General features: G+C 39.2%; 3 protein-coding genes across 3 annotated transcripts in view; 2 read left to right on the top strand and 1 right to left on the bottom strand.

The window, feature by feature from the left end:
* Positions 1–8,352: 8,352 nt before the first annotated feature.
* LOC135477972 (ly6/PLAUR domain-containing protein 6-like) lies at positions 8,353–11,643 on the top strand. The gene is made up of 4 exons (XM_064758210.1): positions 8,353–8,697; positions 8,980–9,060; positions 9,655–9,788; positions 10,284–11,643. Exons 1-4 carry the CDS (start codon positions 8,610–8,612, stop codon positions 10,455–10,457), a joined length of 477 nt encoding a protein of 158 aa, XP_064614280.1. The 5' UTR covers positions 8,353–8,609; the 3' UTR covers positions 10,458–11,643.
* Positions 11,644–22,579: 10,936 nt separating this feature from the next.
* Positions 22,580–53,302, bottom strand: LOC135477489 (calpain-7-like). The gene is given in 21 exon segments (XM_064757606.1): positions 22,580–22,791; positions 23,305–23,397; positions 24,738–24,877; positions 25,153–25,364; positions 26,811–26,886; positions 30,184–30,316; positions 30,815–30,914; positions 34,822–34,966; positions 35,167–35,394; positions 36,154–36,300; positions 40,391–40,484; positions 40,700–40,785; positions 41,600–41,676; positions 41,679–41,725; positions 43,448–43,537; positions 45,422–45,486; positions 48,543–48,659; positions 49,125–49,174; positions 49,772–49,880; positions 51,136–51,411; positions 53,224–53,302. Coding segments are annotated over 20 exon segments (2,286 nt in total). The 5' UTR covers positions 51,268–51,411; positions 53,224–53,302; the 3' UTR covers positions 22,580–22,646.
* A 5,913-nt stretch (positions 53,303–59,215) lies between these two features.
* LOC135477697 (uncharacterized) overlaps positions 59,216–66,874 on the top strand; it is an 8,646-nt gene continuing 987 nt past the window's right edge. The window contains exons 1-2 of the mRNA XM_064757889.1: positions 59,216–61,468; positions 65,177–65,485. Of these exons, the coding sequence (XP_064613959.1) occupies positions 59,662–61,468; positions 65,177–65,485 (2,116 nt within the window). The 5' untranslated portion in view covers positions 59,216–59,661. The remainder of the gene's footprint in view (positions 61,469–65,176; positions 65,486–66,874) is intronic.

Below are 66,874 nucleotides of genomic sequence, written 5' to 3'. Positions count from 1 at the left end.
AAACCTTTGACAGACCTAAGAAATATACATGCACACTCAAAAAATTAATCTGTTAATTTTAACAGAAATTATGTTGTCTGAGTGATGCTAAAATGTATTCTGCTAGTATAACACAATATCGTGTCACATTCAATATGATATCCTGTTAGTCCAACAGAATCTTTATGCTGCATTAGGGGCCTCCGTGGCTCAGTCGGTTAGCGCGCTAGCGCAGCGTAATGACCCAGGAGCTGTGAGTTCAAGTCCAGCTCATGCTGGCTTCCTCTCCGGCCGTAAGTGGGAAGGTCTTCCAGCAACCTGCGGATGGTCGTGGGTTTCCCCCGGGCTCTGACCGGTTTCCACCCACCATAATGCTGGCCGCCGTCGTATAAGTGAAATATTCTTGAGTACGGCGTAAAACACCAATCAAATAAATAAACAAATAAATAAATTATGCTGCATTAATAGAGCATGTGTGTTATATTTAACAAAGTGATTTTTGAGAGTATTGTTTACAATCTACAGTGTATATCCGTACAATATCCTTATATGTACAATGTATATCCGTACAATATCCTTTTATGTACAATGAATATCCCTACATCTGTTTGAAGGTCACGTCCAAAGTGACAAATTTAAAATAGTTTTGGGGCCTCCGCGGCTCAGTTTGTTAGCGCGCTAGCGCAGCTTAATGACCCAGAAGCTTCTCACCAATGCGGTCACTCTGAGTTCAAGTCCAGCTCATGCTGGCTTCCTCTCCGGCCGTAAGTAGGAAGGTTTGCAACCTGCGGATGGTCGTGGGTTTTCCCCGGGCTCTGCCAGGTTCCCTCCCACCATAATGCTGGCATAAGTGAAATATTTTTGAGTACGGCGTAAAACATCAATCAAATAAATAAATCAAATAAAAATAGTTTTAAAATAGCTGATGTCGGCATATGAATATATCGAATTTGGAGGGATATATTTTCACGATTCGGATTAAAACCAGTCTAGAAACATAAAATATATCAGTTAATAAATGTCCAATGATGCAACTTTAATTTTCTACCATGGTAGAAAACAGCTTCATCAAACATGTGAAACATTTTCAGACAAGCTGAAACAATTTCTACTGAAGCTTAACCAATTTCTACATATAAGTGGAAACAGTGTCTGCACGAAATGAACCATCTTCACCAAAGCTGATCTACAGTTTCAACACTGTTTGAACATTATGAACCAAGCCTGAAACATTTCGAACCGTGTTTGAAACAAGTTAAACGGATTTCTACATGAAACGTTTTGTATCTGAATTGAAATAATGGAACTTTCTTACTTGAGTGAAACATTTGCATACATGTTGAAATAAATTCTGTTCAAGAGTAGAAAGTTAAAAAGAAAAAAAAAAGGAAAGAAACGCAACTTGTAAATCATGGGAAAATAGCACCTGCCAACCTCCCTGAAAACCTGCTTTTAATAAATCTCATTTTCTTCAAAGCGCATCTGATTTTCAAAAAAAAAATCTTTCAATTATGATAATGACAGGCCTAAAGGATTAAAAACTGAAATCCTTTTAACATAATTTACCGCAAACTTTTTCGTGAGCTTTACGTCACACACGCATTATAACTCCTCCAGGCCTCAAAATTAATAGACCATGCAGCCTATACTTCTAGGCAGTTAACAAACGAAATGTGTTTATCCTGTACGTTAAAAAAAATTAAAAAGAAGGAAATTTTAAAAAAATAATAATAACAAAGGTTAAAAGTATTGCTTCGGGTAACTTGGGTACATGCACGCACGGAGCACATTTAATTTCATTACTTTTGTCAGTCCCATAATTTTTGACTGTATGTGTATATCCGGAAACGTCGGCATACACTGTGGTCGTCTGCTTCTCCCAGTGATTAATATCGCACGTCAACGAAGAAAACAACAAAGGGAAATCACTGAACTGTGAATGATTATGACGACCTCACCACTTTGGTTAATATAGACCCGCCGATTAAGTGTTACGAGCGACGCCAATGTTGAACGGATAGGGGTGATACGACGTTGATTTCGTTTGTTTCGTTACAGTGTTTGTCGTTGCCTGCAGTATTACGACAGCGGAGCTGGTTGGGGTAGGGCTACCTGTCTGAAATCTGATGAATACCTACCTGTGGGGCAAAATGCGGACGATTACACAGGTTAGACTGATGTTCACGGGCTGATAAAACTTAATCCATGTCATCTCTTAATTTGATTAGTTAGTCAGACGAACCCGTGTGACGCCGAATTGAGAATGTCCCAAGACTACTGAATGACGTGAATGTCTTACAACAGAAACAAACCAAAGCATGCATCAGCTGCAAGGTGTCATGCGTCAGAGACACCAGATAGTGTATCTCAGCTACTCTATGACATTTACCACATATATCAGTTATTCTATGACATATATACCAGATAGCATACCAGAATATATACATGTACATCAGCTATTCTGTTGGCCCATACCGTGTACATAAAAGGAAGCATATATTAGCTACTGTGTGGCCTATACCTCTTATACCATCGAGTATGTATCAGCTACTCTGGCGTACACATGTACCATGACATATACCACTATAAAAAAACAGCATACATCAGCTACTGTATGGCATATATCGGTTCTATGATATGAATTTGTGTATATCACAGCTCTTTCATTTCTTTATTTATTTACACAAGTACATATTTATTTATTTATTTATTTATTTAACGCGATACTTAGGAATTTTTCACCTACCGGTATACCACGGCATCAGTATAACGTGTGATAATCTTCCCAATTGTAACGTACACACCATATTGGTGGAAGACATGTGGCACTGCAGGAACGCATGACCGGGCAATCGGCCACACGAGCGCCACGATTGCCCCAAAAGCAGTAAAGCAGGGGCAATTACAAATCCCCTGTCCATCAGTGGTTTTGAACTCGAGACAGATGTGTCTCATGCAGCGATTGGAGGGCAAGCTCCTCAAACCACTAGATTATGGCCTGCTTCCTAGCGCTTTTAAAAACTTTTAAAAAGCCAGTAGAGCACGAGTTGATTATAATTGGTTACCCGTAAAAAAGACAAAACATCGCCGATCTCATGTACTAGTCGTGCATGAGAACGAATGACGAGATGTGATAACTACAACTACTGATGCATATATCCCGGCATCTCTTACATTCGACGCGCGCGGACCTGTGAGAAACCCACAGAGCCTTGATGGCTGTATCCACGCTGGTTATTTGAATCAGGGTAGAAAGATAAGTCTTAACGCCTGTATGTGCACGTCTGGTATTCTGTGTTGTGTGATTATTAATAAATTCCTGGATTGCCATGCAATGATGCTGCTAAAGCAATGGCACTGGTAAAGCTTTTGTGACAGTATATATACCTGTACATCTTCAGTCGGATGCGCCTGAACTCAGCGTGTTTTTTTCAACCGCGGGAAACAGGCGTGCGTGTCAAGGTGAGTACGTCCACAAATATATATATATATATATATATATATATATATATATATATATATATATATATATATATATATATATATATATATATACTTGCACTTACAGCTTGTCATTGCATGTATGAAACTCCAATCATTCTCTAATATCATCACCAAGGTTTACGAATTTATTCCGTTGTACTGGCCTGAAGGTCACCGTATTGGCCCAAGGTCGAGGGTGAATTTCAACCCGGCCAATGTATCACTCTGCTTTCCTCTGGGTTGGGGTGGTTATTAAATGCCTGTCTTCCTGTATATACTGTTTATATCAGTAAGTAAAACGACATGAGTTCGTTTGTCGAAGATGTGTACGTACATTTATACCATTCTCATCGCAGGCTATCTGCAGCTGGTTTACACTGACCACTCCGGTTTACACCGAGCACCCTGGTTTACACCGCGCACTCTGGTTTACTCCGAGCTCTCTGGTTTACACCAAACACTCCGGTTTACACCAAGCACTCAGGTTTCCTTCACCTATAAACATGACCGCCGTCGCAGAAAGTGAAAAATTCTTCAGTGCTGCGTTAAGCACGAATAAAAAAAGTAAATGAATACTGCATATTTGAATATGTTTATTTATTTGTTTGAATAGTGTTTTACGCCGTGCTCAAGAATATTTCACTACTAAGAAGGCGGTCAGCATCATGGAGGGAGGAAACCGAGGGAAACCCGTGACCATCCAGTTGCTAGCATTGAATATGTTTAATTGCCACGTGGATCAAGTCACGATATTATCTATACCATGGAACTAATAAAATAGTCAAATTAGCCCCAGCTTTACCACAGTCTATCCATCCAGCACTTGATCGTGTGCATGGACACGCTCTATGTTTGCATGCTCCAATATCGACTTGACTTTAGTCTAGCGTACATCCTCTCGTACTACAGCCGCCTTTTCGTAGTTTTAACTCGCAGCATCCCGAAGCTGCATGGGTGAGTCATCTTTGCTGCTAAGCAATGAGTCAATAGAGGAGGCGTTAAGCGGACTGGATCAGTCGACACCTTGTTATAGGTGCTGACCAGTACTGTAAATAGTGTGTGGCGGTATTTCTCTGATTCTGTACATAGGATATGCCATTACGGGCGATTTATACGGGACTCAATACAGCCGTCCTCTAAGAGGTAGAAATACTACGGAGTTCACAGGCTACGTGTTCTGCAGCTTTCCAGCCTGCTGCCGGTGTAGCAACCAGAAACCCGTCGACTCCAGTTTACAATGCACGAGTCCTAACAAACCACAAACGCGCCAAGGGAGCACGGCTTTCATCGTGTACAGCTACGGCCATACACGTTGATCCTTTTACCGATATAGCACTGTCTGTCAGCATGTGGATATAACTGCCAACAGACTAAAAATCATATCCGGTGCATTGCTATCTGTCATTTTACAGTAATCCTTTGAGTGCTGAAATTACACTACAATGGTCATCTCAGTGGACTTCCGTTGTTGTTTGATTGCTGGCTAGACGGCTGACCGCACGACTGGACGACCGGACGAACCAGCGGCGAACGGACAGACAGACCGGCGTGCCTGTTGTGTCGCTTGCCTCCCCCTCGTCCATTGCTGGGCGATACCCGTCTACATCCGCCTTACCCCCCAGGGTGCCAGGGTGCGTGCTATACGGTAGGTGTTTGTCTAAATGTTTGATACCACTTAGGTAGCTTTGTAAGTCAATTAATGTCCAGTTTGTCGTTGCAAAGGACATTTTGGCTTCGTCCTTAAAGCCATGTTTCCGGCCTGTCTGTCCGTGACAGTTGTGTATTATGACACCTGTGCTTGTTTGAAGCCACACAACACTTCATACCTCAGCACTAACACCTGTAAATTAGCTGTTAATAGAACTTATCACCTGTAAATCTTATTTATGTTTACATTCCCTGCAAAACAGATTAGCAGTTACTTAGTTTGACATGTGGCACGGTTATACAAATAAGAACTGACGTTTAATATAGGCCTAAATGGAAGTCAAACTGTTAGACATATGTCAAACATTAGCAAAAAATATTGACCCATATATATCTATTGTTCAATACAAATTTACTGATATTAAAGCGTATACGCGACTTCAGAGTATTATGGATTGCTGAGAGACCTTCCCTCGTACAATCGGAGAGGGATTATGTACATAATACAGTTATCTACCGACAGGGTATTCAGGATTAACATGGCATGTTTTAGACATGAACATATATTTCGAATCAGTTGACTAGGCGTGACTAAGAGATTTGTGACATTAGGGGCATCTCAAATAAAAAAAATCAAAAGAAAGTTATTTTTTATTTAAATTTTTTTTATTGAGGCATACATTTAAAGCCCCCCACCCCCCACCCCTCGTTTCTATGACGTCACCACCCCAGTGGAGGGTGCATGGGGAGACATGTCTGTCCAAACATTACAAACTGAACTATTATTTTAAAGTCGCTGATAAAATATTAGTAAGAAACAGCAATATTAAACAGTGTTTGCATGTGTTGTGTGTAAAATCCTGTAGATACACCGTAAGTTCGATACACCCTGTGTTTGTGTTGCATAATATATTGCAAACATCAGAAAAGCAAACATAACTAAATAGACGCTGTGTATACAGGAAGCACCAAACATGAAGATAAGAAAGAAAAAAAAACAGCATTGTGAGAAAGAAGGCTGTTGAGGCTTTGTATGTTTTAAAATATTAACAAGAAGATAAAACAGAAAACAAAATCAAGTTGTGCGACAGAAGGCTTTTGAAGCTTCGTCGGTTGTATATTTTGAACCACAAAAGGAAGATAAGAAACAAAACAAAACCAGGTTGTGAGACAGAAGGCTTTTGAAGCTTTGTCGTTGTAAATGTGTATAGGTGCATATACCTTATCGGTGGTAATATTAAGAAGTGAGCAGGCCTATTATTATTATTGTTATTATCATAGCTGTTTGAAATATATTTCATGATCATTAGTGTCTGTCCAGGTATATTTTTCAACATACATACACTCAAAAAATTAATTTGTTAATTTTAACACGAAGTATATTGTCGGAGTGATGCTATAGATGTCTTTTGTTTTTGCAGCAGATTGTTCTTTGAAACATGGCACACATGTTCTGTTAATTCAACATAAAGATTCCATTAGACTATAACATGATATTACGGTGAAAATGACAGCATATTGTGTTATAATAAGAGAATACATTCTAGCATCACTCAGACAGCAGATTTTCTATGAAAATTAAGAGATTAATTTTTGACTGTTTATACATAAAACTTCGGTGTGTGGAATTAATGTATATAGTATATGGACAGTGCTAGTGTGCGATATTATAAGCTAAGGCCAACAAAAAAAACAATCGTTTTATCTCTTGTAAAAACATGGCATAAATAAATTGTGAGATTTTACTGCGTAAATGTTTTACTCATTTGGAATATCATAAGGTATTAATGAGAAGTCGTGTTGTTTAACAAGCAACTTTATTGACAGCGTGTACTTTACCGATAAGTTTCACCTGAAACGCAAGTCTGAGAAGTGTTACTGCCAAAAACGACAGGCTCAGATAAACTCGATATTTCAGCATTGTATTATGCCATCATCAAGATTGATGATGATGGCTTCCTGCTGATGGCAAAATAAAATTCTGACATACTGAGTCAAAATGAAGCTGTTGTTTATCGCAGTAAAACTTCTTGTATATAACCGATATTTGCCTATTTTACGTCAAAATTGGACGATCTGTAGTATACAGTTTACTGTAGACTCGCTATTTATTTTCGTGAAGAGTGTATAAGCGGATTTTCTTGTGTATACGAATATCCGAATCTTTTCTGTTCCTATTTACAACTAACAAAGGGCCGAAGGTAAAGCGTTGATACTGGAGATGGTGTTAGGATTATTTACGAAGGCAATTGTTATTTTCTTGTCGACATCAATATTTGTTATCGCGAAACTAATACAGATTAAGTGAACGTTTCAAGATAACATCGGTATAGGTAGCATCGCGTGTTAGATCGTATCCACAAGTATATCCGATAACACAAGTGGTGTAACGGGTGTAAATCATGTTTCTTGTGTTGCTTTCTGACTTAACAGTGACAAGTTTCACCCAGGTTGTGTAACCCACAAAGCGGCCGTCTGCATAACCCAAGGATGTGGGGTATTATTTGAGGAGGTCTACTGTTAATAACTTCTCGACCCACGGGTCTGTTTATCTAAGACGGCTGCGTGACGGGGGCTCGGCTTGGCTTCCGTATTGCGACCACAGATCGCATACGTCCAGGGAGGGACACCAGCTCCCGTATAACGCCCTGCTCGCTGCGTCTCTGAAATTTGAGCACAGGTCGGGCTTCATCAGTGAGAGTCAATAGTCGGTCTAGGGGGACCGTAGGGGAGGGGAGACAGGTGAAAACAATAGTTGCTCAGTGAGAGGTAGTTTACCTGTGGTTGTACAGCTGGGAAAACTGTCACGTCTGAGGCTTACCTGGCTCTATATAAATCCCAGGAGATACGGTTAGGCGGTCAGATCTTACTCTCGACTTTTACCTGGAGGACGCATTACCTGTGTAACTTCTGCAATCAAATACAGGTAGACGAGTCGCCCCAGCATCAAGGATATACGTGAGATATATATATCAGGGCAGTCACAGTTTTCACGTGTAAGATATAGCAATCTAAGCGATATAGTGCATGTATAGTGTTTCGCTTTGTTTACCCATAATCGGAAGAACTTGCCATTTACAATTGACAACAGGTGAGTGATAGGTAATCATGGTTATGCTTTTATGAGTTTTGTGCGAAGTATATTTTCTGTGAAGTTTGAATAATTTCTTTTTTATATTCTCAAAAGGTCTTGCGTTTTAGGCATATATGTACTCGCCAATTACCCATGCATTACAGCAAAATGAGATGTTGCAATCAACAAAACTGTGATAAACTTTCACGAAAGCTAGCATTGGTTTATTTATTTTTGATGCAAATTTTGCATACCCTGGGTAACAATTTAACACTGTTCTCTTTTCATATCATTAGGTATTTTGTGAAACAGAATAACGCCGTGATCTCTAGAAAGGAAGGTTCCATTGGAAGATCGGTTTTCTTAGAAGGTTCCACTGGGAGGTTATCTGTTAACGTTCTTTGTCGTGAAGGATCCGTACTACACCATGAAGATTCTGTCAGCCGTATTCGCCATGACCTTGATGATAGAACTGCAGCACACGTTCGCTTATGTTATCAACGAAAGTAAACAGGGTAAGACTGATGATAATAGCCTTCGTTTGACTATCGGAATAAATACTTGATGTATATAATAGGCCTGTGGTATACGTGTATGTTGGTGTAATCTGTGGTTCCTGCTTTAGTTTCTTTTCTGAATGAATTCGCGAAACATATCGAATAATTGTTGCAATGTAAAACTAAGTGTATTTTGAACACTTTTGATGATGTGTGAGCAGTGCAAAGTGTACGACTTTATAGAGCTATTGACTTGTCACAGAATGATCACCACTGAACAGTATTATTTTCATCTAATAGGTATTACATGCTGGACATGTCCTGACAAGGGAAGCAACTCTGAATGTAACGACTGGGCGCCCGATCGACAATGCCCTGATAGTAAGTAGTACGGTAAAGGGATACATTACACACCTGGCATCATACACTCCTTGTTTTTGTTGCGTGGCATGTAAGCGTTTTAGAATTATTTTTCTGCTACGTAGATGTGCTGTGTGAATGTTTATTATTTCCAATAACACTAGATTCCTAGTTTCCTGTCACCACACGCACGCCATTTTACCCCCTGCATCGGAAATCGATTTCAATTTTCCAAAATATTCTGACTGGAAAAAAGTCATTGGCATTATGTATCATTGGGAATCAGTGGGAAAGTTTTTTTTTTTTCAGGTTAAGATGAAAGAATAACGTATTGATCATACACTGACATACAAGAGCGTTGCAACACTGTATACCTCTCATTTATACATAGGTCAAAAATTTTCACTTGCAAGGTCTTTCAAATTCAAAGTTTCTGAAACATTCGTGCGAGTTTTGTTGTGTTTACTCCAATTATTGTTGTTGTCGCTCCGGGCGAATTTCGGGCATGCGGAGTGGCGGTGTGGAATGTGAAGATCGCATGGCGTGTGCCTGACGAGACCTGGGAGGGATCACTATGGCAACCTGTTCTATAACACGTCTTTTGTCTTTCTGCAGGTAAAACCGTCTGCCAGACGGTCCATAGGTTCTCCGAGAGCACGGGCCAGAGTGCGAAGGTCAACAAACAGTGCGTGTTACCCACGGAATGCACTTACAACCACGTAGGCTGTCGCTCTGAGAATGGAGTGAAGGTAAGATTACTGAAGTTCGCCTTAGTCCAGGCGTTGTGTCGTATTCATTGTTTTAGCAACCACAATTAATGGACATTTACAGGTCAGTAGCCTAATCGCAATGCTATTCTGGAAACTTGGAAGGTGGTAATAATTATTATAAACTAAAGATACCAAGAGGCATTGGGTGTAATATTATTTGTTGAAGATATTGCTAACGTGGGCAAACCTATCTGAAATTTTAAAAGATAAAAATAAAAACTCCATTAAAAGTCAACAAATTCCAAAACGAACTGCTTTTTCTATAGATTCATGATTGCTGAATAATGAAAAGATGTATCTTCAGAAACGTATTAGGGAAATCATTATAAAATAGTGACAACTATATTTTCGTTGTTCAGAAAGCGGAAATGATAATGGGGACGATTACTCATTATTGACCTATCTGTGGATATATTTTTTTTTCGAGATGTCGGTGTGTAATGCTGTAATTTTTTTTTTTTTGGTTTCTTGCAGATCTGCGTGTCGTGCTGTAACACACCATACTGCAACAAAGAAGCACCTCACAACAACGACACTGCCATCAACCTATCAGTAACCGTCCTTCAGCCGTCGTCCGCCACTTACGCCTCGTTTCATTGCCCAGTCATGATTTTTGTTCTGTCGGCGACTGCCTTACTCTTTACCTGATTGATCAGTGGTTTACGGTGAAGTTGATTGGCCGAGCTCCTTGAAGTTCGGATTGCTGCGTCTTGGTTGCATGCACTGTTCAAAAGGCTGAAGCCAGAAACGCCAGATTAGTGGAGTCGCTTAATCCATAGTTACAGCGTTCCTGGCGGAGAACACTTCGATTCAGGTGAAGAATGACTTTGATAATATAGTGCTTGTTTTCTGAGAAAGCCATAAGTTATACCCTGGTATAACCGATGTTACATATTGTGTTTTAATAGTTGAGGAGTTCAGTTTCAAGGAGGTAAAACCAGAAAAGCCTGCACCACGTGGCACTACGGTACCATCACTACCTAAGGGTGGAATTTTTACGCCACAGGTAAAACTGGAATCGGCATCTAAACAGCAGTCGTAAACTAAGCTGTCGATATAACGGAGTGAATTAAGATTGGTCAACCACATGAAAAAATTACTGCAACTCGCTGAAGTGCTATTATTACATTTAGGAGGTTCGAACCTATATGTAACAGAACGCCTAAGCCCCGCTTGTATCCTGGGAAGCTATAAGTAGTAAGAGACACCTGCACAGCCGTTCCTACAGATAAGCTTGGAAGTTATTAGCAGGCGTTCTAGACTAGGGATGTTGTATATATATATGGTGATATATATAGTGATACTTAGGAACCTCGCCTCATTGGCGCAAAATTGGTAGACATCTTGGGATCTTGTATTAATGGCAATTGTCACAAACAGTGTGCCACAACTGATGGTGCAGATTCTTGCTCAGGTAATTAGCTTTATTTGGGATTAATCTTCATAGTTATAGCCTCCTCAAATTTTTGTTCAGAAACGATTTATTTCTATAAACACGGCCGAACTGGTTATCAGTATATGCATTCCGGATTCGAGGCTGATTCAGCATCAGATTTAGAATAATAACAGAACCTTGGAATGGATATTGTAAACTGCACAAAGTGCATAATAACTGTATGGTATATTCACTAACCAATTGGAAAGACACACATTGAAAATGTACACGATATCATCTGGGTTAGTTAATGCAGTATACCAATTGATCAATGCTGAAATATTGTCTTGGGAAACTGCATGCTATTGCGATTCCATTGCTCACGTATTCTATACGACGACTGTTCATGGTACCGGAATAAAGCTGCTTTTTTTCTGCATAAAAGATATGGACATGTAAAGGATAGGCCTACTTGGAAGATATTACCTGTTGTACAAGTCGTTAAAAGAAATAGTATACTCATTCCCGGTCATACGTGTATATGCATCTTCTGAAGTGCGAATTTATGTGAATTTGTTTCATATATTTATTGAAAAATAAACGAATTACATAACTTAAATTATTCTCTACGTTTTTCTTTAAATATACCATATATGCCCCACAGCAATTTCCACGCTATGGTAGACTACCGATGGACGTTGGGATGTGTCAGGAAACACGGCAGCAAAAATTAAACAATACTTTTATCACTGTCCACAGTATCTGGGACTTAGGGACAAAGTGTATGGTCCGAAAGATTTCGTCCATTTTTCAAGTTCTGCCAGCAACCTGCGGATGGTCGTGTTTCCTCTCACCACAATGCTGGCCGCCGTCAAATAAGTGAAATATTCTTGAGTACGGCGTAAAAGACGATTCAGATAAATAAATAAATAAACATTTTTCAACATTTTTTTCGTTGTGATTGATTTGTGCAATCTTACACCGTCACGAGTGAAGTTTGACTAATTTGTTATCAGAAGAACTCGCGTTTTCACATCAAAAGTATCACTTTAAGGCTTTTATGTCCTCCCGGCAGGGTATTTTTTTAAATTAAACTTTAGGTGAAATAATTTGCATGTTATGTATAAACTCATTTGTTACATTGCGAATTTGCCATCTCATCGCGGCCAATGGCCTATCATCTGGGTTGAAAGCGAATGAGCCTTTGAGGGTAAAGAGACTACTTCTTTTATTTGATTGGTGTTTTACACTGTGCTCAAGCATATTTCGCTTATACCACCGTGACCAGCATGGCGTGCATCATTCATTAAAATGGAAAACGCCATTAAACAAACTACCACAACCACCGTGACCAGCATTGAATAGTAAACCCACCTTAACGGAATTCCCACCTATGGCGGGAGATAAAAACGGCATAAGATGGACTTGAACGAAAAACTCCCGCATTGATAAGAGTCACCGTGCTGCTCTAGTACGCTAAGCACTAGGCTACAGATAGGCTATATTGAATAGGAACACTTGGATGTCATAACATTGACAGATGCGTCAGGAGGGCATAACAAAGTAACACCTTTGACATTTCAAGTTCACATTTCATGAGAATAAGTGTAAGAATATTCACCCTGAATTATGCAATTACATGTTGTATACACGTATGTACTTACAGCCACGTGGGTAGCGAGTTGACAGCGGTTATATATACTCGTCAGACGCGAGAATATGCGGGATTACATGACCGTTGGATCTCACCTTACAAGACTGGTATAGAAATCATTTAGAAAATAGGATATGAATAACGGCATTATCGTTATTTGAGATTACACTTTCTGTATATAGTACAAATATGTATTATATTTAATACATCGCTGGTTTGAATACCGGAGAACTCTCAGCAAATTTCAGTTCTAAAATCTGTGTTACATGTATATGTAGAAACTGTAATCCTATAACAACAATCTGGTTGCTATTCCAATATACTGCGCGACGGCCTAAAATTTGTTTCCACCCACTGCCCTGTTAAAACTCTACAGAAGTTAACTCATGTGTGACGACGCCAATTCTAGTGTGACGGATTATACCACTAGAGGGCGTTGCACAACAAAAGAATTTATCCCCCTTCGTCAAAAAGAAGACAAATTAATGTCGAGTGGGTTAATTGCTTGCTGAGATTGACAGGTAATTAATGACGTTCGTCTGGACAGGCTTGATACTATCTGGCGTCTTGTCATTTTATCAGCTGTCATAAACATCAAGCCGATGTGCAGATACAAGTCCTGGGCGTCTCCATCTTTATTTAGATCAAAGTCATCTTTCGTGTATCTTTAAAATCCATTTAAAAGGGGCCGAAAATGTCATGATCTCCTAATTCATCCATGTAGGATATATATATGTACATGGATATTATGCTAATTTATTAAACATAACTTTTCCACGGGCTATATATATATATATATATATATATATATATATATATATATATATATATATATATATATATATATATATATATATAGGCTTAATGCTAGCCGTCGTCGTTTAAATCGCGGTATATAAATGGAACATTCTGCAGTATGTCGCGTAAAAACTAATCAAATAAATAAACCTAACCTTTACCTGCATATAATACACGCCATTTTATTCATTTATTTACTTCACGAACGTTACGAGCATGATATTATCTTTCACATTTTTGATGTATTACTGGTAAATATGACGGCTTCTCAATGGAGTAGTTTTAGACCAGTGACGTCTAATTTACTATTGACATCTCTGAATATTGTGTGTGTGTGTGTTGGTGTGGGGTGGGGGGGTGGGGGGTTCTAATTATGCGTGAGCCATGGTGCTGATGGTTGAAGTGACGTCTAAGCATCTAAGCATTTTACACGAACAGTTAGCACTATAAACATTTAATTTAGGCCTATATATAATATGTACAAAAATGAAATATATCTGGTGAGTGTAATTGTCTTCATATGTAAGTTGTATTAATTAACGAGGAATTATCTTATGTGAGGACATAAGTTGTCTTGGGGACATCAATTCTTTACAGGTATTTTCTAAAATTAAGAACACCAGAAAGCAGCATCATAACTTTGATAAAATTACTTGCGGTGGTAGAAAAAAAACAACAACAACAACAAACAAATAGCGCTAGCAACAATCGCAAATCAGTGACGATGACGAATGATCTCCTCAGGGGTCTTTGAAACCGGACTGCTCAATGAGTTTGATCACTCTTAAATTCCCCTTACTAATTAATGTCAGCTCTCAAGTTTGACAGACTGCCGTTGATTCCGCCCGTGATACAGAGTATACTGGGAAAAACTGTCTGGCTATTATCGCATGTGCATGGGTCTATAGTGCATGTATAGACTCAAATCTTCAAGTCTGTCTCGCCTGAGTTACCCGTATAGGCTGCATCCATCTCGTCGGACATACAATAACAGTATGGTTGTAACGGGTAAACGGGAAAACCATTGAATGTGGTAGGAGTCTTCAATATAAAGATACAAATATAGATAACACATAAATATGAAATAAAAAAAGATAAATAAAATAAAAATAAATAAATAGAAACGTTTTGATATAGGCATCATAATGAACGTTCAAAATAAATTAATATTTATTTTTTGGGGCTGGTGTTTTACGGCGTACTCAAGAATATTTCATTTATACAACGCCCGCGAACATGATGGTGGGAGAAAATCGGGCAGAGCCAGAGGGAAACCCACGACCATCCGCAGGTTGCTGCCAAACCTTTCCACGTTCGGCCGGAGAGAAAGCCAGCCTATTTATTTATTTATTTATTTGATTGGTGTTTTACGCCGTACTCAAGAATATTTCACTTATACGACGACGGCCAGCATTATGTTGGGTGGAAACCGGGCAGAGCCCGGGGGAAACCCACGACCATCCGCAGGTTGCTGGGAGACCTTCCCACGTACGGCCGGAGAGGAAGCCAGCATGAGCGGGACTTGAACTCACATCGACTGTGTTGGTGAGAGACTCCTTGGTCATTACGCTGCGCCAGCGCGCTAACCAACTGAGCGAAACCAGCATAAGCTGGACTCCCACATTGGTGGGAGCTAGGCTTCTGGGTCATTGTGGCGTGCTGGCTTGCTTACCCCCTCTTCCATCCTATGGGAATTTAAAATTTTGAAATGACTATAATCAGGAATGTCGTTCGAAGAATCAAGTGATGTGCTGAGGTACATATGTGGCTTAAAATGGAATAAAGATTATCTGCAAAATACATTAATTTAGCGAATGAAACGTATTTTCAAGAACAAGAACAATCATATATGGAGTGAACGACAATATATGGGATCATAAGAGAATATATTCTATACTAAATTCAGCATAACTGTTGACAAAATTCAATTCGCTCAACATAAACATGTCTAAATATGAGATACACACACACACACACGCACACACACACACACAATATACTTTGTGAATTCTTGCTTGGGATATGTAGACCTACATCGCATCAAGAGGATATATCCCATCACGCTGCATTTCCCATACAGCTGAAACATACAATATATTTAGCCTTTTGATTTTTCTCCTCAAGTGTCCGTCTGTATTTTACTAAATATTTATATCGCGTTATAACCCACGACCACCCACAAGTTGTTCCAAGACCTTTCCAGGGACGAGCGGCCGAGGAGAAGCCAGCATGAGCTATACTAAGAATTAACTAATTGATTGATTGATTGATTGATTGATTGGTGATAAAGGCCCTAGTGGTATGCTCAAGAATGTTCACCTACATGACGGCGGTGGCACCGACCTTGGACAAGTATCAGACAAATCGCTTGACACAGTGTAAACTGGGACAACACTCGACTTACTGCGAGCCAGGATCCAACTCCACGAAACCATTTCGGACTTACGTTAAAATTTAACCTTCATCGCAATGCTTGTAGTCTGTGGGGACTGAAACTTGAAAATTTTGACGAATTTGTTTTATGATAATATTGATGAGGCGGTTAAAAGTTTAATTTTCCTATAGGGCCAAAAATTAAGCTTTAACATATCCTTTGTTAAATTGTTTTTGAAAAATGTCTTTGCGGAATCAGTTCTAGCTCTTAAACTATCTCAGCAAGAGAGTGCCCCAAAATGCTTTCAGTGAATGCTGAAGGTTTAGCTACCTATGTAATCATACAATACGGTAAAACATATTACGAGCCCTAATGTAAATTGATAATAAGCCATACACACATATATTTACCGTTTGCCAATTAGCACACTGTCAGTTTTACTCTTTTATTTTTTTCTCTCCAGATTTCAGTTTTACGTAACTTATTTGTAGCGCGTCTTCACAGGAAGCTGTTTATTTTCAGGTATACTTCCTCCTTAACTGTGTGCAGGTGAAGCCTGCTATCCCGTGAGAACTACGGCCAGAGAGGATCACAAACTTCTCCGTGCTGATTTAGTCGGCGAACAATTCAAAGGATATCCATGTTGAATCATGGACTATATAATTAAGTCCTCACGCCATTAACGCTTAGTATTTGATCTCCCACCCCTGGGGAGAGCGTGACGGTGAGAATCCTCTTGGGACACCCCGGACTGACCCCAGCGCTAAGCCTCTCGGAGATGTACCGGTCACTTCTTATAGCTCTGACCACACAGTGATCCTTCACCCAACACCCCTGGGATTCCTCGTAAAGCGTCACGTCAGTTCAAACAATGTCTATTGCCAGTTAATTTAATTCGCAGGAATTCACCTAGGCAGTTCAAACGCCAGGTGCCGGCAACACGCATAGTTGGAAAATCGTTCAAAAGTCTTAAGGTAATTTAAACTAATAAATTTGCTGAAAGTTTCCCCGTAAGATTCCGTTCATAATCTTGTATATAGCTCCTGATACATCTACTAGGAGCATTCTTTAATCATCACGCAAAATCATAATTGTGTTTCCTTTTCGTATAATGCGTTAAACTACATATTCGTACCCGAAAAACACGGTTACCAACAAAACCTTGATTCAGAAGCCCTTCAACTATATAGGTTACATTCACTGTCAACTACAAAGTGTTCGAATCCCAAAGAAAAAAAGTTTCTTTGTGGAACTTCTATACTGGATATGTAGCTAGTTCACTTTTCACAAAACTTCGTATAAGGACATAAGAAGAATTTTTTTTTTTAAATTCAAGTTTTTTTTTCAAATGACGTTAAAGCGCCAGAACGTTATTTACGAGAGAAATCATCACAAACTGATTTAGGAGGTTTTGTGAACCCATGAACGTAGTTGTTTGTTTGGTAAAGCCACTGATAAAGTTTCGCACGCATGACGTACTAATACAGTATGCAGATCATACTGGTGGAAGACAAGCTTTGGCCCATGAACGTTGGACATCGGGCACGGCCAGCAAAACATGCGGGTTTCGATAATTTGATTTAGCGCTTAGCTTTAATACCCTATGATATATAATACATTGGGGTGATTTAGAGGCATCGTAGATGTATGTCCAAACATGTAAACTAATAGAAAGGCGTTGTAACTGAATGCCCTAAAATATTTTCTTATTATTGTTTTTTTTTTTTAGGTCAATATTTTCTATTACACCCGCGGTATATTGAAGTTCATGAGGGGTTGAAACCATAGCAACTAGCTATATAGATCACATTCAAACACACCTTCTATAAAATACTGCATAGCAACCTCGGGCGTCTCATGGCTTCCAGACCAGAAGAATAGCTGTGCCTATTCTCCTGAGTGAGGAGATACATCATGTACGTGCATCAGACACCACAATGCTGCAATTTCAAACTGTTATAAGTCTCCACATTCTCGTTTCACACATGCAGGTTATCTATGGTCGATAAGGAGGTAATTTGTCCTATGTGAGAGACGGTGTGGAAAATTTGTATTTTTTTGCAGGAACACGTTTACTTAATAAAATATTAAGTTGACGCATTACGACCGGTTCGTTTGGAAATCATAGCTGCACTAGTGTAAAATGGAACAACTGACACAATACAATGGAAAACAGGCAAACGCCTGTTTAGTTACGCCAAAGTTGTTAGGGCTGTTACATGTCCACCAATGCCACTTCAGACCAGAACGTAATTTCGCATGCATGAAGACAGCTTGTTATAATCTTTTACTGATAGAAATATTTTTTCAATCCAAGAAGGTCTTCAGGTTGAAATGTTCAAAAATATGTACTTCTTCATTTCTAAAATTTGTGTTTAGGATGAAAACTAACTGTTGTGATAACGTCGTGTGTTTGGTGCAAGTATATAATTTACAAAGGCGCTAATTAAATTATCACTCGTCACCTCCAGATGTACGAATTCCGCCCAGGACGTGTAATCTATGATCTTATGACTTTATGTAACTTTTCATTATTCATATTTCATTAATTTATTTACCTGTCAAGTTAATACTTCCATATTTCGTATCATATTGAAATAAATATTCAGCCACTACATGTGCAAATGTACATCACACTATTCCCTATTTTGCTTTTGCGGACATGCTCTGCCGCCGTGGAAACAAGTTGTTATAAGTTACAAGTTCATCTTGTAACTTCAAACTAGAATAGGTAAACTAATTGTATTTTGAAGTTAGAAGTTACAAATTGTAACTTCTAACTAAAGGCCTCTATGGCTCACAATATAACCGCTGAAGGAAAAAAAATCTTTAAATAAACTGCTGGATACGTCTTGTTTGACCTTATATCTCTAAACCACACGTCATTGTCCCTTCCAACCTTTTCAATGCCAGAAACACTCAGGTGCCAAATAAGCATATTTATAATTATTACTAACGTATATTCCTGCCATTTTACTATAAGTTTACAGAAAGTTTATGTTGATATGTCAGTCAGAGAAATTCAACGAGCTTGTTAATATAGCTTCCTTGTGCTTTGTCAGCTTATTTAACTGCTGTTTTATACCACATATACTCAAGGATGTTTCCCAAATGGCAGATTTGTTGGCAGGGGAAACCCGGGGACAGGGTCCTGAAGAAACTAACGCACATATCCAGGTATTCGACAAACCTGTTTACAGCCGCAAGCAGCCGTGTGGCAAGCAGCCGTGTGTTGGGGTTACACTTGGGAAGGGGAACGCATCGTACCTTGCCAGGAGTCTGACAAGCTTCCGGTGGCAAAATCACTGGAAGCTGGATTCCGTAATTAGACAATGAATGACAACAGACACATCGGTATATTAAAACATGCATTTACTCAAATGATTCATACATTAAATATATATTTACCGTGAAATGCTGCTTAGCACCTGTACATGTAAATAAGTCTACCCATAATCTTGCCTGCAATATTTGAATAAAAAAAGTCTGACAATAGCTTCACTCTCAAATCATCATACACAAAGTAGTAAAGTATGTTACGCACGGATATTATTTGCCACTGTGTCGCACATGTGTGTGCGTGCGTGCATGTGTGTGTGTGTGTGTGTGTGTGTGTATGCAACACGTATGGCAAATATTTTCCTGCTTTACAGAGACCTGAAAGCAGACAAGTAACATAAATAGCAATGAATAGTGAACAGGGCGTATAGTAACTGCTGGGACAATGTCACGACTCCGTGTTATGACAGAAATCAACGTAAAAATCTGTTTATTTACTTGACACGCTTTTTCCTTTCACCAAAAGTGTTACTGTCTTCTGGTGTACTGTAGCTTATTAGTATGGAAGGAAAAACAAATAGGACTAGACTACTAACCAAGAATCTTCAACCATGGTATCGGATATAGTGAGAACGACGCCCTCCCCCCTAAAAACAACAACAACAAAACTGTAATAACGAGCGGAACAATGTTAAATGACTAATTGAAAAGTCTTCTCAATGGTCAGTTTATACAACCATAGTGATACATCTGACAAAATGATGCTAAATTGTTCAGTCTTAACCAAAAGGTATAACCTGGGATACAATATGAGATACTGTTTGCCAAGTAAAACACTCGCCACCTGTGATAGGCAATACATAGGTTTTACCAAAACAGACACATTCCCAGGGTTGAAAAGACCAAATGCGAAAGAGAATATAGGTTTAACGAGAACAGAAACCACCAAACATGGGGGAAAAGGCTTTAGGAGAACGAATGTATCCAGCCCATGGCTTTAAAAATTAAACGGCAAGCGTCTCTACTTCTGCAAAGCAACTTTCCATGTAGGCATACTCTTCCCAACAAGGCACAGATTTTACACGAAATGTGAGAATACATGATACTGCACATTTTTTTTTATATATATATAATAAATCAATCTTGTTGCTCGGTTAACAATCTAGTGATATTTTAACTTGACACAATACAAATTTACAACGCCCTGAGGAACAGTTTTGAGCCTGGCGCCTGGTAATTCCGCAGTAGAATTTGACACATTAACAACCTGAACTTGCCACATGTATGCTTAACATCTGAAGTAAAAAAGTACCGGTTAGTATTGGTAATAAGACTGTAAAAAGTCTTTTTTGATACATTAATTTGTGACAAACCACTGCATTTTCAACCTTGTCTTTAATGTTATCACAACTAAAGATATAGAAGTCAACAACACAACATTTTTGTGCAATTTGTAACACAGAATTAAGACATACAGTAGATAAGGTGAAAAACAAATGTGTCACATGTATGTCACATGTGTGTCACATGTGAAATCCAGGCTCTTGTCAATTTATCTTTTACATCTTCTTGGCCAAATAAAATCCACTGGCAAACTTTCCCGTACATCAACACTGTAAATTATGGTTTGATCTGAGGATGAACAGTAAATCATGGTGATCGGATTTGACTGTACAATTATACAACCACTCCTTTTGGCACATTTCATAAACCTTTTCTTCCATATGTTCTTTTAGTTTAGAACTTATAACCTCTTTTTCCTATTGGCTATATTTTCATTTTTGCCCAACCCTGGGGAAACAAAGCGAACCCTTCGTAACTGGGTGTGCATGGTGAACCACACACATCGATTTGGTGGCTCGCACTTCATCACACTACCTGCTACCCTATGTACACAAATCATGGATTTTATTAACATAATATACACGCATCAGACATCAGAGAAAATATCAAACAGATTACACCGGACAGAGATACTCTAACATACTCTCTAATAACCTCCCTCTACAGTGTACATACAAGTGCTAGTTAAGGAAATAACACACCCAATCATTCATCTGAGATTAGATTTCATCGACTGTTGATCATGAATATATGCACATGGAATACTGGACCACAATGCCAACAAGTGTCAGTGTTAACAATTACTGTGCAGTCAGAGAAGATGTGCGGTCATGAAGAAGTAGATATGCATGTACTTATAACCACAAAATAACGTTTGTATGGACGAAAACTGTATACACAGTCAAACTTTATTCTTTCTAAGCTACCGGTACCTGTACATACAGTATGCCAGCGATAATAGTTCTTGTTTCCAGATTGTGTGAAAATGCGCACAGTATGACAATGTCAGCAAAAATCAAGAAGAAAGGGTGAAGTGCTGCTGAAAAACGAAGACGTTTGGTTGCTTGATGGCTGCTAGAATTCACATAAGATCGTCACACGACTGAAAAGGGTGATCGACCAGTACAACAATGCCTCAGTCATGGTACCATTGCTACTTGTATCTTACCAAGGAAACGCCATGCGCCATTGACAGTGTGGATTTCTGGGTTGTGTAATAACGTCATCATCCACAAACAGACAAATGCTGTGTAGTTATTTACTTATTTATTTGATTTGTGTTTTACGAACACATTCTACTCATGCAGAAGGCTACCACCTTCCATCGACAGGCTGGGAGAGTCTTGTCATGGAGACAATGGTCAACAGTTCTGAAAATGCTGCCTAACAGGAATCGCCAGTTTTGGTCACAGCTCTCCTGTACCATATGATAATGGCTGTGCAGTATAAACAGATTGCATCACATAAAACCACACACATAAAATGTCAACTTACTGGCACATGAAAATAAAAGGAAAAGACAGGAGCAGACACTCACTGTTCTCAAAACACATCTTCACATTCATCACTAATTTTGCAAACTTTCTTAAAAGTACAGCAATGCATTCCAGTTCGCTTTCATCCAGAAGTACAGTAATGGTTGGTGCCATGGACAAAATGAATTACAATGCATTATTAGCTTGGTATCTCACTTCAGTCTAATCATAAAATTTTAATTTCCTTTCATGCAGTGCTTGCATTTATAAAACTTCCTAATTTTTCATGTTAAACCATCATATGCAACTGAGACAAAAATTCACTGAACCTGTTCCTTGTCTTAAAATTATGTTGCCGACACAAACAACATACATTTACAAATGAAGAAAAAAAAAATCATCTTAAATTTTCAGTCTCATGAAAATGGTGCTAGTATGTAAGTAAATTTGAGTGCTTCAGCATTGGAAGATTTCAGCAGGAACAACCTATTTCACCTCCACTCGAGGAGAGCTGGATTTCCACCGTCTCGAGGGGAGATCACTGGAGCTGAGACAGTGTGATAGGCCCTGAGGAGCTGAAGTCCAGGAAGAAGGGACCCTCTTTACCAGGCTGGAATGTGCAGGGTATGATGTTGTAGACTCCCCCTGGGATCTGGTCTATCTGGAGGACGCAGTAACCGGGCCTGGGTGGGGAAGAGAGAGAGGACTATGATGCTTAACACAAAAAAGAGTGATGATAATACATGCTCACATGAACGAATTTAGTGAGCTACAAGTCATTTTTCTTTCTTAATACATGTATTGCAGTTTAAAACGTGTACAACTGTAATTCTTCAACCTTATCATGTGTTTGTAAGGTGTTTATTCAAGCATATTCTGAAGGTATCATTCTGCACTGACTGATAAAATTATACTTTTTTTGGAAGCGTTGAAATTGGCTGATCCAATCAACGTAGTTTTGTCTCCAAAATCAAATATGCATAATATAATAGAAGGTTGGGGAATTTGGGTAAAAATCACAGGCATTAAAAAGCTTTTCATCCTGAACTTTTCTCTGGCAGAAAAATTGAACTTACAATCTGTTCAAGGCTCCGTCCCATTTAAAAATTAGTAAAATTGTCATAAAGCGGCGTCAAGTCACAAAGGGCTGTACATTCATTTCTTAAAACACACATATTACAAGAACTTGCCCTTACCTGAAGTCACCTGATGACTTCTTCTTGAAAGACGTAGGTGTATCAGAGACATTTTCCAGGACACAGACAACGTTGAAACCTACACTGTACTGTCTGAGAAAAACAAAAACAACGCCAAGTGAGAAATAGCATCATTACACAGGTGTCAGACATTTAACACTGCAGAAATGACTGAATTCTCACTGACACTGCCAAAATGAATGAGTGTATGAATGATTATGGCTTCTCTCAAGGTCTGCAATATCAAACCCCTATTATAGCAAATAATTACCATATTTGCTTATCTAAAGCAAATTCAGATAGGGTTGGCCCGTCAAGAACTGACTCCAGCATTCACACAAAAACCATATTTAATTTTCCTCTTAGCCAATGTCACAAATGCACTCCCAACACACAGTGTATGTTCTCTTTAATACATCCTGTGCAGCGCATTGCACAGGAAGATCTAAACCAGCAAGAGTTGTGTACTTATGCTTTTGACCTACATATACAACTTTTAAGATCAATCTTGCATCAGGGAACATTAAAACCAGTATTATTTGTTTGTGTCACACATCACAACTAACAGCCTGAGCATTTTCAGATTTCTCAGAGTGAAACAAAACAAAAAGTAGGTTGAAGTCCACAACACAACAAAAAGGTCATAATTTTGTGGAAAACAAACAAACCAGGACGAAATTTATTCCAATTTGATTTGTTTCATGGAAGCAAAGTCCCAAGTTTAATACAGAATAACAGAAATTTTTTTTTTGGAAATCTGGAAAATGTGTCAGCCCAAAACAGGACAAAAACGATGATATTTTTGTTGACAATGAACAAAATTTCCTGAAACTTGAACATGATCTGCACTTTTAACTCATTCAGGTAAGCCATGTACCAAGCATCAACTCAATATGGGGAAGCCTTTTGAGAGAATGTCCAGAAAACTGTTCCATGACCGATTGATGGACGGAGAGACAAGGGGTAATCCTACAGTTGGCTACACTTTGTTAGCAGTAAGAAATTAATAACACCAGTGCATAGAAAATTTAAGTGGGAATTTCTCTTCAATCTAGTGGTAGAAGTGGCCACTCCAAACCCAGAGATTGCTGGTTCAAATCCCCAGCTAGTAAGGCCAGCCACACTTGGCCCTGACAGCAAGCTCGCTGGGTTAGCAGGCCGTCATGCTATGGTGGACCTTCTGCTCGTTCAACTCTAATTTTATGGGGAGTCACGAGGGCATGACTAGGAAAACCGGGGGTTAATGTGACAGGGTGACATGTAAGTGCTATCTACTTCCGGGTTGGAGGACATTTTCTTTTAGCCTAGTAGTACAAGCACAGGTTCCAAACCCAGAGATCGCTAGTTCAAATCCCCAGTTGGCAAGCCTGTTACAAAGCACAAAAAAAACTATTAAACTGTGGCAATGAAACACCAACAATATGTCAGCTTACTTAGGCCCCAGGAGCTCTATGAGGATGGTGTTGTCTGTCTTACTGTTGTCAATCTTGATCTGGTAGATGGGGTTGTTGTTGTAGGTCTGTGGGTAGTTGGCACATCCCCCAGCCGTCTTCCCCTTCCACTGGCCTGTCAGCTACATAAACAAAACAAGACACTGTATTTTAGCATTTTCAAATCACACATTTTGCTTGATTGTGCTTGATTCCTCTATAATATAGGGTAACTTAAAACTTCTTATGTAGTTCGAATAATTTCTCATCAGAAAACTTAAATGTTGGCATTAAAAATATCATTTCAAGGCCTTTATGTGCTGCTGACAGTGCATTTTTACATGCCAAACTTTAGGTGAAATAGGGTAGTCACCAATGAAGCTTAAACTGTGTAATGCTAATGACAACAAGGGCTTACCCGTTTGGAGTACTTTTCGTTAAAGGGGTCCTTGATTTTGGTAAGCAGAATCTCACAGGTAGCGTACACCCTGAGTGTGTAGTGTATGGTATTGTTCTTTGAGTACTGCGATATCACCAGGGTGTAACTCGTCGAACCTTTGTTCTCCACTAGTTTGCAGAGGTAGTGGGGACTGTTGATACGAACTCCGTCCTTGTACGGAGGGGGGTCGTCTGGCGCAAACAGAGAATGTATAGTGTAGATCTTCAACCCTTTCAACCACAAAACACCTTTTCTCAGTGGAATTTATGAATATAATTAGTTTGAAAATGACGCAATAATGATTTGTTTGTGTCATTAAAGATGCAACCTTCATTAACCTGTGCAAAATATTTTTTCTACACCAAACAGTTCTGTCAAAAGATTAAAAATTAAACTGAAAGAAAGCTAAAACATAAAGTAAGGTTCATCAGAGAATTAAAAACTGGTATAAACAGAGAGAATGAAAATCACACGGGACTAATTCGGCACTTGTTTACACAGGTAGTGGGGGCTGATGATACAAGCTCCACCCTTGTAGGAAGGGGTACGGACTGGTATGAACAGAGAGAATGAAAATCACACGGGACTAATTCGGCACTAGTTTACACAGGTAGTAGGGGCTGATGATACAAGCTCCACCCTTGTACAAAGGTGTACCGCCTGGTATAAACAGAGAGAATGAAAATCACACGGGACTAATTCAACACTTGTTTACACAGGTAGTGGGGGCTGATGATACAAGTTCCACCCTTGTAGGAAGGGGTGTCGACTGGTACGAACAGAGAAGGCACTAAAGTGAAAGACAGCTAATCAATGAACTTAAGATTCATCAGACAAATGAAAACTACGCATAATCATACTTTCATTTATTATTTCAGAATATCTTTTAGTGAGTTAAAAGCATTCAGATGACAGTAAAAGTACTCTTCAACATTTTCAGCAGTGTCTCTGGTAATGCTTATATGCACTTCAATTTTGAGCTGTTTTTTCACCTCGGTAAAGTTCTCCATGAACCACCTTCTTATTAATGCTTCTCAGTTAACTGGTTCACATGATGAAGCATGTTGTGTCATCACTGATGTTAACTAAAAACTTCGAAATCAGAACAAAGGGCACAAATGATTCTCACTCCAGCCGGAGGTATCAGCTAGATTGTATCATATTAATTCCTTCAAAATATCTACCCTAATTCTTCTAATTTCTGCGACAGATATTAATAGTGTTGAAAGTAGAATATTACATTTCTTTGTCAGGGTTATAGAAAAGTAAAGATATGAATGTGTTGTTCATTTGATGGTCAAGCCATGTGAGAAAAAAACAAAACTCAATATTCCTGACAGAATTACATATATATTGGCCAAAACGAGCAGACCAAGTTTCCCAAAATTAGAAGAAATAGCATAGTTTGTTTGGTGGAAAAAGCAAACAAAATGCCTTATAGCATAAATAAATACATGCATATAAACACACATTTACTTTCTACAACAAAATTTCCCAGTTCATGCTGGTTTCTTCTCCAATTCATTAATTAAGGCTTGAAACACCAATACAAAAAATACAATAAAACTTACAAATAAAGTTTGTAAATGTAGGGATGTTGCATTACCAAAATTCTGTCACAAAAGTGGGGTACTTACATGGATAAAAGATCTTTTTACCCTCTGTTTTGTACACAAGAACTGTTATGAATTCTTTGTTGTCTGCAAAGTCATCCTGGAAAAAGATAATTCAGCACCATGATAAACTTCAATGTCATCTGTGAACTAATTTTAAGACAATGAGCTCTAGCATAAACTGCTGAAATAAAACTGAAGAATTAAAGACAACATACAAATCACTATATACACAGTCACAGTATACGGACACAAGTCCCTGGAACCATGCTTTATTTTCTGTAAACATGATTACTGTAAATATACTTATGGTGAATAAATACAATACTTGCACAATGTGATCGTTTTCTAAGTAGACTGTAACGGCCATGGTGACAGGTATATATTACAGTTACAATCAACTCAGCCTATGATTGGTTTCTGTGAGAGGTCCCTGATCAGTACTGAGCTATGCCCCAATATTCTTAGCATTAGTTTTATTAGTTCTGGTATGACCTTGTAAACTTTAAAGCCTTTTTGTATGACCTAGTCAGCATGCTCTACAGTGTTAGGTATGACCTTGTCAGTTTTAAAGCATTCTGCAAGACCTTGTCAGCATGCTACCTTGTCTAAAGTCTCAGGCATGGCCCTGTTAGTTTTAAACTCTTAAGTATGACCTAGTCAGTTTTCTGGTCTTAAGCATGACCTGGTCATTTTACAGCCATGGCTTTGTCAGTGCTAAAGTCTATGTTATTACCATGTCAGTTTTCTAGACTTAGGCATAACCTTGTGAGTTTTCCAGTCTTTAATATGACCTTGTGAGTTTTCCAGCCTTTGCTTTGACCTTGTGAGTTTTCCTCTCTTTGCTATGACCTTGTGAGTCTTCCAGCCTTTGCTATGAACTTGTGAGTTTTTTCCAGTCTTTAATATGACCTATGGAATTTTTCAGTCTTTGCTATGACCTTGTGAGTTTTCCAGCCTTTGCTATGACCTTGTAAGTTTTCCAACCTTTGCTATGACCTTGTGAGTTTTCCAGCCTTTGCTATAACCTTGTGAGTTTTCCAGCCTTTGCCATGACCTTGTGAGTTTTCCAGCCTTTGCTATGTTTTCCAGTGTTACATGCATATGTCACAAGTGGATGTTGATGTTTCCCCCTACTCTTGTTGCTTTTTCATTTTACTCTGTCATCACTCCATTCTGATCATTCATCCCTCACCAATTTTAACAGGGCTGACTGATGTTCACTAAAACACCCAGTTTCGCGTCAAAGTACATGAAGTTTTTACATACTGGAGGCAACGGTTTAGTGCCATGTTACATGAAGGATGGTCTTTTTTGTCGGACCCACCGGACTTGTGTATCTGCATGCTGACTGGATGTGTTGAGTATTTAAGCTTAGTCCTGAGCGATGTTCAGTGCAGACACTCAGTTGTTCACATAGCTGCACAAGCTTTGTTTTCCGCCCCCTCAGGTATTGTATTCTGCCTTGTAGATCACTGATGTATTCCATTTGACATACTTGCTTTTTTCGATAAGTGTTCAGGTCAGACACTCAATTGTTCACATAGCTGCATAAGCTTTGTTTTCTGCCCCCTCAGGTATTGTATTCTGCCTTGTAGATCACTGATGTATTCCATTTGACATACTTGCTTTTTTCGATAAGTGTTCAGGTCAGACACTCAATTGTTCACATAGCTGCACAAGCTTTGTTTTCTGCCCCCTCAGGTATTGTATTCTGCCTTGTAGATCACTGATGTATTCCATTTGACATACTTGCTTTTTTCGATAAGTGTTCAGGTCAGACACTCAATTGTTCACATAGCTGCATAAGCTTTGTTTTCTGCCCCCTCAGGTATTGTATTCTGCCTTGTAGATCACTGATGTATTCCATTTGACATACTTGCTTTTTTCGATAAGTGTTCAGGTCAGACACTCAATTGTTCACATAGCTGCACAAGCTTTGTTTTCTGCCCCCTCAGGTATTGTATTCTGCCTTGTAGATCACTGATGTATTCCATTTGACATACTTGCTTTTTTCGATAAGTGTTCAGGTCAGACACTCAATTGTTCACATGGCTGCACAAGCTTTGTTTTCTGCCCCCTCAGGTATTGTATTCTGCCTTGTAGATCATTGATGTATTCCATTTGACATACTTGCTTTTTTCGATAAGTGTTCAGGTCAGACACTCCATTGTTCACATGGCTGTACAAACTTTGTTTTCTGCCCCCTCAGGTATTGTATTCTGCCTTGTAGATCACTGATGTATTCCATTTGACATACTTGCTTTTTTCGATAAGTGTTCAGTGCAGACACTCAATTGTTCACATGGCTGTACAAGCTTTGTTTTCTGCCCCCTCAGGTATTGTATTCTGCCTTGTAGATCATTGATGTATTCCATTTGACATACTTGCTTTTTTCGATAAGTGTTCAGTGCAGACACTCAATTGTTCACATGGCTGTACAAGCTTTGTTTTCTGCCCCCTCAGGTATTGTATTCTGCCTGGTAGATCATTGATGTATTCCATTTGACATACTTGCTTTTTTCGATAAGTGTTCAGTGCAGACACTCAATTGTTCACATGGCTGTACAAGCTTTGTTTTCTGCCCCCTCAGGTATTGTATTCTGCCTGGTAGATCACTGATGTATTCCATTTGACATACTTGCTTTTTTCGATAAGTGTTCAGTGCAGACACGCAGTTGTTCACATAGCTGCATAAGCTTTGTTTTCTGCCCCCTCAGGTATTGTATTCTGCCTTGTAGATCACTGATGTATTCCATTTGACATACTTGCTTTTTTCGACAAGTGTTCAGGTCAGACACTCAATTGTTCACATAGCTGCATAAACTTTGTTTTCTGCCCCCTCAGGTATTGTATTCTGCCTTGTAGATCACTGATGTATTCCATTTGACATACTTGCTTTTTTCGATAAGTGTTCAGGTCAGACACTCAATTGTTCACATAGCTGCATAAGCTTTGTTTTCTGCCCCCTCAGGTATTGTATTCTGCCTGGTAGATCACTGATGTATTCCATTTGACATACTTGCTTTTTTCGATAAGTGTTCAGGTCAGACACTCAATTGTTCACATAGCTGCACAAGCTTTGTTTTCTGCCCCCTCAGGTCATCCTGCTCTGAGACCAAAACAATTTGGAATAAAGCATTCTACATGTCACCAGCCAGTCGTCCCAACTTATTCTCGGCATAGGTAACCCACGTGACACATGTATGACCCAGTCACTTTTCCAGTCTTCGCCATCACCTTGTCAGTTGCTAAAATCTTAGATATGAACTAGCTCAAGACTGAACCACAAGAATGACAAGGCTTTTACCTATGAGGCCGATGCTTTACCTTGATGGTTGCTGCAATGTGATGACAGAAATCTAGCTTTGAAGTTTGAACAATGCCAGCCTGTTACCTTGTCCACAATATGCCTTGTCAGCTGTATCCAGACTGCGGCAGGCCCTGGAGCTCTCACATCTAGCCTGTACTGAGGATTGTCACTCATGTTGTAACTGTCCTTCTTTGGGCCCTCCTTAGCAGGCCATGTGCTGACAACAGAGCAATTTACAGTTACACATCTGTCATGTCTGTACATTTTATTCACTAACCAGCTTATAATCATAGTGCAAGTCCAGCTCATGCTGGCTTCCTCTCCAGCCGCAAGTGGGAAGGTCTTCCAGCAACCTACGGATGGTCGTGGGTTTCCCCCGGGCTTTGCCCGGTTTCCTCCCACCATAATGCTGGCCACCGTCATATAAGTGAAATATTCTTGAGTATGGCGTACTCAAACATCAATCAAATAAATAAATAAATAAATATAATCATAGTGAATGATAAACACTTTACATACATTTATTTGCCCTAATAACTTTAGTATTGTTTTGCCCATAAATCCCAAAATATAAACCGGTGTCTCATAACTACAAGTAGATAAAATTGAATTGCAAAAAATCAAACCCTCAATACAAAGCAGGCATCTTTGTGCATCATAAGCTTCCACTTGCAATCAACGATGCTAATGAAATTTTTAGACTGCAAAAACTTACTGATGCCAGCAGGCTGTGTGAGAAAACAGCTCTGGGTTCCAGTTGATGTAAATAACGTCATAGAAGCGACAAAGCGAGTCATAGTCTATCCAAAACACCCCTACAAAAAGGAACAAAGACACGTCTACAAGACTGCTTTTAGTGCCAACCTGAAAAAACAGTTTGTTTCTTGTACATGTAACTGACCCTGATTCCTCAACTTTTTTTGCATATGAAAGAACAAATATCATCACAACTTATGCTCACATTTAATTTAATTTTGGAGACAAAACTACACTGGTTGGATTGGCCAATTTTCAGGGCTTCACAAAAAGTATAATCTTATCAGTCAACACAGAACATGCTTGAATAAACACCTTGCAAACATATGAAAAAGTTGAAAAATTACAGAAGGTTGGTTGGATTTTTTTTCAGCTTTTAATAAGGTAAAATGCGTTGTAAATGAAAACAACCTTTTTAGATAGATAGGGTTATACTGAATACCCTAATTCTTTTTGACCCTAAACCTTTTTAACCAGCTCTGTGACCAATGTTTTCAAACATTCTAAGATAGCTATGGAGTGCAGAGAAATAATTTGCTTAAAATAAATTAAATAAAGTTTTTTTTACCAGTTTACATCTTTAGTGATCAGTTTAGAGTCATTTTCATAATAATTGTATGCATAAATTCCACTGAAATAGTTTCTTTAGCAACTGAAAATGTTGGAGATTTACAGCATACTTAGTTTGGACTGTAGTTCAGTGTTCAGGTGTACTTACCATTATCATATGACTGAGCACCCTTGGAGTTGTAGTTCAGTGTTCAGATGTACTTACCATTATCATATGACTGAGCACCCTTGGAGTTGTAGTTCAGTGTTCAGATGTACTTACCATGATCATATGACTGAGCACCCTTGGAGTTGTAGTTCAGTGTTCAGGTGTACTTACCATTATCATATGACTGAGCACCCTTGGAGTTGTAGTTCAGTGTTCAGGTGTATTTACCGTTATCATATGACTGAGCCTTCTTGGAGTTGTAGTTCAGTGTTCAGGTGTACTAGCCATTATCATATGACTGAGCACCCTTGGAGTTGTAGTTCAGTGTTCAGATGTACTTACCACTATCATATGACTGAGCACCCTTGGAGTTGTAGTTCAGTGTTCAGGTGTATTTACCATTATCATATGACTGAGCACCCTTGGAGTTGTAGTTCAGTGTTCAGGTGTACTTTCCATTATCATATGACTGAGCACCCTTGGAGTTGTAGTTCAGTGTTCAGGTGTACTTACCATTATCATATGACTGAGCACCCTTGGAGTTGTAGTTCAGTGTTCAGGTGTACTTACCATTATCATATGACTGAGCACCCTTGGAGTTGTAGTTCAGTGTTCAGGTGTATTTACCATTATCATATGACTGAGCACCCTTGGAGTTGTAGTTCAGTGTTCAGGTGTACTTACCATTATCATATGACTGAGCACCCTTGGAGTTGTAGTTCAGTGCTCAGATGTACTTACCATTACCATATGACTGAGCACCCTTGGAGCTGTAGTTCAGTGTTCAGGTGTACTTACCATTATCATATGACTGAGCACCCTTGGAGTTGTAGTTCAGTGTTCAGATGTACTTACCAGTATCATATGACTGAGCACCCTTGGAGTTGTAGTTCAGTGTTCAGGTGTATTAACCATTATCATATGACTGAACACCCTTGGAGTTGTAGTCCAGTGTTCAGGTGTATTTACCATTATCATATGACTGAACACCCTTGGAGTTGTAGTTCAGTGTTCAGGTGTATTTACCGTTATCATATGACTGAGCACTCTTGGAGTTGTAGTTCAGTGTTCAGATGTACTTACCATTATCATGTGACTGAGCACCCTTGGAGTTGTAGTTCAGTGTTCAGGTGTATTTACCATTATCACATGACTGAGCACCCTTGGAGTTGTAGTTCAGTGTTCAGGTGTATTTACCATTATCATATGACTGAGCACTCTTGGGGTTGTAGTTCAGTGTTCAGGTGTACTTACCATTATCATATGACTGAGCACCCTTGGAGTTGTAGTTCAGTGTTCAGATGTACTTACCATTATCATGTGACTGAGCACCCTTGGAGTTGTAGTTCAGTGTTCAGGTGTATTTACCATTATCACATGACTGAGCACCCTTGGAGTTGTAGTTCAGTGTTCAGGTGTATTTACCATTATCATATGACTGAGCACTCTTGGGGTTGTAGTTCAGTGTTCAGGTGTACTTACCATTATCATATGACTGAGCACCCTTGGAGTTGTAGTTCAGTGTTCAGGTGTACTTACCATTATCACATGACTGAGCACCCTTGGAGTTGTAGTTCAGTGTTCAGGTGCATTTACCATTATCATATGACTGAGCACTCTTGGGGTTGTAGTTCAGTGTTCAGATGTACTTACCATTATCATATGACTGAGCACCCTTGGAGTTGTAGTTCAGTGTTCAGGTGTATTTACCATTATCATATGACTGAGCACTCTTGGAGTTGTAGTTCAGTGTTCAGATGTACTTACCATTATCATATGACTGAGCACCCTTGGAGTTGTAGTTCAGTGTTCAGGTGTACTTACCATTATCATATGACTGAGCACCCTTGGAGTTGTAGTTCAGTGTTCAGGTGTATTTACCATTATCATATGACTGAGCACTCTTGGAGCTGTAGTTCAGTGTTCAGATGTACTTACCAGTATCATATGACTGAGCACCCTTGGAGTTGTAGTTCAGTGTTCAGGTGTACTTACCGTTATCATATGACTGAGCACCCTTGGAGTTGTAGTTCAGTGTTCAGGTGTATTTACCGTTATCATATGACTGAGCACCCTTGGAGTTGTAGTTCAGTGTTCAGACATACTTACCATTATCATATGACTGAGCACCCTTGGAGTTGTAGTTCAGTGTTCAGGTGTACTTACCATTATCATATAACTGAGCACCCTTGGAGTTGTAGTTCAGTGTTCAGGTGTATTTACCATTATCATATGACTGAGCACCCTTGGAGTTGTAGTTCAGTGTTCAGGTGTATTTACCATTATCATATGACTGAGCACTCTTGGGGTTGTAGTTCAGTGTTCAGGTGTACTTACCATTATCACATGACTGAGCACCCTTGGAGTTGTAGTTCAGTGTTCAGGTGTATTTACCATTATCATATGACTGAGCACCTTTGGAGTTGTAGTTCAGTGTTCACATGTACTTACCATTATCATATGATTGAGCACCCTTGGAGTTGTAGTTCAGTGTTCAGGTGTATTTACCATTATCATATGACTGAGCACCCTTGGAGTTGTAGTTCAGTGTTCAGATGTACTTACCATTATCATATGACTGAGCACCCTTGGAGTTGTAGTTCAGTGTTCAGGTGTATTTACCATTATCATATGACTGAGCACTCTTGGAGTTGTAGTTCAGTGTTCAGGTGTATTTACCAGTATCATATGACTGAGCACCCTTGGAGTTGTAGTTCAGGGTTCAGGTGTATTTACCATTATCATATGACTGGGCACTTTTGGGGTTGTAGTTCAGTGTTCAGATGTACTTACCATTATCATATGACTGAGCACTCTTGGGGTTGTAGTTCAGTGTTCAGGTGTATTTACCATTATCACATGACTGAGCACCCTTGGAGTTGTAGTTCAGTGTTCAGATGTATTTACCATTATCATATGACTGAGCACCCTTGGAGTTGTAGTTCAGTGTTCAGGTGTATTTACAATTATCATATGACTGAGCACCCTTGGAGCTGTAGTTCGGTGTTCAGATGTATTTACCATTATCATATGACTGAGCACCCTTGGAGCTGTAGTTCGGTGTTCAGATGTATTTACCATTATCATATGACTGAGCACCCTTGGAGTTGTAGTTCAGTGTTCAGATGTACTTACCATAATCATATGACTGACCACTCTTGGGGTTGTAGTTCAGTGTTCAGATGTACTTACCATTATCATATGACTGAGCACCCTTGGAGTTGTAGTTCAGTGTCAGATGTACTTACCATTATCATATGACTGAGCACTCTTGGGGTCATAGTTGAGCGTCCTCTGCAGGGCTGGAGTCCAGCTGTCAAGGTCTTTCTCACAGAACCGACCCTTCCACCGTAAATGATTCCAGGGATTTTTCAACATAAACAATCGCTTCCCCTGAAATTTATAGATTAAGTCCATTTATTTACTATTTATTATTAAAAAGACAGAATTTTTCATTTTACACATGATATAATTGTTTCGCTTGGTCTTTTTTTTTTCATACGCAAAAAATTTTGATACGACCACAATAATAACTAGTGTAATCTTATCCTTGAATATGAAGCGAATCTTTCCTACTACAAAACAGCTCGTACCAAAACTTCTCTGATATCCAACATGGCATACGCATGTGTCTGTACAAGACCAGCTCGGTCAGCCTCACTTTCACTCATCTCTCCTGTTGCCACAGTGACTAGACAGTGACCTTTGTGGAAACGGTCGAGGAGCCTCTTGAATTCTCGGTCTTTGTCGAACTCGTCTGTTCCTGGACGGATAGCAACTCTCTCTGGGATCCAGCCAGTGAGAGCATGGAGATCTATATTCTACAGGGTAAAACAAATACAGAAGGGAGTAATGAAAGCCTAGGTGTGTATTTGACTGGGAAGCTTTGCTAATAAACATTGTACCTAGATGATTATGAGTGAAGAATACCAAATAGAACCTCGAAATTTAAGAAAAGAAAGAGTTTTGCCCACTGCAAACTGTCTGACTATAACTTAAAGTCCTTATTGCTCAAGGGCTGTATAGTTACAGCAAGAACACTTTTTCTAAATGACCCAGCAAGATACCCTTAATGCAGGTAAAGGCCAGTGTGTATCAAAGTACGAACAAATCTTTGGCTGCATACAGCAAAACATCACCCAGGTTGTGGTGGTATACCAACAGCTCACTATTATCACGCACTTTTATATATAAGCATTCCACAGCAGTTCGACAAAATTTCAACTCAGGAAGGTGTGAACTTACTAACGTGAAAAGGGAACCAAAGACTGTACAGCATTTTTTTTCCCACTACCAATTCCTACTTGTGTCACAGTCAAACAACTGACCGGCTAATGGAATTCTCGATGAGAACATAAAGTGAACACAAAATAACTGGCAGTATCCATCTCACAATCATAGCCCCCCCCCCCACCCCCATGCACCTTGTTGTGCTGTCACAGTGCATGGGGCTCATATCCACAGAGCTATGGAAATCATATCTTTTTCAACTCTTCCTTTCACCTTCATGTGGTCAGTACAAAGTTTCATGAGTTATGTGTACGTGTATTAAAGACTGACAAATCAACAGTTAAACTTACAGAGTTCGACCCGGGAAAGTCATAACCCCCCATCACCTTCATGTAGGCCTTCTCCAGCAGGGACACCCACAGCTCACTGTGATTGTTGGAGTAGGAGCACAACAGCTCCCCGTAAGGGCCCATGGGAAGATAGTCATCTATGATCACCTGTAGGTACAACATTAACAAAGAAATCATAATGACTGACTGAGATATACTGGTATTGAAATATGTAGCACATGTTAGCATTTGGAAAGCTGTATCACTCATAATGACTGACTGAGATTGAAATCTGTAGCACACGTTAGCGTCGGGGAAGCTGTATCACTCATAATGACTGACTGAGATTGGAATCTGTAGCACATGTTAGCGTCGGGGAAGCTGTATCACTCATAATAGCTGACTGAGATACACTGAGATTGAAATCTGTAGCACACGTTAGCATCGGGGAAGCTGTATCACTCATAATGACTGACTGAGATACACTGAGATTGAAATCTGTAGCACACGTTAGCATCGGGGAAGCTGTATCACTCATAATGACTGACTGAGATTGAAATCTGTAGCACATGTTAGCATTTGGAAAGCTGTATCACTCATAATGACTGACTGAGATTGAAATCTGTAGCACACGTTAGCGTCGGGGAAGCTGTATCACTCATAATGACTGACTGAGATTGGAATCTGTAGCACATGTTAGCGTCGGGGAAGCTGTATCACTCATAATGACTGACTGAGATACACTGAGATTGAAATCTGTAGCACACGTTAGCATTGGGAAAGCTGTATCACTCATAATGACTGACTGAGATACACTGAGATTGAAATCTGTAGCACACGTTAGCATCGGGGAAGCTGTATCACTCATAATGACTGACTGAGATTGAAATCTGTAGCACATGTTAGCGTCGGGGAAGCTGTATCACTCATAATGACTGACTGAGATTGAGATCTGTAGCACATGTTAGCGCTGGGAAAGCTGTATCACTCATAACGACTGACTGAGATACACTGAGATTGAAATCTGTAGCACACGTTAGCGTCGGGGAAGCTGTATCACTCATAATGACTGACTGAGATTGGAATCTGTAGCACATGTTAGCGTTGGAAAAGCTGTATCCCTCATAATGACTGACTGAGATTGAAATCTGTAGCACATGTTAGTGTCGGGGAAGCTGTATCACTCATAATGACTGACTGAGATTGAGATCTGTAGCACGTTAGGGCTGGGAAAGCTGTATCACTCATAACGGCTGACTGAGATACACTGAGATTGAAATCTGTAGCACACGTTAGCGTCGGGGAAGCTGTATCACTCATAATGACTGACTGAGATTGGAATCTGTAGCACATGTTAGCGTTGGAAAAGCTGTATCCCTCATAATGACTGACTGAGATTGAAATCTGTAGCACATGTTAGCGTCGGGAAAGCTGTATCACTCATAATGACTGACTGAGATTGAAATCTGTAGCACATGTTAGTGTTGGGAAAGCTGTATCACTCATAATGACTGACTGAGATACACTGAGACTGGAATCTTTAGCAAACGTTAGCTTTGGAAAAGCTGTATCCCTCATAATGACTGACTGAGATACACTGAGATTGAAATCTGTAGCACAGGTTAGCGTCGGGAAAGCTGTATCACTCATAATGACTGACTGAGATTGAAATCTGTAGCACACGTTAGCGTCGGGAAAGCTGTATCACTCATAATGACTGACTGAGATTGAAATCTGTAGCACATGTTAGCGTCGGGAAAGCTGTATCACTCATAATGACTGACTGAGATTTGGAATCTGTAGCACACATTAGCGTCGGGAAAGCTGTATCACTCATAATGACTGACTGAGATCGAAATCTGTAGCACATGTTAGCGTCGGGGAAGCTGTATCACTCATAATGACTGACTGAGATACACTGAGATTGAAATCTGTAGCACATGTTAGCGTCGGGAAAGCTGTATCACTCATAATGACTGACTGAGATTGGAATCTGTAGCACACATTAGCGTCGGGAAAGCTGTATCACTCATAATGACTGACTGAGGTTGAAATCTGTAGCACATGTTAGCGTCGGGAAAGCTGTATCACTCATAATGATTGACTGAGATACACTGAGATTGGAATCTGTAGCACATGTTAGTGTCGGGAAAGATGTATCACTCATAATGACTGACTGAGATTGAAATCTGTAGCACACGTTAGCGTCGGGAAAGCTGTATCACTCATAATGACTGACTGAGATACACTGAGATTGGAATCTGTAGCACATGTTAGTGTCGGGAAAGCTGTATCACTCATAATGACTGGCTGAGATTGAAATCTGTAGCACATGTTAGCGTCGGGAAAGCTGTATCACTCATAATGACTGACTGAGATTGAAATCTGTAGCACATGTTAGCGTCGGGAAAGCTGTATCACTCATAATGACTGACTGAGACTGAAATCTGTAGCACATGTTAGTGTCGGGAAAGCTGTATCACTCATAATGACTGACTGAGACTGAAATCTGTAGCACATGTTAGCGTTGGAAAAGCTGTATCCCTCATAATGACTGACTGAGATACACTGAGATTGAAATCTGCAGCACATGTTAGCGTCAGGAAAGCTGTATCACTCATTATGACTGACTGAGATTGGAATCTGTAGCACACGTTAGCGTCGGGAAAGCTGTATCACTCATAATGACTGACTGAGATACACTGAGATTGAAATCTGTAGCACATGTTAGCGTCGGGAAAGCTTAGATCACCGTAGTCAACTGGTTTGCTAAAATACACATTTGTCTGGGTCAGTCTGCCAGTTTTAACATGGGTTTCATAGTACATATAATGTAAAAACATATTAAACTACCTTAGCCTGATTTCTCATTCATGTTATTGTGTGGTTCTGGATGTTAAATATTGCATAACAATGATAGTCTGCTCATTGTTTTTGCACAGGGATACAAGACCCAGATCCCTCTATTGTGAGTATTAAAATTTAACTATTTATTTACCATGTTTTTAATGCTGTACTGAAGAATATTTCAAGTATACAAATGTGGGCAGATTTGGGGGCAGGGGGAACTAGAGCGCCAAAGTAAAGCCTTTGGAAAGTAACTGATGAATTTTTCAACATGTGACATCTACAGATGTACATTGTATTTGTGGGAAGTCAAGCAGTTTTCAACTTTATGTAAGGCTGTCAAAACTGTCCTTTGAGCAGTACTGACAACTTCATATGCAAACAAGACCTTGAAAGAAATGAACATTGATATGGCTGACCAAATGGGTTAGAAGTGTTAAGATGCAACAGATCAATTAAACTAAACATTGAGTTCTATTTTCAACAATTTCTGATATTTACCTGCTGCATCGTTAAACCATTGAATTCAAAATCGCAGTAGGTCCATTCCGCAAGGCACTTTGCGGAACGAAGTTGGCCGTTAAATCCACTACAAAACGACAGTACATGCCGATTTCTAGTGTGCATTAAAGAGAATAGGACCTTTATTAACGCTCGTGCAAGTGTAAATCTATTCCCAAAAGAATTCCTTCTTGCTCGTCAGCTTGAGCGAAAAAAATTAATTCTAAAGGTTTCACTTAAGGCTTAAGGCTATCATGCACACATCTACCTCATTATCCATATTTTCTGCCCGAGGCCTCAGATACAATCCGGATTTTTTATGCACCCGATGCGTCACGCATGCACACCGTGATTTTGAAGTGAGTAAGGTCAACACTTTATCTGATTTTCTGTATATAACTAGTTTGAAATGGATTTAATCGTGTAAAAGTGATTGAAAGCATCATTTTCCCTTCAATCCTGAATTGGAAATTGGCATATGCTGCTGTTTCACAGTGGATTTACGTGCCCACTTCATTCCGCAAAATGCCTTGCAGAATGGACCTACCGCATTTTTGAGTTCAATGATTAAATTTATTTATCTATTTGATTGGTGTTTTACGCCGTACTCAACAATGTTTCACTTATACAAAGGCGGCCAGCATTAAAGTGGGTGGAAACTGGGCAGAGCCCGGGGGAAACCCACGACCATCCGCAGGAAGCCAGCATGAGCTGGACTTGAACTCACAGCGACAGCACTGGTGAGGGCTCCTGGATCATTACGTTGCGCTAGTGCGCTAACCAACTGAGCCACAGAGGCCCTCAACGATTAAACGTTGACCAAATAAATATCAGAAATTGTTGAAAATAGTCCTCGACATTTAATTTACTTGAACTATGGGATGTAACAGAATTATAAAAGTGGCCTCACCTTCCTTGGTACTCCATTTATGTGAAGTTTGATCATGTATTTACCACATGGGTTATATACAGGTTCTCCCTGACGGTTCTGGGGGTATATGATGCTATGGAGAGAATCGGAAATTGGTGATGGGCAAATATTGTATGGTAAAAAGGAGAAAAGTCAATACAGAAACTGGGTAGTTTATATGCAAGGGCAAAGTCTGAAACCATTACATGCACAATATTTAAACATTGATTAAGTAAATGTCGTCAAAACATGATAGACCTTTGGACTTGAGATAAATGATTATAAATCAAAAGTTATGATGAATAATACCTGGTGATAAGCTTTTTCTTGAACCGTCTCTCGTACTGAGCACTGATAGCCAGAGATGCCACGAAACTACAGTCAGAGACGATGGTCTGAAAACACAGATTGATTCAGGGTTAGTCCTCTGGAACCTCAAATCACACCAATAACACCACACATTAATCTACCAACATGTCTAATTGTTACTTTCATCTAGAGACCAGGGGTTGATTCGACAAAGTCATTTCTGAATTAAGGCAAAATTTAAGCCATTTTCACAACACATAGTTTTTGGTCCTGGAAGTTGAAATTTTCATATATATATTTTAAAACAACTTTTATTAGGTGGTCCGAAACTTTTAATCATTGGGCCCAAAAATAAGCTCTAAAATTGTACATGAAAGTCACTTCAAAGTTTTGATTAAGCCAGAACTGGCTTCATGGAATCTGCCCCTGTCCGTACCCACTCTTGACACCTTGACAAATAATCTGATACTCGTATGTTAAACTATGAAGTCATTTATCGACACACCTGACCAATACACTGACTCATACTGGACACCATGAGGTAATCTACAGACCTGTCAAAAACTCATACTGGACACCATGAGGGTTATGTACTAATCTGTCTGATACACATACTGGACATCATGAGGTAATGTACAGACCTTGCCTTATACTCATACTGAACACCATGAGGTAATGTACTGACTTGTTTAATACTCTTACTGGACACCATGAGGTGATGTACTGACCTGTCTAATACCCATATTGGATACCACGAGATGATGTACAGACCTGCCTAATACTCATACTGGACACCATGAGGTGATGTACTGACCTGTCTAATACTCATACTAGACACCATGAGGTGAACTACTGATCTGTCTAATACTCTTACTGGAGACCATGAGGTAATGTACTCACCTGTCTAATACTCATACTGGACACAGCCATGATCATCTGGGGTTTATCAATGAACTCTTCTGGTCTCACCCACTTGTGAACTTCGACCTCTGCTTGGGGGATAGCGCCAACTTGCCATCTTTGTCACTAAAGTAAGAGATCAAAATAAGTTTGCTAAGAGATATAAGCCAAAAAAACCAGCTAGAAGTAAATATGATTTTCTTAAGCCATTGCAAATTTGTCACAAAATAATATGTCCAGAATAGCAAAACATCAAAGATATTCATGTATGGACAATATATCAATATATATCAGCTGTCAATTGTCCCATTCTCAAAATCTGATATGCAGTGCACCACAGCTTACTGATTGTTGACGTCACAGTGGATTTTTCATTTTGGATGACTTTGAAATTCATGAAGAAACAAAACAACTCCGTGATGAAAAAAAAATGTGGTTTGTTGTTTATTAAAGGAGAATTCATTTATTTCATACGCGAGTTATGTACACATACATGGAACAAAATAGCACGTGTACTTTTAATGTACTACAGATACATTGTATTAGGATGATAGGGAAATGGGTGTGTCCTAGGAGAAACCATAACACTTTACCACCGAAGTGTGCCTTATTTACTTAATTTCTACTAAAGTTTACTACTTTAATTCTTAAATCTTTAACCTTTTCGCATGTTTGCAAGGTGTTTATTCAAGCATATTTTCAAGGCATTATTCTGTGTAGACTAATAAAATTAGACTTTTTGTAATAAAATTATACTTTTTGTAAAGCTCTGAAACTGGCCAATTCAACCACTGAAATCTCCAAAATCAAATTAAAAATGTGCATAAATTACACTGAAAGTTGTTATTTTATATGCGATAAGGTTGAGGAAAAAAGGATATGTAAAAAATGCACATTCAGAAGCATGCAAAGAGCCTTAAAATTGAATTTCCATTTGACTTTTGAAGTTAACACTTAAGTTTCTCTGATAAGAAATAAATTAAATCAAGCCATTTCACAAAAAACACCCTTGAATTGCTCTTTAAGGTGGGTAGTACTCAGTCACAATGAAACAAAATGTATCGTTTGAAAAATGCTAAACTTCGGGTGAAGTATGGTATTTCGGTGTTTTAACACCATATTCAAGAATTTTTCGATTGTGTGACGGCAGTCAATTTTATGGGTTGAGGAAATCAGAGTGGCCACTGACAAACTTTTCACATGTCATTGATGGATGCAAAGTGTCCTTCAAGGAGGTTAGAATGTTACAAATTATCCTAGGAGCAACACTGACCACATATTGTCACCATGGCAGAGATTCATAGAAGTGCAAATTTTACAAACCTAAATTCAAAATTGAGTTTTTGCTGGAGACCAAAAATTTTTGCTGAATTGAGTTTTGCTGAATGAGTTAAAGAAAAATTTACTCACCATTTGGAGTTCATATTGAGTTCAAATATATTTTACAAACTGAGCTAAATTTTATGTTCTACTGTGCCATTATCTATATATTCTAATAACATCCATTTTACAACTTGAAACGCAATAAGGCAACTTAATTTCCAAAAATAACATGTCTTTATTTTCTGATCCCTGAAAAACGTTTTTAATTTGTTTTTAAGATGTTAGCTCTACGAATTCAGTTTTCTCATTTTTTTTCAACATTCAGTTATCAACAACTAATTTGATTAGAGTTACTTTTGTTGTTAAAAGTGTTTTTTATTGGTGTGAAAATGTTTTAAACTCCATTTTGCGACTCAACTATTGATTCGACGGGTAGGAATCCCTGCAAGGCTCCAGGGGTTCTCACAACAGCGAGAATTCTGGACTCTTCCAAGAATGCCTTCCCATACATGCCATATAACTTACGTGAACGGCATTGGATATGCAAATCTCTCTTTCATGTCAATTGCCATGAAGGGCACATACGCTCTGCCATTTATAGCAGAGGTTCTCCTGAATCAAAAAGAAATAAAGGAAAACATTTAGGACCTGCCGTTACAAAAACCATACATGTATGTACACAATGCTAAACAAATATATCTAAATGTACACTTAAACGTCAATTAAATTTATTTGCATTAAAGAACAATTCATTGCTGACAATTTTAGCTGTGACTATTAAAGCAAATCTGTAAAGTTTGTGATACTGCGTGTCTGACGGTCAAATTTTTGAATCCATCTTTTAACATGGGCTTCTACATGGTATATCTTTCAATATTCAGTTATTAACAACCTGGGCTCAGTTGTTCAAAGGTGTAATAGTTGATACTGCTATTTAAGTCATACTTTATATTTAAATTTTTAACCAAATCAGCAGCCAACGCAGTTGTTCAAAGTCAAAAGTACAACAGCAGCAGATTTAGCTCATATTTAATACACCATTACACAATTTTGCTGGGACTAAGCACAAAATTGAAGAATTGGCTCTTAAAGTTAAATCTGGTATAAAGTCTTACACCAGATTTGAATAACTGAGCCCTGATCTGCATCACAGCATGGATGGTATGGCGATGTGGCACCTACATCTACTGCAAAGTTTCCCTTAGTCTTTGTTAACTGGAAAAATGGGTGACTGAAAGAACTTGTCAATTCTCGGTCCTTCACACCCCACATTACCTTCAAAACATCAATTTCTTCTTTTGAGAAGCCTCCTCCCCCTGTTGATACAAGCCCTCTACTGGCTGTCTGGTGACTTGGACTAGGGGAGGTAATTGGGGGCGCTAAAGGTTTCTCTGTCATCATCTCGGAAAGCACCAAACCAAGAATGGGCATTGCTTTCAAAGTTCCCTTGGCAACAGCTCTGTTTCCAGTCCCTGAGGTCACCATCATTTTAGGCTTTGTTTGTTTCCCAGATTTCAAAATTCAGCTCTGTAAATAATTGTATAATGTGCAAGATCATCTCAGTTTTATTAAACGGTGTTTGAATGATGTTTCTGTCACATTTTGCAATTCTCTGGGGACTCTCTTCGAAGTTTAAAATTTTCACTGGAGCTTCTTAATGACATGAAGACTAACCTTGACTTGATTTACCTTGACAACCACAAAAGCCCTTTCCTTCGGTGGAATTTAAGCAGGTCAAGGAAATAGGGTACTCAGCTATTTGACTGGTGTTGTAAAACACTCTATACAAAAGACTATAATTTCACTTTTATGAAGAAAAGTGCTGTGAATTTCTCATCTTGTAACTTAATAATGAGTACTATTTTTATTTAAATACAAATGCACTTGTCTATGTTTACTAGCTTTCTCAATCCTGTCAATGCATTTGACAAGTTTGTCACATGTTGCCTAAACCTGCACACATCTTAGAGATCTTAAAACTTTGGACAGGCAAGGCAGTACAAAACTGTTACCTGTCCTGTTCTAGATATCCAGGTGTTGTACATAAAATATTCTGTCAAAATTATTCAGGGGCCTCTGTGGCCAAGGTGGTTAGCACACCAGCACGATGCTATTACCCAGGAGCCTCTCAAAAATGAGGTCGCTGTGAGTTCAAGTCCATCTCATGCTGGCTTCCTCTCCTGCCATATGTGGGAAGGTGTATCAGCAACCTGCGGATGTGTGTGGTTTCCCCCAGGTTCTGCCTGTTTTCCTCTAGCCATAATGCTGGCCGCCGTTGTGTAAGAAATATTCTTCAGTGCGTCGTAAACACCAATCAAATAAATAAATAAATAAATCACCAATCAAATAAATAAATAAATAAATCAAAATGACTCATGTGCAGAATATGGAATCCTCACAGCACTTGAAAAACCAGATAAAATTTACAAAAGTTACTGTATCAAAATACAAATACATGTAGCTGCATGTGTAAGTAAACCTACTGTACCAGCCATACCTTTCAGAGCATTTGTTGCTAGTTTTGTCACTTTCTCTTTTACATCAGTATCTGTTGTTTCTTGTCTCTAGAAATCCAAAAAACAATAAACATTGGTATAAACAAACTGTGTTCAGTCAAGGTCAACAAGGTGTAGAAAATTTGCACATAAAACACAGAAACACACACGCATCATATTTATGTTAAAGGGCTTCACTCTCAATGCAAATCTTCTTCTTGTCATGACTCCAGTGGATATGCTTTGACTCCCGTAATACAAAGTCGCACAAATAGTTTTCAAACATTCTCAAATTTCTTTTCTTATCGGTCGGTATGCATTTCTCAAATGCATACCGACTTTGGATAAGTGTCAAAAGTCTTATGTTATTTACAGGAATGCACACAGAATACTCAAATTCTGTTCAGTTTAACATGCCTTGAAACCATTTACTTTGAACAAATGCTTTGTGGTACTACAGTCCCATTGAACTAAATTCTGTTGGACTCTGTAATCAGCTGAATCTACAGGAATCCATTTTTAGATTCTGGTTAATTGAGTTATAAACCGTGAACTGCACGTGTAAGCTTCAATCATAAACGAAAAACTTTCTTTATTTTAACAAGATTCCCTATTAGATGCACCACAACAAACTTATGCTTTCTGTATACAACATAAATTACAGTACTGCTCACTTCGGGTTTGGAACAGTTGACCTGAGTCAGACACCTACTCAGCTTTACCTAGAGTTTGTCATGTAAAAATATACTTTCAGAACCACATAAAGGCCTTAAAATGATACTTCAGATGCCAACACTTAAGTCTTTCTGTTAGGAAAATAATCATCCTACACAACAGACTTTGAAGTGCCACTATTGTGTGGATCAGTCAATCAGAATCAAACAAAATATTTCACTTCAAAAACGCTGAACCTTAGGTGAAATATAGTACAGCCACACAGCAAAGCTACTGTCATGTGACCAAAAGAATCCGCAGAAATGCATAGATCTTTAATGTAAAGTCTACAGTTTAGGTCATTTGACCAAAGAATCCACAAAAATGCATAGATCTTCAATGTAAAGTCTACAGTCTAGATCATGTGACCAAAAGAATCCACAGAAATGCATAGATCTTCAATGTAAAGTCTACAGTCTAGGTCATGTGACCAAAAGAATCCACAGAAATGCATAGATCTTCAATGTAAAGTCTACAGTCTAGGTCATGTGATCAAAAGAATCCACAGAAATGCATAGATCCTCAATGTAAAGTCTACAGTCTAGGTCATTTGACCAAAAGAATCCACAGAAATGCATAGATCCTCAATGTAAAGTCTACAGTCTAGATCATGTGACCAAAAGAATCCACAGAAATGCATAGATCTTCAATGTAAAGTCTACAGTCTAGGTCATTTGACCAAAAGAATCCACAGAAATGCATAGATCCTCAATGTAAAGTCTACAGTCTAGGTCATTTGACCAAAAGAATCCACAGAAATGCATAGATCCTCAATGTAAAGTCTACAGTCTAGGTCATTTGACCAAAAGAATCACAGAAATGCATAGATCTTCAATGTAAAGTCTACAGTCTAGGTCATTTGACCAAAAGAATCCACAGAAATGCATAGATCCTCAATGTAAAGTCTACAGTCTAGGTCATTTGACCAAAAGAATCCACAGAAATGCATAGATCTTCAATGTAAAGTCTACAGTCTAGATCATGTGACCAAAAGAATCCACAGAAATGCATAGATCTTCAATGTAAAGTCTACAGTCTAGGTCATTTGACCAAAAGAATCCACAGAAATGCATAGATCCTCAATGTAAAGTCTACAGTCTAGATCATGTGACCAAAGAATCCACAGAAATGCATAGATCTTCAATGTAAAGTCTACAGTCTAGGTCATTTGACCAAAAGAATCCACAGAAATGCATAGATCCTCAATGTAAAGTCTACAGTCTAGGTCATTTGACCAAAAGAATCCACAGAAATGCATAGATCCTCAATGTAAAGTCTACAGTCTAGGTCATTTGACCAAAAGAATCCACAGAAATGCATAGATCTTCAATGTAAAGTCTACAGTCTAGGTCATTTGACCAAAAGAATCCACAGAAATGCATAGATCCTCAATGTAAGTCTACAGTCTAGGTCATTTGACCAAAAGAATCCACAGAAATGCATAGATCTTCAATGTAAAGTCTACAGTCTAGATCATGTGACCAAAAGAATCCACAGAAATGCATAGATCTTCAATGTAAAGTCTACAGTCTAGGTCATTTGACCAAAAGAATCCACAGAAATGCATAGATCCTCAATGTAAAGTCTACAGTCTGGGTCATTTGACCAAAAGAATCCACAGAAATGCATAGATCCTCAAGTAAAGTCTACAGTCGAGGTCATCTGACCAAAAGAATCCACAGAAAGGCATAGATCTTCAATGTAAAGTCTACGGTCGAAGTCATTTGACCAAAAGAATCCACAGAAATGCATGGATCTTCAATGTAAAGTCTACAGTCTAGGTCATTTGACCAAAAGAATCCACAGAAATGCATAGATCTTCAATGTAAAGTCTACAGTCTAGATCATGTGACCAAAAGAATCCACAGAAATGCATAGATCTTCAATGTAAAGTCTACAGTCTAGGTCATTTGACCAAAAGAATCCACAGAAATGCATAGATCCTCAATGTAAAGTCTACAGTCTGGGTCATTTGACCAAAAGAATCCACAGAAATGCATAGATCCTCAATGTAAAGTCTACAGTCTAGGTCATGTGACCAAAAGAATCCACAGAAATGCATAGATCCTCAATGTAAAGTCTACATGTCACCTATTTCTGTGGGAGGTTGTAGGATTTTCATGCACTGCTAGTGAATAGGTGCCAGTTAGAACCTGTGCTCTATTTTGAAAGTTTTAATCTCAAATAACAACAATATTGTTACTTACAAGCACTCTTTATGTAAACAACATCAACCAAGCAACTAGGATTCCCTCAGGTTGCTCTCTCTTTGGATCCTTGTAGTTCATTAAGAAAAAAATTACAAAAAAACATCTTAAAACTGACTAGGGATTCTCCCCCCCCCCCCACCCTTTAAATTTCATTTTGGATTTACTCAGATTTACTCAGCATAAAATTAAGAGAAAGCTTACAATTTTGAGGAACATTTCCACCGCCTCTGAGTAGAGTTCTGTAGCCTCTTCTTTATTTCCTGAGTCATCTTCCTCAAATGCTTGGTTCAGCAAAAACACTGCACGATCCATGTCAAACTGAACACAATAACAACAAGAACATAATTATACAGGAAACTTGCGTTAAGTCTGCTAGGTTCAAGGTTCCAGAAACCCAGAAAACGCATGTACCCACACAAAAGAGAAACCAGAGATTGTGAATAAGGCTTTACAGCCTTATTAATTAAAGCATGAAGGGGCTAAGACATCACTACAATAAGTTTAGAATTAAGATCACCTACAAGTAATTAGGAACATACCAACCATGCACTAGCATGCTGAGCATAAAAACATAGACCTCCTGTAGCTGGTCATTACAGTAACTTCAATATTACAAAACACTACAGCACAGTGTGTAAAAAGACATGTTAGGTAAATATGATTACAGTAACAATCTGATTATAGTGCATAAACTACATGTATATTGGCCAAGTTAATAATGCCACATTTCAATGAAGTAGATGTTACTAAAGAAAGGTACAAAACCAGGAATTAAAGTACTACCTGTTGCTGACTTTTCACACCTGGAGCACTTTGAGATGCAGTGTTTTGACCTGGAAAAATACACAGAAACTCTAACATCAAGATGATTTTCTTGTTCTGGGAACATATATTCTTTGGCAGTAACTACAGTACATGGTAATTTGATTTGTGCTGAATCAAAAGAAAGAAGACTATTTTGTTTAAATATATTGAATTCACTTATTTATTTCTTTAATGCCACATTAAAAAATATTTCACTTATACAATGACAACCAGCACTGTGATAGAAGGAAATTGGGCCTGGGGAAACCCACTCAGGATTCTGGAAGACAATGAGCTGGAAGACAATGAGCTGGAAGACAATGAGCTGGAAGACAATGAGCTGGACTTTAATACAATCACAGTGATTGCATTGGGTGACTGAGTCATGTTTTTTAGTAGGCCATACCAAATCAAATTTTGGTTTCACAAACAGAATCTATCTTTTTTCACTGCTGTTGGAGGGTAAAAAAATAAAACTGAAAATTGTGAGAAAAGTGGAATGTCCCAGCCATTGTTCCTGTTAAAGATGTAACTTTGTGATCTGGTGATCGTGAAGTCTCTTTTTTTTCCTGCAGCTACATGTATGACATGAATTTACATGTATTGTAACCACACCAAAGCAATACCTGAGTTTTTCAGAGCTTCAGCCCTAAGAATATACTCATTAGCCTTCTCTACAATGTTAGGCATCTGTGACCCAGCCATCGCTGCAGAAAGTAGAGCCTGGCCAGCTTCCTACAAACAAACAGACAGGTCATAACCTTAGTGTCTTAAATGAGGGAATACATGCACATACTTTAAATAAACTATGTGTGGAATACAGCATGTACTAGGACTTAATCCTCAGATTTTGGGAAAGCACCTGTGGGCTCACAACTGGGAAAATCTTAATGCTAAAACCCTGTGATTTTTAAGTGTTTTTACAGTTAACTTGTATTTAACCTAGATCACATACCTTGAATAAAAACTAGTGAATGCACAGTATTTATTTATTTATTTGATTGGTGTTTTACGCTCAAGAATATTGAATATATTCCGGAGAGGAAGCCAGCATGAGCTGGACTTGAACTCACAGCAACCAAATTGGTGAGAGACTAGCGCTAGCCCGCTAACCGAATGCACAGTAAATCAAACACATAAACTTTTACTTTTCATACTACACCTTACCCCTACAGTTCAAATAATAAAAAAGAAGTGTTCAAATTAGTAAAGTATAGTATTTTGAGAAATTAGCCCCCAATTATGACATATGCACTTGCAAATAATGCATACATGTAGGTAGAGTGCAGCCTGGGTAGGCCTATACTATGCTACACACTGTGTGCCATTTATCATAATGTCTGTCGGAAAACTGACACTCTCAGGCTCCTTGACCAATGTGGTTACTTGTTTGAATCCAGTCATCATTATTGCAGATGTGGCTGTCAGGTACTTGTCAAAGGTCGGTGGTTTTTTTCCACCCATAAATCTGATCGTATTCATGTAAGTAAAAAATTCTAGAGCACAAGGTTGATATAGTTGATAAATATAGTTGTCAAAATTGTACCAATAAACGTAAGATTTTCCAGAATACCAGAGATCTGACTATTTAATACCAAGCAAAATGAGGGGTAAAAAATAAAAATTCCTCAGTAGAAAAATTCTTTATCATCCTGTTTAAAGCACCTTACTTGGGCCTCAAGCCGACATTTCCAAAACTATGTAATAACAAAAAGCAGCCTGGGTAGTGGGTAACTTTATACACTGCAAAATTGTTTTTGGCATGCATGTATATGGATGTAAATATGACTACTTCCTGAAGCCCCGTTAAAACTGCCCATTGTTAAAATCTATAGTACATGTATGTGTATTGCAATCCATAGAAATGATCGTAAAAAAATATTTCAATACATATACGAAAAGAGCAAAACTAGACATTTTTAGTGATACATAAATGTATAATGGGCTATACTTTTCTTTAAAAAGAACCATCACTGTCCAGCACACTTACTGCATAGTAAAATATAGCATTGCTGACTTCCCCTTTTGTGTCATACTCCACAGCCAGACATGCCAGGTTAAAACCATCCTTCTCCAGGACTGTTGGATCCACACCGTAGTTTCCACCAGATGGGTCAGACATCTTGGAAGAAATTTGTAGCCTTCTAAAGTTAATTTCAGATGTTTATCACAACATTAAATTCTTCTTCTTGTGGATTTCATCTTCATGTGGAACACCTCTACCTTGCTTCACACATCATGTGCCATGGGAGGGTACCTTAAAATTCTGTACAGAAATTAAAAAAAAAAATATTTCATAAAACAGAGACAAAGCACTTTGTTCGTAAAAGACAGGAAAAAACTGATTGTGTCTCACACAGAAAAAACTGTTAACTTAATGGAGTTCCTGACGGAATACTTTCCAAGATTTTGAAGCTGGATTTAATTTCTTAAACTGTTCATCTGAGAAGCCATCTAGCCCAACATCATGATATTGGAGATGCTAATTAATTTCTTCAAAGCACAGAGATGATATCTGAGAATATTTTGATTTACCATCAATAAAAATTACATAAAGGTCAGCCTTTGTATAATAATGCCATAAATGAGGATGTAACACGTTTTATAAATATATTTGCACTGGAATTTGGTCTTTTCAGTTAACAAATGTGTTCAACCTGGATTTTGATCATATTTATATTTTTAATATATTCATAAATATTATCATCATTCACATCCATCAAATGCATGTGTTTTGAATTAAAAAACAAATTCACACTAAATTAATTTATTAGGTATGCATCACATCCTTATTTAGGAAATTATTGTGCAAAGATGACAGACACAAAGAGGTGGTTCCAAATACCAACCATACAAAAATATCTTCAAATACCCTTTTCTCTTGGAAAAAATATTACAGGCCTTGCTTACAAATAAGTTGTCATACCCTTTCATCTGATTTATCATGTTTTCTTCTCCTTTAAAGCCTCTCACAGACCAGGTGACCTCATTCCCGAGAGATAATTTGATAATATCAGTCCATCCAGGTGCACTCAAACGCTACTTTGAAATCCTAACATGCATCGTGATTTATGAGGTTCTCAAAAACAGCGTTATTAGTACATAAGAAGTTGAAAATCCAAACTTAGTTCATGTTCATTGATGTGATCCAAAATTTGAAGCGCCTAAAACTCATGGTAACCATTACCCATAATGATCATACAAAATTGTTTTTAAATGACGTTGCAGAGTTTAAAATAACACTGAGCCCAACTAGGGAGTTGTAAAGACTAGGTTTGTGTTACATGTTGCTTTCCACATTACTACTGACATCATTTCACATATTTGTACTGACATCTAGGTGGTTAAAATGAATGAAAAGAAGTTGGATTTAATGTTGTGTGAATACACACTTGTTCATACTACACTCTGTCACGTGATGCCATCAACAGTCTTGTGCGCCCCTTTTGATCACAGATTATTTTTTGTTTCTTGTCACCTTTGGCTTCACCTATACTACTAGACCATTTGCTTTGTTGTCACAGAATGTGTTTCGCAGACGTGTTTAAGACAGAAGAAAACGGTAAGAGTTAATGCGCATGTGTATGCTTCACATGTTTCTCAGTCACGTTGGCTAGACACCTGAAAAATGTATTCTCCATATTTGCAGATTTCACTGAAGTATGACTGAACGTATGAATGTAAGAAGCCAAATGGAAAACATCGTGTAGACAACAACTTAGTCTTTACGACATCCGCCATCTATAATACCATGTCTTCTTAGTCATGCTAAATTACGAAATAGGCCTATATCTTAAAACTTAAACGATTTGTATTTTTTTCCACCATAATAAACGGGAAAAGCATGATTTACATCGCCTCATCCAGCTTACAAAATCAGTGTTATAACTGTCATATTTATTCCATCCCAACATAAGAGTTCAGACTAGGGTATGACATTCGTCAGTCTGTCTTTCTGGTTACGTTGTTGTTGTTGTAATCAAAACGAAAGTTGTTGTCAAGTTATTTGTGGGACTAGTACATATAGAGTACGTTTAGCACGTAAAATAACAGATACTTTAAAAGTAACTCTTCTCACCTCATCCATGTGAGAATCTCCTGATCGAATGTTAGTTTTATTTTTTTACCAAAAATTTCCGCTTACGTCCTATCTGTCATCATCGCAAAGCTCTTCTGTGTCCGGAGGTGCATTAGGTCCAATTACAATCTACGCACAGCGGTAACATTTTAGTTCAGTCGTCAACCCTGCCGGCACTTGAGAGCGCGCTGGAGTTTGAAGTTCGCCGAGGTTTAATAAACCAACGGGACACAGACCACCACTGCAAATGTACTTTAATGCTGTGTATTTTAGGGTATAAAGTCGTTTTTTTTTGCTGCCAGCCTGCTATTTTTGGTGTACAGGTCCATGATTGGTATCCAAATGATGGAAATTGTCTAAACTTTGGGCAGGTATGAGTTTTAATGATGAAAGTTTGAAATTCAGGGCGAGAGGAGACAACGAGACAGGTGGTGATGAAGCTGCGAGTGATGTCCCCTTGGCGTTGCTAGGTACCCCTCCCAGCTCCCGGCATAGAAAGATCCAGATTTTGACAGTCAATCTATATCAGGATTTTCATGGTTTCTTTCTTTCAGGCTGGGTCAGGTGTGCGCCAAAGTTTGCTGGCCGCGGAATGTTTGGAACTGAGCTAAAGCGCTAAACGTTAACATTGTCGCTTATGGAAAATTGATGGAGATATGTGGCCAAATACATACATACATACATACATATATATATATATATATATATATATATATATATATATATATATATATATATATATATATATATATAGGCCTATATATATATATATATATATATATATATATATATATATATATATATATATATATCTACTCCGGGTGCTCTGGTTTCTTCCATCCATCAGCATCTAAAGCACAAACCTGTGGGGGGTTCGAAAGTTGAGCAAAATTGTCTTAAAGCACGCAATTATTCAAAATCATTTAAACGTGAGATATCCATATTTAGTGGATATGAGGAATTTGTCATAAACATGTCAGCGCCGTATGTGAAACAGTATGACAACAGAGACAAATTTAAATTTAAATTGGCCTACATTCTGAAATGTAGTGTTCAATCTCAGATATAGTGACATTTGAAAGCGTCTTGGTGATCAGGGCTGTCAGTCTTGCTGTGGTATCTGTCAATCATTGTTTGTGTTTTTTTTTGTTTTTGTTTTTTTTTGGTTTTTGTTTTTTGTTTTTTTTTTTAAATATAATTTCATATATGATGCTGAAATCTCTAAAAACTTTATTTTATATTCATTAAGTAATTTGTGCAAAGTAAATCTTGTTTTTTTAAAGATATGTTTTACTTGTTTTTTTTGGATATCCTAACTCGGCCAAGTCTAACAAACCTATCATAGAATACGCAGTTTAATGAAATCTGTCCTCAGTCCAGGTGGCCAAATACCAGTGTGCTTTGATCAAGCAAACATTTACTTATTTATTTATCTGACTGGTGTTCAACGCCCCAGGCCTATATAGCTTACTCGAGAATTTTTCACTGCCTTTACGACGGTGACCAGTAGAGCTTGCCCATGTATAGGCCTACGGATATGGATGGATAAAACCGGAGTGCCCGGAATAATCCATTGACCTTTCAAAGGTACCTGGTAATTGTTGTATTCATTTGATTGGCTCTTAAGGCAGGATTCAAGATTTTTATACGCATACGATGGTGCTCATGTGTTGTCCTGTGCTGGAAAGTCCAAAGAAAAACCACTGGCGTAGCTTCGTCAGGGAAATGTAGCTCCTGGTTTTAGACTTCATGCAGGGAAAATAGTAAGAGTGTGATTCGAACCTGCATGTGTCCTTGTTGATCGAAATAAATGAATGAATGATTGGAGTGATTGATCATTGCTGAACGCCACATCGGCAGCATTTCAGCCATATCTTGGTGAGAACATATGTTTAGTAGAGGATGTTTATGATGGTTTTCGATATGTTGAGAACATGCATGAAAAACAAAAGTAGACGAACAAGTTTATGATCGAAACGAAGTCACAGAATATTCGCGTCACACTGATTGGTTCTTTAACTGATTTGTTTATTTATGTGAATGATGTTTTACGCCATGATCAATATTTCACTTATATGACGGCGACCAGCATGGTGGTGGGACGAAACCGGACAGAGCCCGGGGGAAACCAACAACCATCTGCGGAGAGGAAACCAGCATGAGCTGGACTTGGACTCAGACTGATTCCATACTAGAGGTTAATAAAAACAAAGGAAAAAAATGCACCGATACCAGTAAGTAGTCATCCCCATACAAATTGGCTGCCAGCTATCAACCTACATGTATGCTGAGTGAAGCTTGTATTTCTTAATAATTTTAACTGATTTTTGTTTCCCGGAAATATACTCTCCCAAAAAAGAAACGCAACATCCCCCCCAAAAGATCAATCATAAATTCTTCAAAAAATTGGCGTGATTGAGACATGACAACATGATCATATTTTAATGTAAATGTACGATAATTGAATTTAAACACCAGATAGTGTCTGTTGGTCACACGTGACTTAAGGGTCGGCCTTTGTGTAACGCTGCGCGAGGGATTCGTAGAGAAAAACTTAGGACAGTTGCACCTGCGAATCATGCCGTATTTTTAAGCGGATTTAATGGGTATAAAAGACACATAACCGTTCCGTTGAATTCAGTCCCTTAGTTGCTTCTCCAACCTGCCAAGATATGCCAAGACTAGACACCGCTACCCGGAACATCGTCATTGGTCGACTCCTCGCCGGTGAATCACAGAATGCAGTCGCTAGACTTTATCATGTTCACCGGAGCACGATTTCCCGGCTCTGGCAACGGTACCAGCAATCCGGTTCAACAGCTGACCGTCAACGTTATGGCCGACCTAGGGTCACAACAGCAGCCCAAGACCGTTACAGCCGGTTACTTCATCTCAGAAACCGAACCGTAACAGCAACAGAAACAGCATCAAATGTCCCAGGTCTCCGACGAATATCGGCACAGACAGTCAGGAACCATCTCCGTGAAAACGGCTTACGTCCCAGACGTCCTTACTTTGGCGTAGTACTGAGACAACAGCATCGACGCGCAAGGGTCCGATGGTGCAACAGATTAAGGGACTGGAATCTGCGAAACTGGAGGCGAGTCTGGTTCAGCGATGAATCCAGATTCATGCTGGAGAAAAGAGATGGCCGTACACGCGTCTACAGACGCCGAAATGAGAGGTTCGCAAGGAACTGCGTCCTTGAAATCGACAATTTCGGTAGAGGAAGTGTGATGGTGTGGGGTGCCATATCATACGCCCGAAAATCTCAACTGGTGCACATCCCAGGCAACCTTAACGCCGCTCGATACAGAGATGAGGTTTTGACGCCACACATGCTGCCCATAATGGACCTTCGTAGGGAAGTTTTTCAGCACGACAACGCTCGGCCGCATACAGCTCGTGCTACGGTTGACTTTCTGGAGAACCAGAACGTAACAGTGCTGCCCTGGCCGTCCAAATCACCAGATTTGAACCCAATAGAACATTTGTGGGATGACTTGGGAAAACGCTTGCGCAGTCGTCATCCAGCGCCCCAAACTCAGCAAGAAGTGCTGTAGGCTCTTGACCAAGAAAGGAGAAGAATTCCGCAAAACCGTATTCGCCGATTGATCATGTCTATGCCGAGACGGATTCGCGCTGTGTTACGGGTTAATGGTGGGCATAGCAGATATTGACTTTGCAGTGACGTCATCTGAGTGCTATGGACTTTAATGTGATAAATTTTGACATTGTAATTAACTTAAAAGTCTGAACAACCAGTGTGGAAAATTTCAGTGTGATGTGATGCTTATTTTTGTATTTAAGATGATGTTGAAAAATTCATATTTGGATAAAACGAATCGGATGTTGCGTTTCTTTTTTGGGAGAGTATAATTTCCTAAGAGTTTGAATTCTTAACTGGAACCAAAGGAAGGGTCGGAATGGGACTGCAGGGTAAAGGGCAGGGACGCATGTAAGAAAGGTGTAAAGATTGCAATGTTTTATTTTATCCGCTTAAACATTCACCAAGGCGAGAGTAAGCCCTATTCAAACAATTTGCACGCATCATATATATATGTAGCCCGGCGTGTAGAGTTGAATTTTGGATGTGGAAGCAGTGTGGCGAGTACCATGAAATCTGATTCCTGAATGTTTATAAACAGATGTGTAGACCGATGCTTTGATTCCACAAGCTGGAACTAAATCCTTCATACTGTTTTTTTGGTAAACTGGTGCAACTTGAACATTTGTAGGCTATAGTGCAAATGGTTTGGTTGATGCTAATTTCTGACAAATACCTCAGTAGTAGGCCTATATGTATATGCCTAGCAAAGCACAAATGCACATTTTAGTGTTTATTACTAGCATGGATCCGCTGTGGTGTTCTTATTATGGTCTGTTTCACATTTGGACTGGGCCATATAGTATACCTTTGGATAAAAGAATGATGAAATATTGAAGAAACATATATATATATTCAAGTATACCAAATCACACTGGTATGTCCAGTCAAACAAAAGTGATACAAGCAGAAAGAACACACGAACGCCATGTGTGGACAAAATAAGCTTCATGAAAGCCTCTGATTAACAAAAAATAAAATAAAACAAAAACAAAAAAATAAAACACTACATTCAACATTTCTAAAAAGGAAACTGATCGAAATTATATATCAGTGAAGCAGTTCTTTTGTACTCTTGCACCGTTTTCTTTTATAATGTTCGATATTTGCAGATGATGTAAAAGTTTCATTGTCCCGTAGAATACATATACACATGGTTAGTCCATCTAATGAACAACATACTCGTACCTTTATAGTAAAAAAAGCTGGGAAAGAAATATAATATACTGCTTTCAGCACTACTAATATCCATCCCAAAAATTACAAGATTTAGGATAAGCTATGATTTTTAACTTGTAATGAATAAAAAAGTTCGTCAAGAATCATAATGAATACACCGGTTTACTGCCAGATTAATGCTAAAGCAATATGCGTGTCTCAAGACATGACGCCCCTTTATGGTTTGACGTTGTCACTTTACGGCACGGTAGGGCCAATCTGGTAATTTTAACATAGGGTGGTATACAGAATATAGAGAACTAAATGAAAGGATTACACTGATCTTCTGAATTGTGTTCAGGGATGAATTTCCGTTCCCAATATTGCACAAAAAATGATGTTCTGCCGATACTTTGATCTAAAGACGATCACTGCCATGTTAAAAGATAGGCAAGTAGCCCTACTGTGCCGTAAAGTGGCGACGTCATTTTGCACCGGGACGTCATTCTGTTGTCGTAATGGCGTAACTCAAAAACTTCGTATTATTGTCGATTGGAATAATGGAATGTCCAGTGTTAGTTGTTGCCTGAGCATTTTCATTCATTCGGCTGTTACAGGTCATTATAGAACTTTCCCTATGACTCTAAATCCATGGCGTTATGGAGCGTGTGATTTGATACTGTTTAAACATTCACGTGAACAGTTTGAAAACTCCTTAAATGGACCGAATTTCACTGTTTAAGTGTGACCATTTGCCAGCTTTCTCTCTGTCCTCGCTACATGTAGCCGCCCTAATTTTACTCTCTTTCTGTAATTAAGTCTTTATTTATATCTTATATGAATTAAGGGCTGCTCTGAGGAAGGATTTAAAGTCTTCAGCATTCTTCCTAGTACATGTATACATGGGCACGAGGGAAACATTCCCAAAGTCAGTAGGTCCCCAGTGTCAAGTACCCGGATATCCGCTGGCCATTGACTGGTCAGTCTTGTCTACACACTCACAGTGTAGCCCAACATATAATGCTTGCCCGAGAGGTGAAGTTGATCTTCTTAAAGACTTTGCACTACAGAGAGTACATGCAAGTGCCTACAACTATGCGCACTCTCGAATCGTGGAGTTCGGCTTGATGCGGTTTAATACCGGGTGAATGTAGGCCTAAGCGGCAAAGGCATACGAAAAACAGATCGGAGAAATGTTTAGTCTGTGATTTTCTCAACGAAACTCTAATATTCCAGTGCATCAGGACGTACCGCTGAGGAATGAACAGACGCTATGAAGAAATCCGAGTATCATTTGTAAACGACCACGCTGTTTACGATGAAAAACGGTTTTGATTGAAGTTTCACGAATGTCGGATGTTGTAAGCCTACATACGTACCTATCACAGGCTTGAGTAGCAGTATACGTCTAGATGGATCATATGTTTGTAAGTTCTTTCTAATGTTTATTTAATGCGCCAGATTCACTTCTGTGGTTTGTTGCTATTCGAACTGACAACTTGCAGTTTGAGATGTTTATATTTGTGCTAGGCAGTGACGCCAGGCTGTGGATTCACTAACTCTGAAACTTGATCAATACTCCTAACTTGTGTTGCTCTGTGGCCTGTGCCTTGGACGGCACGTTTTTTTTTCTCACCAGACTGAATTTATTTCTTTCTCACCACAGACTGAATATGACTCAGTCGAGTACCATTGTAACCTGTTTACTTTTGTTTTCCGTCGTACGACCGTCGTGCTCTTTCTGGCCACTTGGAAGAGCAGCCGACAGCCAGGGTGACGTATTGCTGCGTCACGTTCGTGACGTGGACACGCCCCTTTCCGCGACAGAGGAACTCGTGCGGAAAAACGAAGACACTGTTATCAATACCATTTTACGAGTAGTGGATCACAAGTTCGATACGCTGAGTGCTCGGATTACAGCGTTAGAAAGAGCAGTGAATGGCTTACAATACTATAGCGTGAGACAGTTCCGGCTACTCTACACGAACACAAAGAGTATCAACAGTCAAATCCAGGACATCAGCACGAGAGTGTCCGGACTGGAGATCGAAATTAGCCGTGCTGACTTGTCCGGTGTCCGAGACAAGGTCACCAGTATTGACCACGATGTCAAGATGCTTTTCCGACAGAACAACGACATGTTCGAAGGAATGGAACAAACGCTCGTGGTTGTCAATGACAACGTGAACAAAGGTGCCCTGGAAGTCAAGGGTTTACTGGAGAAATTTAATACTGCAATGTCAGAAAGGTCAGAGGTAAATTCAACATTACAGCAATCCGATGATACGGGAAAAACGGGTGATACTGAAATAAAGAACGACAGAGTACGGAAAAGTGAAGAAATGGAGCAAGAGAGTGTAATACCGGACGTGATAGAATCCTCACCGCAACAGGTGGATATCGATACCTTCACGGTCTCCAAATATTTCAACAAATTGGAAAACTTAATTGAAACCTATTTCAACGCTTCGGCATTAAGAGACGAGGAATACTTCAGAACAACAACAACAACACCTGCACCAACGCCTTCCCCCGCACCAACGATTCCAGTCGGTGTGGTTTTTGAGGTGGCACAGGAAGGTGCCAGGAACTTGACGAGAATGATGAATGCATTAGACGGGAAAATGGGTGACTCAGTGAAATTCCAGCGACACGCCGAACACATGTTAGAACGGCTGATCACGAACGGTGAGACTCTAGCCGAGCAAACCATTGCCCTCTCTGACAATGTAGCCCAACTGCAAGGGAAGATTGACGAGTTAGAAGAACAGTCGTCCAAATCCCGCGTTAAGGTGGAGGAGTTGCAGTCGCACAGTTTACTGGAGGCGAAGAAATTAGCGGAGAAGTATGTCAAATCGGGCCAGCTACAAGAAGAGTGTAAAATTCCGGCGACTTTGCGGAGTCAGATTGTGGCCATCGTGGCCAAAAACGCGTCGCACGTATTCGACCAGCTGACGGAGTTGGCACAGCTTAGTACAACGTCATTACCCAAAACGGTGTTGGATCTGCACGAGGTCATTAACAAGCTGCAGGAGGCGACCAACAAGTACAACGCGCTAATCGCCGCAGAGAAGGCCGACGACGACCGCAAGAGAGCGTTGGATGAAGCGGAAACGCGTCGACAAATCGAAGAAACTCTGAACCACACGAAGGCCAGTTTTAACATCATGGAGGCAGTTTCGTCGAACACGGGCTGGCTTCCACTTTTGCTCGACACCATTGATGTCATCGGCATAACAGCCAATCAGACGCTGGCTGTGGCGAATACCGTGTTTGAGAAAGTTGAGCAGCCGGTGAAGATTTATGTGCAGTCGAAGACTTCAGTGTCGAAGAGCGGTTACAAGTCGGTGACTTCGCGATCTAGCGGGTCAAATGTCGCAGAGGTCAGGATTAATGATGACAAACTGGAAGAAGTGTACACCTCCATGAACAAGTTTTACCGACTTCTACCGACCATTACAAACATGCTCAGCAAGTCGGGTAAGTACTGTCACAACAAAACACGTGTTTGTTTCATGAAAGGTGGGGGATAAGGAAGGAAGGGGTTGAAGGGTATATAAGGTATTCCGGTTTCGTTACAGCTCTAGGAATTGGTTTGCTGAGTTCCAAAGATTAAAACGTTTCACATCTTTCCCCTATGGGTATACGGTTTTTTCTTCTTTCTTGTCATTGAAAAAGGCATATTTTGTACTAGCTAATTGCTTCCTTATACTAATGGTCTTTGTGGACGAATTACCATTGCTAGAAAACTTGAATATTTAAGCTCTAGCAACAGCGTAACTACAGGTTAGAAATCACCAAAGCGTTATGGATCAAAGTAGTAGATGGCAAACATGTTAAACCGACTACTCTCTAAAAAGAATTGTGTACAAAACATGTGTATCACCGTCACTAAAGGTGACAACTTTGCACAGGTTTGCACTATTAATGTGTACCTTGCATACATCATCTTATATACCTACACCTTGAAAGTGTACCACATTGTGTACCTGTTATATATCACGAGACACATAAACGCATTTGAACAAAAAGTTTTACATTTACTTTTTGAGAGTAAAATCTTTAGGTCATACTGAAGCATCTAGGCCACATCGTGATCATAGCAGTCTATCCAGGCCGTATTTAGAAAGTAGAACATTTAGGTCATATTTAAACTATAGAATATCCAGGACGTATTTAGACCACAGAACATCCAGGACGTTTTAAAACCATGGAACATTCAGGTCATATGTAGACTATAGAATATCTAGGACGTTTTTAAAACCATGGAACATTCAGGTCCTATGTAGATTATAGAATATCCAGAACGTATTTAGGCCATAGAACATCAAGGACATTTTAAAACCATAGAACATTTTGGCCGTATTTGGACCATAGATCATCTGTCATGTATTTAGACCATAGAACGTCCAGGGTAAGTATTTAGAACATAGAACATCCAGGTCGTATTTGGACCAAAGAACACCCAGAACGAGTTTAGAACATAGAGCATCCAGGTCGTATTTAGACCATAGAACACCCAGGTCGTAGTTAAAGCATAGAACACCCAGGTCGTATTTAGACCATAGAACATCCAGGTTGTATTTGGACCATAGAACACCTAGAACGAGTTTAGAACATAGAGCATCCAGGTTGTATTTAGACCATAGAAGACCCAGGTCGTATTTAAACCATAGAACACCCAGGTCGTATTTAAACCATAGAACATCCAGGCGGTATTTAGACCATAGAACATTCAGGTTGTATTTGGACCATAGAACACCTAGGACATATTTGGACCATAGAACGTCCAGGGTTAGTATTTAGACCATAGAACATCCAGGTTGTATTTGGACCAAAGAACACCCAGATCGAGTTTAGAACATAGAGCATCCAGGCCGTATTTAGACCATAGAACACCCAGGTCGTATTTAAACCATAGAACATCCAGGTTGTATTTAGACCGTAGAACATCCAGGATGTATTTGGTCCATAGAACATCTAGGACATATTTAGACCATGGACCATCCAAGACATGTTTAGACCATAGAACATACAGTTCGTATTTAGATCATAGAAAATCCAGGTCTCATTTAGACCATAGAACACATTTAGACCATAGAACATCCAGGTTGTATTTAGACCAGACACCATCCAGATCGTATTTGGACCTTAAAACATCCAGGTTATATTTAGACCATAGATCATCCAAGTCGTATTTAAACCAGAACATACATGACATATGGAACATTCAGGACCTATTTAGACCATGGAACATCTAGGACGTATTTAGACATAGAACATCTGGCTGGTAGTTAGAACATGTGACATGAAAGGCGTATTTAGACAATAGAATATGCAGGATGTTTTTACACAAAAAAAAAGATCAAGGACATATTTAGAAGATAGAATATCCAAAACATAGTCCGACCATGAAACATACAGCACGTATTTTGACTATAGAATATCTAGGCCATATGTAGACAATAAAGCGTCCAGGCCATATATATTTACACCGTGTGACACCCAGGTCATATTTAGATCATAGAACATCCAGGCCGAAATTTATACCATGTAATACCTAGTATATATTTAAACCATATTACATGTACTTTACACATTTAAACCATGTAACACCTAAAATACGTATTTAAACCATAATCATCCAGGATGTATTTAAACCATGTATCACCTAGGGCGTAACACCCAATATGCATTTAAAATATTCACTATCCACGGCGTATTTGAACCATGTATCACCCAAAGCGTATATTCAAACCATACAACATCCAGGGCGTCTTTAAATCATATATCATGCAGGGCGCATATTTAGACCATATAGAATCCAGTAAGTAGCTAAACCTTATAACATCCAAGGCGTATTTGCACATAACATCTAACTGCTTCGGTGGTCTAATAGTTAGAGTGTTCACTTCGAAGTGGGGGCATCCCGGGATCAAACCTAGGTCAGGTAATAACAAAGAATTTAAAAATGTTACTTTATGTTATCTCGCTTGGCGGTCAGCGCTGAGAAATTAGAGCAAGGAAACATGAGTAGTTCGCCCGATGTCAGTGTAATGTAACTGGGTGGGGTGTCATAACTGGTGTCTTCGGCATGATACCTCAGTGGCGGCAGCATGGGCTCGCCCTGCCACAGGACACATCGTATGTACACATTCCTAATGAATCGTCGGCATATGACTGAAAAAAAATTAAGTACGAGGTTAAACGTCAGGCATACATGCATTCGAATAAAATGCGCCCCTCTTTTCAGGTCATTTAGCTTCCAGGGTCTTTCTATATTTATTTATTTATTTATTTATTTGATGGGCGGTTTACGCCATACTCATACTCATACGGCATAAAGAATATTTACTTATACGACGCTGCCAGGATTATGATGGGAGGAAACCAGACACAGCCCTGGGGAAACCCACGACCATCCACAGGTCGCCGACAGACTCCAGAGCCTTCATTACAAGGCTGTATAACAGTCAGATTTTACACAAGAGAGAAACGCTTAGAACGTAATGATACCGTGGAGCTTCCAGACCGTGTGTAGGTTAGGTAACATCCATGTAGTATTGAACAGTGGTTCTTTTATTTATAGGTTAAATATTACATAAATGTTGGCATAAACGTCGTTTTGAGCATGGTAAGCTAAGTAAGTGGTTATGAGTTATCTAACCAATCGGTAATTAATATATGTATAGATTTATCAAGCATGATATTGAGATTTGTAGAGCTAAAAAAAATCAAACGTGCAACCAATTATCTGAACCCATTTTCGCAAAAGACATTCGTATACCAGTCCTCACTCAAAATGGACTTTCCAGGGCAGTCGTTAACTTGTGTCATTATAATTAGAGGTATATGTGAAGACACTTTGTGACTAGTATATCAAGCATTCCTTGATTACTTTTTTGGTGTTCAAAGTACTATACAAGGCTTAGGTGGTTTAACAGCTGGATCGCACAGACTACCCTGCCCTTGACCAGTGAAGCCCCGTGTTCGAATCCAGCTCTTGCTGTTTCAACTACGGCTTTAAATAGAGAGGTTTGTCTCTGGGAGTGAAAGAGTATTAATCACAATGTTACACACCAATTAAACAAATAAATTATATTATATATTTGTGTATATACTTTACGTTAAGTGTATAACATATGTTATGTTATATGTTCATCAGTCATTGCAATCACTGTACCACAGGTATAGTCCTAAACCTAGTCAACGGCTCGGGCATCACAGAGGGCCGACTGGAAATGTACCACAACGGTCAATGGGGCACGGTGTGCTCCCGTGATATGCACGACTCAGATGCTGCTGCCATCTGTGGGCTTCTCGGTCATGGAGGTGGTCATCTGGCTCCGCCTCGACATTTTGGGGCGGGCCAAGGACCTATTTGGAAGCTGAACATGGGCTGTATAGACAGGAGACAAAGGCTGAGGTCGGACTGTGTGAAAAACGCCCTGGAAACTCGGTCGTGTTCTCATGACCAGGATCTGGGAATAGTCTGCGGTAAGATATTGATCCTGGTACTCTTAGAAAATAATCTGTTTGTTTATTTATTTATTTGATTGATGTTTGTGTCGTACTCAAAAACATTTCACTTATAAAACGGCGGCCAGCATCATGATGGGAGGAAACCGGATAGAGCCCGGAGGAAACCCACGAGCATGCGCAGGCTGCTGCCAGACCTTCCCACGTACGACCAGAGAGGAAGCCAGAGCTGAACTTGAACTCACAGCGACGGCATTGGTGAGAGGCTTCTGGGTCATTGCGCTGATCTGCCAACCACCTCGGCCAAGAAGCCCCCCCCCCACCCCCCGACATTCCCGAAATAATCTGTTGATTTGAACTGAAAGTATGTTGTTTTGAGTGCTAGAGTGCTAGAATATGTTCTGTCATTATTACACAATACTGTGTCATATTCAACATACTATTGCTAATCTAATCCAATCTTTAAGACGAATTAATAGAATACGTATGCTATATTTAACAGATAATCTGTGGTCTTAACGGAATCATATGTTGCAACAACAGAATCCATTTTAGACAACAGGCTTTCTGTTAATTTTAAGACATTATTTTTGGAAAGTACAGGAAACGTAATATGCGGAACCAGATTTTTTTGTTTTGACTGTTTTTTTTTACACGGTACTCAAGAATATTTCACTAATAAGACAGTGGTCAGCGTTATTGTGGGAGGAAACCGGACAAAGCCAGGGGAAAATTAACGAACATCCGCAGGTCGGAACCAGTACCTTTCCCTTGTAAAGTTATTCGGGTCTATGGTGTGTAGTTTAAACAAGACTTTTTACCATGCCAGTCAGCTTTGTGGTGGGGAAAACCGGGAAGCGCGAACCAAACAACCGACCTTTGTCGAGGTACACGCGAACTCTCCCACATCTGACACGTCATATTGTTGAAGACAAAAGGTGCCCAGTGGAAAGTCATGTAAGACTATAAAAACCACTGTCTTCCGTTCATTACCACCAAGGACCCTTGAACAATGCATATGGAGGCAGGAAAACCTCTAATCTTGGACCTATACCTCAGAATGGGAATAAACCCACGTCTCGAGGGACGTAGCACTTGAACGGAAACACCACCGACACTCAGTCACTACCCGCTCCCAGATGACGCTCACGCTTATCGTAGCAAAATAGACGATACTATTAATGCACAGTTTCCCAATCCCTGTATTGAGACCGTCATGGACAATAAAACAATGCCCAAGGCCCTATTTGCACTAATTAAATTTGGTATGGCAACTCCCAAAACACTGTATTGGCACTTTATTTTGAAAGAAACGCAAGCCTGACTTTCTTCCACTTTTCAAAATGTCATATTAGATTTTAGACAAACCGCTAGCCGTTGATCAATCGCATGTCTCCATGACTCCGC

This window comes from Liolophura sinensis, chromosome 11, assembly GCF_032854445.1.
Source record: "Liolophura sinensis isolate JHLJ2023 chromosome 11, CUHK_Ljap_v2, whole genome shotgun sequence".
Classification (NCBI taxonomy): domain Eukaryota; kingdom Metazoa; phylum Mollusca; class Polyplacophora; order Chitonida; family Chitonidae; genus Liolophura; species Liolophura sinensis.
This window is presented reverse-complemented; position numbering and strand designations above follow the sequence as displayed.

Bases quoted from the DNA above. Each gene is read 5' to 3' on its own strand.
- LOC135477972 (XM_064758210.1), top strand. From the start codon at position 8,610: ATGAAGATTCTGTCAGCCGTATTCGCCATGACCTTGATGATAGAACTG. The intron at 9,061-9,654 runs GTAAGTAGTACG...GTCTTTCTGCAG, and splicing joins CGATCGACAATGCCCTGATA to GTAAAACCGTCTGCCAGACG. The intron at 9,789-10,283 runs GTAAGATTACTG...GGTTTCTTGCAG, and splicing joins GCTCTGAGAATGGAGTGAAG to ATCTGCGTGTCGTGCTGTAA.